The sequence below is a fragment of the Notechis scutatus genome, chromosome 7, assembly GCF_049901735.1.
Source record: "Notechis scutatus isolate UNSWTSFEM ecotype Mainland chromosome 7, rNotScu1.2, whole genome shotgun sequence".
NCBI lineage: Eukaryota > Metazoa > Chordata > Lepidosauria > Squamata > Elapidae > Notechis > Notechis scutatus.
The window spans coordinates 15,531,941-15,603,916 of NC_142015.1; the positions used below are offsets into that span (position 1 = coordinate 15,531,941).

A 71,976-nucleotide genomic window follows, 5' to 3' on the forward strand; every position below is an offset into this window, starting at 1 on the left:
CTTGCGCAGGTTGGCCAGGAACACATCATCGGCGTAGAGCAGCGTCCATGGGGCGGGCGTGTGCAGGTCGTGTGTAATTGTGTCCATCACCAGAATGAACAGCAGTGGTGAGAGAGCAGAGCCCTGGTGTACGCCGACGGTGATATTGAACTCCTCTGATATCCCAGCTGCCGCTTTTACACGGCTTTTGTGACGTTAAGGTTCCTTTTTGATTTTGAGTAGAAATGCATTAACTGATAAGACTGCATCTATCATTAATTACATCTAGATTACATCTATCAATATCACTGAGAATTCAGAATCTATGTTTACTTTTTGCAGCTAGATTCAGGAATTTTGGAGATATTATGGAAAAATAAAATGTAGCAGTTGAACTGTTGAGAATTTGATCAAATTTTCTCAAACATGAATAGAAAGAGTAGTTGCATAATATTTTACAAATATTCACCTGCTTAGAAATCCAAATGAATGACCCAGATATAATACAGAAAGTTACACAGTAAATAAAAGTAATCATCTTCGCCTCAAATTCTGCAGTTTGTATAAGGAAGCTAATAAAGTGATATTCAGTAACCTTGAGAATTTATAAAACTAACAAATAATCCTCTTAAGCAAATACTATACAAATAAATGTTTTATGTATTAATACTGAAGAGGAAATAGGGAAGAATAACTAAAAGGGCTTAGATTCCTTGGGAAAACCAGTTCTGAAGCCAGCTTATAGAGCACTTCTTGTCTCTGTGCAAAATTGATGAGTATATAAAAAAAACTGTTTTTCTCTCCAACTTTCAATAGATATGATTGTTTGCAAGCTGATTCAACAGAGGAAAGTATAACTCTTATGTTTTGACAAAACGGCAATTCCCCTATTTACTGATAATAATTATTTTGCAGACTGGTTTATTTTATCTGAGTTTTCAAGAAATAAACCCAGTAGCAGATTAAGGAGTCTTGAGAGATTTTCCATTTTATTTAAGTGGAGATTAAAGAATCAGGTGCGCAACAGAACAAAGTAATTAGAGTTATGCAGACACTTTAAAAACTTCATAAACGTTCTTATTTCAGAAATGAATGTTTAGCTCACGGGTACTGAGGATAACAAACGATTAATGTGTGTATGTTTAAAATTCCATCAAGATTGGCAACACAGATGTTGAGATTAAATGATTCAGTATCATTTGATTCAAGAGCATGCAGTGAAGCACCAGCCCATCTGCCATTGTAGAAAAATATTTTTTGAATGCTCTGCCATTCAAAAAGTTTTGCTAGTTTTGAAAATACCAGGATTCTCATCAATAACATTTTATTTCAGCAATGTGTTTGTAAAATATTAACAGCACTTGTATTTCAAGCTGATCTAGTTGTTCATCAAACACCAATCAATAGCATTTCTGATGATTCTTAGGGTATTTTAATATAAATCTAAAAACATTTTCCCTAGATGTTGAGATTATCTGAACTGGTTTTTTCCCCTGATGCTTCCCCTACATAAGTGACAGTGAAAGAGCTGATTAGTACAAAAATCAACACTGAAATTATTTCGTTTGGATCCTATGACCCCCTTTCTGTGGCATTTTATGTAGTATTTCATTTTGGTTAATGTGCATACTCCTCCATATTTCTTTGCTAATTATCAAAATTAATTTGGACCTTTAAAGACTATTGTTCAGAATTAGAAATTAGAAAGCTTCCTAATTATAAGTAGACAGTTCAAAGTCCAGACAGAGTACTAACAGTATTAGGAATTTCATTGATGGTGTTTCTTGCAAAAATTGGCAAAAAAAAAAAAAAAAGGGATTTGATTTTAGTAAGTCTGAAGCACTTTGTCATTAGAAATCAAGGAATGGATTAATTTTTTCTAGGCTACTATATTATATTATGTTTTCATTTTAGTAAAATAATTCTTTTTATCCAAACACTAGCTCCATACCTGTGCTTTGCTACAAAACTATGTGGTTCGGACTTGGGCTTAGTTTTTGGGGAGGAAAATAAGGGGAAAAAATTCTGCCTCTGCCTACCAGCATCCATCAGTATTCATCTGGCTAGCATCCTCTCAGTGTGTAAGAGTTGAGGACTGTTTGGAAACTGAAACAGTATTTGCTGTGTGAGCAAGGAAGAGACAACAAGGAGCCTAGGTGTGGCTTAGCTCAATTGTTCTGTACTAAAGCTGTTTGGTGTGTGAAACTAAAACTGAAACTGAAACTCCTCTGCTTGTGTTTTGTATTTGGAACAGATTTCATTTCAGGTGGGGAGAGAGGCTTTATGCCAGAAACTTATAATTAACCATGAATGCTACTTTTCTCATTCTAGGAAACCTAGTCAATGACCCTTGACTTAGACCCTTGCCCAGTAACGCATGACGTGATTATTTTCAATGATTGCTGATAAAAAAACATTGGTTTTAAAGATACATTAGATTCATATTACCAATAGCCATGGCAACATTAAAGCAACATCAGCTAACTGTCAACAAATTAAAAAGTCATCTTCTAGTTCCAGTTTCTAATTTACTATATTCTTGTCACCCCAGGAGTTAAATAAGTTGATTTGATAATGAATGCTTTACCACCAACATTTATTTAAAAAAGTTATATGAGGAAATAACTCTCAAACTTATCTGGAATCATAATTTTTAAAATTAATTATACATAATTATTAAAAAATAAATAGGATACATCTCATAATATAAACTGTTTTTGGAAGAGTGTTAGAGATTTCTTAGAATTCAAGAAAAGTTTCAATTATTATCCCAATTTCTCTCTCCTGAATAAATACTGGGTATAGTTGAAATTGTGAATCTTACTAGGTAGTTAGACAACAGATTTTTCGATTTTTTTAAATAAACACAAACACACACAAATCTGAGGAGATGCTTTTTTACCTTCAAAAATATGCAGATAAAAAAACAATTACATGCTCATTGCCTGCTAAAATACACCCTCTGGTATAAAGGCTTTGAATAGAGTTAGTGAAAAAATGTAATGTTGTAGTGTTTATTCAGTCAAATAAAATTATGTGCATTACATTTTGTAACTATTCTTTCCTCTAGCTCTGCAACTCTTTAAGTAAACCAGTTATTGTGATGGCAAAAAGTTATATAACGCGATGAAACTTGTTACTCATTGCCACTGAGACCTAAGGGAATCACAGTCATAAAATCTCTTAGCATAAATCTCAGTAACATTATGAAGATAATATAATTTGGCCAGGTGTTTTTCTTCCCAGCAGTGCAAGTATTTACAGTTTCTTCAGACTGGAGCTACTGCACAATTTTATTAACGTTTATTCCCTCTCCTGCCATGTCTGAACCAAAGAAAATAGTATATGTTAAAAGATTTACATGAAATGTTGCAGAAAATGGCTTCACAAGCCCTTCCTTACATTTTATGCCTCATATTGGTGATATGAACGTGCAATCCAACCCACTTTGTATTGACAAGTAAATGTGATTATACCTCATAGAGAAAATGAATGATTCACTCCTACTCAGCCTTGGCAATTTTAAAATGGCTGGGCTTCAACTCCTGCTGGAAGCCATGTTTCAAATTAGTATTTGAGGTTCACTCTTTAAACTTTCCAAGAAAAACGCTACCTAAAGTCAAAGGGGGAAGCTGATGAGTGCATGATTTACTTAACAACCGCAGTTATTTGGGTTGTTAAATTGGGCACAGCTCATTTAAGTACCTTGCTTAGCAATGGAAATTCTACTCCCAGTTGTCAAGGTCAACAATTAGATGTGCAAAACAACACTGTATATATTAACATACAACACCATATATATTTAACAACATTGTATATACTTTTTTTCCCTGGTCCCATCACTCTGCTGAACATCTAACTGTCTAAGGATATTTACCCTTGTAGTATAGCTGTATTACTGTTACCCTTCTCACCTTTTCTACTACTTTTTCTTGTTGGTATCATTATTATGATTATATTACTTTGTTTTTATGTACACTGAGAGCTTATGCACCTGAGACAAATTCCTTGTGCATCCAATCACATTTGGCCAATAAAGTATTCTGTTGTTCTGTTTTGCTCTGCCCTGCTCTGCACTATTTTATATTCTGTGTTGGAAACATGAATTCATTATTTTCCCCTTCTTGTGCAAGTTCGCAGCCATTAAAAAAAAATCATCTGTAGATTCTGCAGCCTGCAATTTGTCTAACTGTGCCTCCTGGTGGCTAATAGGTGGTTAGCTTAAAAACAAATCACAGAGAAATGAGTGGGGAAATATTTAAGGAGCTGTTTGCCCCACGACCCTTGATTTATGGTGCCAAAGTTAGCAGGAACCTACTTACTCACTCCAAGTCAGAAATGCCCATAGGACCAATTACCAGGAATATCTTACGCCAAACTTATGTTAAATAGGTGACCTCTTAGAACATTATAGATCCCTCATTACTTTTCATTAAAAGTTGAGCCTGTTCCAATCCGGAGGAAAGGTCATTTTCTTTTGTTATCTAGGTATTGGTTACCACTCCAGAAAGAAGTGTATGACTTGCAAAGGGCGAGACCCTATGTAAAAAGTATCACGGCATGTCTTAAATGCTTTATTAGGGGTTTGTTGTTCTTGCTGACGCAAGTAACTCATGAGTTATCGGCTAATAATTAGCATTAAAGAATACCATTAGTGTTACAAATGCTTTTTTGGTTTGCGTTGGGCAAGACACAAGGACAGGTCAACAGAAAATCAAGCTTCATAAAGCACCGTGGGGAAAAACTTGCATTGTAATTGTTTTTTATTTTAAATATTTGGATGCAGTTACTTAACTTAAAGGGGTATTTTTCCAATGTTTTGCAAAGGTGAACAAATGTAAGATTACCGCTTCCTGGACTAACAACAAAGACAGGAGGATTGCATTAGATTAATGGGACGTACATTCAATGTTTTCCAGGGGCTATGTGTTTATCTGCCGACTCACATTTGGAATTTATCTTTTTTTGCCGCAATGGAAACTCAGGATGGTTAAACTGCATTAAAGTCAGCACAGTTACACTAAAATTCATAAACAACTTAAATCCTGCTGACTGAACGCTTTTGCCAATGATCTATGTGGCAGCTTTCTTTATAGCTTGGGATCTTGTTGCCTTCACTTTGTGGTCACTTTGTAGAATCTAGATGCCCTACAAAATGTAACAGGGAGAAGATGCTCCAAATATCCACCCTGAATTGGGGGACTGCCCTGTCTGTAAACGTAGCAGTTTTGCTAACAATGTATATGTTAGAACCCAAGAGGAAATAGAGGAATCAATAATTCAGCTCCCAATAGATTGAAAGTAGGGGATTTGATTATCTAAGCCTAAAAGAGTTATAGAGTTGACAATGAAACAAAACATGAAGAATATTTTCTATGGCTGGGGCACCACACATACAATTTGGTGGCACTTGATGGAAGTACCCATACTTGGCCATGGAATCCAACAAATCAAATCTTGTTCTAGGCCTTTTTTAGCAATTGCATCTATCACATTGACAGATATTTTGGAAGGTTGGTAAGTGATTTTTTTCTTCATTTCAAAAGTGTTTAGAATAGCATCTTCAATATTTCCAACCTGATGAATGGAATGGAAATGCTATTGGATTCCCAATACTTTGGGAAATACATTGGCTTTTTAATGTGAAGAACAAAACTGATGTTTGGACAGAAATTTTAAGCAATTGCTAGTCACTGATTATTATAAGCTCAGATGTCTCAATAATGAAAATGAAACCACAAGGAGTTGAGGTGAATGTCAAGGTGACTTCAGCTTTATGTTTAAAATAGAATTGCATTTTTCCTTGTTAACCAAAATGTTCTAGAAATTATAATAAAAATGGATCAAAATTAAGTGTGCATTCTCCTGAGCCTTAACCTTTGGCTTAGAAATGGTGGATTGGAAAATACATTTAATTATAAATATTGAGTAATCTAGGAAAAGGGTGGATGAATATCTCCATTGGCCCTAATTGTTGTTTACTAATTATAAACTGTGGCTTAGTAATATTTAGCTTATAAAACAACAAAACTGCTTAAATTTGAGATAGCATGAATTTTAAACAGCATCAGGGTTCTTTGGGAAGGGAATTCCTTGATGCGGAAAGTTTTGAAATAAAGTCCTCGTTATGTCATACCCAAGTGATATTGAGGCACAGAAAAAGACCCTCTTTGATAAATTGATACATTTATCAAGTAGATCTGTTTATCATTCAGTCCATAAATAGCAATAGCACTTAGACTTATATACTGCTTTATAGTGCTTTCTAGCCATCTCAAAGCAGTTTACAGAGTTAGCATATTGCCCCCAACAATCTGGGTCCTCATTTTACCCACCTTGGAAGGATGGAAGGTTGAGTCAACCTTGAGCCTGATGGGATTCGATCTGTCAAATTGCAGTAGGAGTAGCTTGCAGTACTTATGCAACTTCAAATCTCAACAAATGAATGATCTGTCTTACATATTGGCAAAAAAAATATATCAGAAAATAAAATACAAGCTAAATAATCAAGACCTTGTTGAGGATCCAAACTCTGTCAAGGACCTTGGAGTACTCATCTCTAATGATCTAAGTGCTAGAGCCCACTGTAACTACATAGCCAAAAAGGCATTAAGAGTTGTTAATCTAATCTAATAGCTTCTTCTCTGGTACTGTCACACTACTAACTAGAGCATACAAAACATTTGCTAGACCTATACTTGAATACAGCTCATCAGTCTGGAACCCATATCATGTATCTGATATTAACACAATTGAAAAAGTCCAGAAATATTTCACAAGAAGAGTTCTCCGCTCCTGTACTCATTGCAGAATACCTTATGCCACCAGACTTGAAACTCTAGACCTAGAAAACCTAGAACTACACCGCCTCCAGTCCGATCTAAATATAGTATATAAAATCATACATTGCAATGTCCTACCTGTCAATGAATACTTCAGCTTTAACCATAACAATACAAGAGCAAATAGATACAAACTCAAGGTTAACGGCACCAAACTTGATTGCAGGAAATACGACTTCAGCAACAGAGTGGTCAATGTCTGGAATACTCTACCTGATTCTGTGGTTTTTTCCCCAAACCCCAAAAACTTTAACCTTACAGAGTCTACTATTGACCTCACCCCTTTCCTTAGAGGTCTGTTGGGGCGTGCATAAGTGCACCAATTGTGCCTACCATCCCTGTCCTATTATATCTTTTTATTTTTCTTATAAGTATCTATCTCATGTATTCAAAACTATGTTTATTCTTATACCTGTATCTTGTAAGCGATTGACAAATCAAATAAATACTAAATACTAAATACTGCACTCTAACCACTTCGCCACTGAGGCTCCCGTATAAAGATATGTAGGAAATGAGGATCACTATTGTGATTATGGTTTGGCAATGGAGTAGGAAGCACAGAGACCAGTACTGTGGATAGCAATACATGGAACTTCATGTAACTCATACGTGATGTATGTGTATTACAACGTCATTAGGGAATAAACACAACCAAATCTGCCTTTTCTACAGAGCCAAATGTCACTGTGCAGATGTATTCTTGGCTCTTGCTCTTTTTCCCAGGAGGATTTCTTAACAGTAAAGCCAATTAGACTTTGCAATATATGTTCACATTTGTCTGTTTCTAGAGGTTGTAAAAGTATTTCAATCAAATTGCAAACACTTTGCCAAAAAACTAAGTTTCCATCTACAAGACATCTCAAGTCACTTAGTTATTTTTTATCCCTATGGAACATTTCTATAGATGTATGACTGCACTTCATTCTCATTAGCAGATTAAAACCTAACTTTTATCAGCATCACCATACAATTAAGTGACCCTTTCCACAGTTGGAGAAAAACACAGGTTGCTATGGCCCTACCTAGCAAGGTTACTTCAGGTAAGGTAAGACACAGGAGAGGCCCATTTATTTTCTGGGGGTGGGGGAAAATTCCACCCTTTATGGCATAAACTTTACAGATCCAATATAGTATTATTGACATAGTCCATTATGATGTACAGGCAGAGGATTTTTCAGTATGGCTTTGAGCCAAATCTAAGCTTTTAATTATTATTTTTTTACAATTCTTCCATCTCTTGAACTCTTGGGATTTAATTTTTCTTACCCTTGCTACCAAATGTATCCATTTAATAGTATACAACCAATATTTAAACCTGTTATTTATATGGCCACCCATCTCACAAAAGCAACTGAGTGGCTGACCAATATACATTTTTAAAATGTTCATCCAAAACACCATTAAAAAATGTCTGGATTCACAGAACACACCCAACCCAAACCCATTATGTTTGCTTCTTTTGTGAACCAGCTCATGTTTTCAAAGTTGTTTAGTATTATGGTTGGCCTTAATTCATGTTGCACATTCTGGGTTCAAGACGAGTGGTGCGTTGGAGTTTGATCCTAGGTAGAGGCAGATATTTCTCTCTGGGCACACTGAGAATATATCTGCTGAACAAAACTCCATATTGGTGACAGGAAGGGCACCCGGCCATTAAAACACTCTTGTTAGCTCCATTCAGTTGTCCAGACTCCACCTCGCAAGAATTATGGGGTCGTTAAAAGATGATTCTGGGTTCAGGAGGATCCATAGCAGCCTGAATGAAATTGGATCTCAGAGGTAGAATTTATTGCCCTGTTGACCAGGCAGAGAAAGACTAGCAACACAATTGGCAACCTAGCATATCATGATTATCAAGGTCCATAGTCAAGGGCAGAGTTGGTTTAGCACCAATGCACTCATGTTCTCCAGTTCCACAAAACCTCTAGTAGAATGATTGTAAGAAAAGCCATTGTTCTTTCTTTTTCACCTACCACTTCTTAAATGAAAATTCAGATAAAGGGGAAATTTGCTTATTAAATAAGCAATTAATAACAGCCAGTTTTTAAAAAGCAGATTTTTTTTACATATATAAAAATCAAACTTCTTAATAACTCATCTTCCTCACAGAGAGGCTCTAGTCAGTGTACAATTTAATAAATTAAAATATTAAAGCCTGAATAATTTAGGCTTAAAAAATGTAAGAAATGTGGATTATAAAATTACAAAAAATGAAGAGTTCCAAATGGGGAGACTAGGCGTCTCAGCTAATATCATTCTTGTTTTACCTTGTCTTTGCTTGTTATTGCACCTAAAATATAGTTGTTTAATATTTTTACATCCTTACTACCACTCTCTAACATACAAATAATGCAATTTAGAGAAATGACACAGCAGACTAATTCTGATCGAAATGTAGGTGAAGATAAGTTTCCAATACAACTTTGAGTGGAGACCTTTAGCAGGAAAAAAGCCAAGATAACTAAGTACATATGTAATTTTTTTCCATCCATTTAAAGTTATTGAGCTTTAAAATGGTGCTAAAGTTGAGACTGTCCTTGGAAATGAACTATCAGAAAAGTCGTAAAGACTTGCTATAACCATTAACTAGACTGAAGCAAGATTTTTTAACTTCTATATTTACATGTTTAAGAAGCTTGTTTAACACTACCATTTAAAGAAAATCCAAGGATAAAGTTTATATTCCCAGATTTATAGGGATTTTAAAATTTACATTATTTTCCTGTTGTCAGTGGAAAATGTTCTGAATATTTTAAGAAATCATAAGTGTACATAGTAATTGTGGAAGTCTACTACATCTGCTGAAGAGGAAAGAACAGCAACGAGCATTTTCACTATTGAGGATTTAATACTGTATTTTGTTTTTTCAAGAATCTAGTAACCAACATGACCAACCATAGTGGTAATTAAGAGTATAATGAGAGCAGTTTTACTCACTTGTAATGCAACTTGGAAATCTCTTAGGTCAATATCATTTTGTTATTTAAAAATTTGGTTAAACAATGAACAAATATAACATCTGAAGATATTTTTATACCATCATGTGTTGCAGGAAAGACACAGACATTAAAAATGTAATTATATGTTATAAACCTCTCACTTTCTATTGCAACATCATTTTTATGAGCAATTCACTTTAAAAGAAGCAGACATAATGTCAGGATTCTGGCAGTTACTCCAATTAAATCATGAACCATCATGAGATTAGTAGAAAATCTTTTTCATATGTTATTATTCCCAGAATTCACAAGAGATAAGCAGAATTGACAGTGGACACTTGGATATAAAATATAAAACATTTTTATTGGAATATGTTGGGAGCAGAAAACTCTGTCTGCATGTTACCTAACAGATCTGCAAAGCTTGAAAATTGGACAAGCTGACATAAAAATCTCTTCAGTTAACATGTGCCAAACACTCAGTTTTAAAGTTTCACTTTTTAAATATAGTTCAGAGGCATTCAAATATATATATCCAAATAATAATAAAAAGGCATAGAAATATGTATTATTTTACTATTCTTTGAGTTGTCCTGTCAAATGTGCAAATCACAAACAAGAGACTCCCAGCCTACAGCCAACATCAAATTAAAACCAAGTACTGTACAAGACTAATTCATTTTATTTTAGAAACTGGGTTATTTTCTCAATTTCTTCAATGTGAACATTCCTTCATCTTGTCTTGATGCTGACTAAGCACTGTCATGATTAGTAACGATTCTGTTCATTTCGAGTAATCCCTTTCAAAGGCTTTCCCAAAGACCAAGGTTTACATTTTACAATTTACACTTCAAAATCTTGGAAGAGGCAGGTATCTTGGTTTGAAATCCAGTGTGAAACATAATGTATCTTAATATCGTATCACACCCCCAAAGCATAAAATCCACCTAAATTTTGGGCAGAAGTCTCACAGGTTGACAGATACAGATCTGCCTGGCAATAAAATTGATCTAAGAACATTTTCCACCCATGAACAAATAACGAAGAATTTAAAGTTTTTGACAAATTACTATCCTGTAGAAAACAAAGCACAGAGTATTACTTTCAGAAAAGTAAAGAAATGTGAGAAGGCTTCTCTTCTGAATCTATTTATTTTAATCCAACCTGGGAGAAAATTCAGAATTGATGTGTTCGTAGTCGCCTACTTTCACAGACAAGGTTGGGAAGGAGGCACCAATTTCACCAATTCTGTCAGGAATTTTTAGAACGAGCATGTACAACAGCAAATGTATGGATGGAAAGTCTTGTGTTTGAGCCCCTGTCCAAAATATCGCAAGAGGAGATGACATTTTGCAGAGCTTGAGCATACGCTGAAAGAGAAATTAGCTTTATTGGGATGTATACAGTTTTGAAGGCAAAAACAATGGAAAGCATGATGGAGAATTATGTGCTACTTGGAAAATAAACATTTTGTCCTCTACAATAGTAAAGGCTATACAATCAATGTAGTAGTTCAATGTTTATGGATTTTACTACCACAATCACAAGTTTAATCGTGTGTATTCTAAGGCAGTTTAGAGGCTTTCTTATCTAACTGCATAGTTATGAGTCTACCAGTCTGATACGGGCAAAATGGTTTCTTTATGTTGCATTGCTTGTCCGTAAGAATCACAGTTCAAAGTCTTTGCGTTATACCCAAAATCAGAAGTTAAAACCTTTCTTTATACAAATGAGTTTCTTCAAAGGAGAGAACCTCCACTGGTTTCACAATAATTAAAAATATTTGCTACAGTATGAAGCAGCAGGGATTTTGTATAACGAAACAGAACGTACAGCTGTGGATAGGCAAAGAAAGTTAAATTTGAGCAACTTCCATTGTGAAGTACAGTATTCCACCTTCTTTATTTCATCTTTGAAAAGAAATATTGCTTTAAGTTTTGAATGAACAATACCTGATCATAGCAGGCAATCTTGGGAGCTATTGTTGTTTATAGTGTACACCTACAGATTTAGAATCTGTCTGTTCATGTAGTTTATTTAGTATTTAGTTGACATTTTTTTTTAGCTGGTTACTACAACTGTAACTTAAGTTCAGAGAGCTCTCCCTTTCACAGAACTGAAATGCTGTCAAACTGAGGTAGAAACCGAATTTGTTTCAAATCTTACTGTATATCAACAACTGCAAGAGAAAATTGTGGAAGAAGATATTTCAAACTGTAATTAACAATACATTCCCAGAGTTGACTTCCTGTTTTGGGCTTCCCCAAAGACGGACCGCTGACCGTGATCGTGCGCGGCTTTGGTTCATGCTTCGGTGTCGGAGAGCCCCAATCCTTTGGATTCGGAGCAGAAGTTACCTCGTAGGGGTGGCAGAGGAAGGGGAGACCGTCAGCTGGGTAGAGGGGAGTCGCAAATCCCCTCCCTGGCTTGTCAATTGCTCCCTCCCAAAGACGCCTGAAGCGGTGGTCTAAAATGGCCACCCTGAAGGGGAAGATTAGACAGGAATAAGATTGTGCACGAGAGAGAGAAAGAAGCGAACAGCAGGAGGAACGGGACAATATAATCAAATGGAAAATACCCCCAGGATTAACATTTCAAAGAATCTTTAAGAAAGGATCTAAGCGGCGAAGAGAAAGAGAAAAAAAAGGTGTGAATTGCTTTTGATAGCGTCGGGGCTTCGAAACCGCAAAAGGTAGAAGCTGGAGAAGGAACTATATAATCAACTTGGATAAGTATACTTTGATTTTATATTGGCACTAATAAAGCTGAACTATAGACTGTTAAAGAGGAAATCTGATATCAATGGGATTTGATCTTTTTTTTGTTGGAAAGTTGTGGTTTAAAAAGCTCTGAATAATAGAGAAGAAAAAAGAAAAGAGGGGGTGAAGACTTAGCATAATAAAGAGTGCCATCTCAGTTAAACTCAACTTGTTTTTCTTTTAAAAAATTCTTGTTTGTTGAAATTGCATGGAAATTGATACAATAAAGCAAGAACTTTGAAAAATTGAAATATTGTAACAAAGAAAGAATTAGGAAGATTCTGCCTTTGGATTAGTTGCTGATTCTGACATGAATTTGGCACTGGATTAGCGGAAACTTAAAAACTTGAGAGGAAGAAAAGTTGATTGTTGGAAATAAACTTTAAAGATACTATTTGGATTAAATTGCGAATTGGAAAGTTGTAAAATGGCAATTTCTCTTCTGACATTAAAAATGGAACTCAGAAAAATGAAAGAAACACTACAAGAACGAGGTGAATCGCTGGGTTTTGCTTTAAAATTTATTGAAAATGCGACAGCAGTATATGAACAACAAAGACAAAAGGCAGAAGAGGAGGTGGAGCAAATCATAGAAGAGACCATCTTTAGTGATCATCGAGAACCAAGAACTCTCAAAAGAAAGAAGAGTTGGAAATAAATACAGGAGATTTAAGAAATTAAATAAAAAGGGGAATATCTGAAGAATTAAAAAAGGGGGAAAGAGTCAGCAGAAATTCAAAGGGTGAAAGGAAGCTATAAACAGAGAGAGGGATAAAAACTGGAGTGAAAGAACAAAGGAGAAAAGACAGGGGGAAAGAAGGGACAAGAAACAGGATTTGGTAACATAGAAATATGGGAATTGTAAAAAAATGGGGAAATCCTTAATTGGGCACAGAGCTAATGGGTGATTATTATATAGAAAGGGGATTCTGCAAGGTATTGAGGGGTAATATAAATAAATTAATAGTTACGAAATAGGGACATATAGGCTGACAAGATGGAAAAACAGAATTGTTATTTTTCGGATAATGGAATCTAATGCTCTTCCTCTTTATGTAGAGAGATAATTGTAACAAATAATGGAATAAGTATATTAGATATATTGAAATATTTTAAAGATTGAAATGTTGGCTTTTTTTGGTTTAAGTATAAATGGAATAATTAATGGAATATGTGTATTAAATATATGGAAATAAATGAAATGATATAGGAGAGCTGAAATTGAATTAACTTTAGGGCTTAGGATTGTTTTACTGTTTGAATGAGTAGATTAATATGTCCTTTTGGGGGGTGGGGGGAGAAATTTAATGAAATTTAAAAGGAGAAAAATCATGCAGAATCTGATTTATATATGCTATGTAGTTTTAAAGGGATTATTAAGTTTAATGTTTGAGGTAATAATGTTAAATGTTTTAACGAGATTTAAAAGGGGTGAAAATAAATGAATTTATAACTTAGAGGTGGCGCACTTATACTGAGATTTCAGGGGGGAAACCAATTTATAGAAGAAGTGTTTTTTTTTAATTAGAATTTAAGATGAAATATACAAATGTGACAGTTAAAAGTACTAAAGTATAATGATTATGAAGTTATCATAAGTGAATTAAATAATGAGATAAATATTTGGAATGATACAATAAAATAGAAAATGTATAAAAGCACTGTTAAGATAAGGAATTGGATATAAAAATTGAATATGTAACTATGGTCATATTTGTATGTATATGTGAAACCTGTACTCATGCTGTTCACTAAAAAGAGACGTTAAAATATGGAAAACTGAATAAAACTTGTTTAAAAAAAAACAATACATTCCCAGAGTTATGGCAGATTAGAAATATCTCACTCAATGTCACTGCACATCTGCCACAGACAGTGACATCGCTGGTGGTGCACTGAGTTGCCTTTTCTATTTCACCAGCTGTTTTAAAATACACTGAATCAAATCCAAATTAGAGGGCTGGTACTGAGAATAATGGAGCAAAAGGGACTTCCAGCTATGATACCTTTGTGGTTTTTGTAGAACATACAGTTGTTGGCACAGCTATCGGGATGAGTATCCCAGAAACCTGACCCACAAAAGCACAACGGAGGCAAATGTATATTATACATGTCGATCTTCTCTCGCATCTGGGCTCGTAATGCTTCCACATATCTGCAAAACACATTTTTTTTCCTGTTCAGCAATAATTTCAAAGCCTTAGCGCTAGAACCAAATTTCCTGGCTGAATCTGCTCAACTTATTTCAACTATTTTTCTCCTGCAACAAAGAAGCAAACCAAACAAGGAGCTATAAGGTCACTTAGGTTTACTGGGACATAAGCTTTTATGGATTAAAATCAAGATTGCAAGATTCATAAAGTGTTGTTTTCAATCGGTGTGCAAATTAACATAAACCCCTGAAATGTTTAATGATTACAATTAAAGTAATTAATTGTCATATTAGATAATTTAATTTTGCTTTTTTTAAAAAAATTCTCTACATCATTACATAGGACATCTTCAATCACATAGTTACAGAAAAGGTATGGAAATCTAATATAACTATAGTAAGTTCAAAATACAAACCTCAGATAAGAACCAGCAATATAATGAAGTGTGGATTTAATTGTCCAGGAAGATGAGATTCTTACTGTATTTTCATGTGATGTTATATGCATTCAGAAATAACACATTCCCTCTCCCCTGCTGTAATTTTTTAAACCAGGGTATACTGCATATCTAAAATGCTTGAAAAAATGTGGGAAGGTCATCCACAATTAGGCACAAGCCTGTACATGTCCTCTCTTTTATTGATAGCTTCCACACTTCTAATCATCCAGATGCCCACAGAAGAGAGCTGCAACTAAATTGATGGGCTCAATTTCTCCAAGTACTACTTCTATTCATGTTCTACAGTGGATGTGGGGCCTCAGGTGGCCTCTGGTCATTCTGCTTGCCCATAATCACATGCTGCTGCTGCTGTGCCTGACCAATGGGACCATTCCTACAATTGTCAGTCCTACAACTATCACCAATTTACTGTGATATCCTGGAGCAGGATAACCAAGTGAAAAGGTTGGTTGGAAGCATCTGCAAGTATTATGACCAGATACTGATTATGTTTGCTGGTTTAGCAATTTGACATAACTCTTAGAAATACAAGTAGTCCTTGGCTTACAAGTTCGTTTAGTGACTGTTTGAAGTTACAACGGCACTGAAAAAAGTGATTTATGATTGTTTTTCACACTAATGACCATTGTGCATTCTCATGGCACGTGATCAAAATTCAGATGCTTGGCTACTGACGATTGCAGTGGCCATGGGTCATGTGATCACCCATTTGCGACCTTCTGACAAGCAAAGTCAATGGGGAAATCAGTTTCACTTAACTGTATTAATTTATCAATGACAGTGATTCACTTAACAACCATGGCAACTAATGTCGTAAAATGGGGCAAAACTCAATGACAGACATTTGGGCTCAATTGTGGTCGTAAGTTGAGGTCTACCTGTACTCAACACCTGGAGAAGTTCAGCTGCCTTTGGTTGTACTGGTGGTGCTCCCCATCCGTTATCTCCTGACTAGAGGCTAAGAAGGACCTTGGCCTTTAGCCTTTGTCAGGAGACTAGACCAGGTGATTGTTTGTTCTGGTCTGGCAGGGCTTGTAAATGCATGTTTATTGGACTCCAATAAACTTTAACTCACCTAGAATATTCTTTATTTTTTTGTACTAGTTTTTTCTTTTCTTCTGGGTCTTCCAGTTTCAGTTGTTGCAGTTTTTCACAGGTTTTCCCCCTGGGGTTAGCATTTTTGTGTGAAGCCATCTCCTGTGTCCTTTTCTCCTTTGCTCGTTGTTCCTCCTGCATCCGCTGTTCTTCTGCACGGCGCTGATACTCCTTTTCTTTCCTAATTCTGTGGCAGACAAAATTTCCAATCATTCTAAATTAGTTATTGGAGTACAGAACCAAATGTCAGAGGAACACAGCTGTCCATTCTGTTTTGCTATGAAATTTCTATATGAAATAAAGAGAAGATTATAAAATCTGGTTAAAGGCATATTATTGTTACTTTAGTTTCAGCAGTCTGAAAACATAGCGATCAGTTTTGCATCTTATTTAGCATGTTTCTGCGTGGTATACTTGACTGTGTATTCCACATTAACAACTTTTTCCCCCTTTACCTGCAAATGTTTGGTTTCTAACCAACTGTACATTAGAACAAAAAAAATATCTCCAAACAATAGCTAGTATAAGAGGAGCTAGGGGACAGTGCAAAAGAAAACAGGAGAGAAATTAGGTTTCTAACAAAAATATTGACAGAGTGTTTCAGCTAGAGAATTCTGTGTACAGGTAGTCTGCAATTTACAACAGTTCATTTAGTGACCGTTCAAAGTTACAATGGCACTGGAAAAAGTGACTTATGACCATTTTTCACCCTTATGACCATTGCAGCATCCCCAAGGTCACATGATTTATATTCAGATACTTGTCAACTGGTTCATATTTATAGCGATACCATATAACCTTGTAATATGTAACTATCGATGAAACTCCCTAATTATGGAACACTAAAAAGAGCAAGGACTAGAAAGTTTTTCTTAAACGGTAAGGTAACACAGAGGTAGCTAATGTCCCAATTCATGCATTTGTGTGAGCAGATATGTGAAAAACAAATCAAACAATGTCAATAGATAAGTTTTATTTTTGAAAATAGGCCAGATTTAACTTCCAGATTTTCTGTCTCATATATGGAATGCCCAGGTTCCTTGGTTGTAGGGAAAATTAGATAAAAATTTTACATTTTTGTATTAATAAAGCTAGAGATAAATTGTATATACTATGTGCTGAGTTTAATGATACATTTGAGAAACCTTGCAAAAATTTAATAACAGTATTAAGGTTGCAATGTCTGCGGGTCGTGTGATCAACTTTTGAGATCTTCTGACAAGCAAAGTTAAGAGGGAAGCCAGATTCACTTTACAACCAGGTTACTAATTTAAGAACTGCAGTGATTCATTTAACAAATGTGGCAAGAAAAGCCATAAAAGGGGGCAAAACTCACTTAACAAATTTCTCATTTAGCAACATAAATTCTTGGCTCCTTTATGGTTATACGTCAAGGACCACTGGTACTTGTACAGGAATGGTACAACATAGAGCTTTCATTATAAAATCATGAAAATTCAGTCAAATTCAGTCCCTCACAACAGTCTTTCGTCACACCATTAATGGAAATAGCCATATTCAGAAGAAAGATATTCCCATATATTAGTCAATAGGGCACAAACATGCTGTTGCGTTTATGCCATAACTAGATTTCCTAGAGGGGTCTGGTTAGTCATTGCATGAAAACAGAATGGTGGGTGAAATTGACCTTCAGCCCAAACCATCAGAGGGTAATTGCATAGCTGCTGCCAGCTTACTAAATGAAAAGCTCTTCAAATCAATGGAAAAACACAAGAATTTAAAAGGAAAAATATTTGTTTTAGAAAACCACGCTGCTTAAGAAAACGTAGCTATTTATAACTCTGTTGTTTTTCCCCCTTGGGCAATCTCTTTAAAACTCAATATTTGTCCAGACTTTACTGCATCATTGTAAAGTTTTCACTAGTAAATAGCTGTGGGAGCAAGGGTAATTTAACCAAATACTTACAATAAAAGATAGCATTCTCTCCTGTATAAAAAGGCTCTGCCAAGTAGGAATTTATCATAAGAGAAGATTCCTCAGATGTTATGAGAAAGTGAATATCTGCTTTAATGTACAACTTGCGCAGGTGACCTAAGATTCTTTTACCACTTTATTTTTTTTAAATATATCCAATAAAATAAATTTCCTCTGGAACTTTTAAAAATGACAATGGCCATAGCTTGGCACTTCTTTTTTAACTTCATTTCACTGTAGTTCAAGTGAGATACTATTGCACCAAGGCCCCATAACTATGACAGGAAAGGGAAAGCTATAGGTCAGAACAGCTGTGTTGCCAGCTGTCAGTTATTTCTGATACTCTCCTGGCCTCTAAAATTAATGAAATGAGAAGCTGATATGCTGAACATTAAAATACCAGTCTCATCTTTATTTTTGAGCTCCATAGAGACATTTTTAGAAACCAAAAATGAGTGGCTACCACCCAGTAGTTCCTTAGCCTTTTTTTCTTTCAAAAGTATAGAGCAATGTTATCTTTACTTTCATAGCACAAATTGAACCAATTCATTTTATCTTGCCAAATGTACTAAGAAAAAAGTACTAAGACTGCTGGATTGGAAATGCTGACTGCAAGAGAAAATATTCTCAAATAACATTTCTATTAAATTGAGAACTTTAATTAAAATCAGAATCCCTCCATCTATTACCTACTTATGCAAAAGCATGTTAGCAATCATTTTTATATTCAAGAGATTCTAGGCAAAAAAGAATGGTCATCTACTGAATGTGTACTTGTCTATTTTCCTCTGCCACTCCTTCTGTCTTTGCTGCTCCTTCACTTGTTCTCTTTCGATATCCATGAAGAGGCGCCGATATCTCAGATACTGGCTTTGGTGCTACAGAAAAAGAAGAGTTTCAGTTGGATCCCAATGCTGGATCGTACTATTCCACGCACCACCGAGGAAATTTTTACTCTATTCTTCCTGACCAGAGCAAAGGCCAATAAATACAGCATGGCCCATACAAGTGATTTAACCTGGACCACCTATCATTAGTGTTCTCAATGGTTGCATTTAGAGTATATCCTCATGAAATAATTAGATGAAGAATTAATACATGGTGAACCAGTATATTTTTCTGTTCTTTCGAATCTCATCTGAATCCTATTAGATTGCAAGTCAGTGGGCAGGAACGATGGTTTTAAATTTTTGCAAGGTTTCTCAAATGTATCATTAAACTCAGCACATAGTATATACAATTTATCTCTAGCTTTATTAATACAAAAATGTAAAATTTTATCTCATTTTCCCTACAACCAAGGAACCTGGGCATTCCACATATGAGACAGAAAATCTGGAAGTTAAATCTGGCCTATTTTCAAAAATATAACTTATCTATTGATATTGTTTGATTTGTTTTTCACATATCTGCTCACACAAATGCATGAATTGGGAATTATCTCCGCTGAATGGACATGCCCGAATTGGGACATTAGCTACCTTACCGTTAAAAAAAAGAAAGAAAAACTTTCTAGTCCTTGCTCTTTTTAGTGTTCCATAATTAGGGAGTTTCATCGATAGTTACATATTACAAGGTTATATGGTATCGTTATAATTTATTGGAGAAGTTCACCAAATAGATCTCTTCAGTTAGACTTCTTTCCGGTGGCTAGTAATTAGACCACAATTAAATAAAGACACCCACAAATCTACTCCTAGCAATTGCACACAGGCACTGTTACAAAAAGTTTGTCACTGCCATTTTTATAGATCTATATTAAATTTTCACAATCCAGCCTTGGAATTCTCAGACAGCCTATTCAAGTTGACCTATGTGGATTTTGGTGACATCTGGGATCAGGTCAGGCCGCCTAGTGCTGCCACCTATGGATAGAAACAATAATTCTAATCTTTACTCAGGGATCAGCAATGAGGTGCATAATTAGGTTCCTGATCAAAGTCATGATAGGGTTGAGTAAGGTGAATTCATGTTAAGATTATATACCTGCTTCTTTGATTGTTCCTTCTCTATTCCAGGCCAGAATATATGAACAACCTGAGCCTCAGTATCAGCTGGATTATTATCTTTCATGGTATCACTATTTACCTGGAAGAAAAAGCAAACAATGAGAATAAAACTTATACATGTGATCATAAAAGGCTACTGTTGAAACCTGGATAGCTTTTTTTCATAATTTTTTCAAAATGCTTCTTCTTTCCTGTTATGCAACAGTGCAAACTTTAACATACCCTCACTATCAAGCAAAGAATATGATTCCACATCCTATTACTGTTATTGGTTTCTGAAAACAGCTTTTTTGTTTTGATAAGCAGCTATATAGAACTGTACCAAATCATCAATCTCCAGACAACCCAAAATGTATATGACAAATAGCATGGAGAGTAAAACAGAACACTCTTCAGCACCCCACCAAGTTAGCTTTTCCCTGAAAAGTGTCTTTATGTTGTGAAGAAGACAACTATAGAAACTTTGGTTGCAATCCCATTATATATAAAGGGTCAATTCAGAAAATCTCTTATAACCTTCAGCCTTAACCATGGTGTATTTCACTATTACGTTGCAAAATTGTCTATGAAAAAACAACCAGAAGCACAATATTTACCTAATACTTAGCATATAAAAAGGATTATATCGACAATATGCAATTATTCATTGTTATAGGGCAAAAGAACAATTAATGTATAGGAAACATCTGCAATACATCAATAAATGTCTAAATCACATTTCTTGGATGTTTTGTTAGGACTAAAAAGGTTTTTATATTATAACTAAGCTATAATAATTTAGCCATATATTGCTTGAATCTTGAACTACTTGTCAGTACTAAAATAGAAAGCATTTTAATGTTCAGTTCAAGAATTCACAGGCATATAAGAGGAGCAGCTCTTCATTTCAATAATATAGTCTCTCGAGGAAGAAGAACGCCAATATTTTGCCGAAAGTGTTTAACATAATTTAGGTTATTTATTCATTTATATATCAAATATACATGGCTGCCCATCTCACAAGAAATAAGTGTAAACTATCAAATAAAACACATATATAAAACCATCATAAAAAATAAAACTATATTAAAATATTATTAAAAATTAATATATATATATTAATGATATTTACCTATTATGGCATGGAGTGATCATATCAACTACAATAGTGGAACAATCTTAGAATGTTATTGGTTCTCTGAGACTCCCAAGCCTGGTGACATAAGCAGATATTGAGGAATTTTTGGAATATTAACAGAAATAGACCTAACCTTGCTGGGGTGGGGGTGGGGGTAAGAAAATGTTGCATAAGGCAGATGGCCTGGTAGAGAAGGCCCACTTTCTTGGGACTATCAAATGTAAAGCACTAGCAGATGGTTAGTTGAACTAGATGTTGAGAAGTCCTACTTTTTGAAATTCTGTGTTGTCCCATTTCCCTTCCTCTTGTTCTTGAAGTTCTGCTGGAAGATCATGGTGTCCCTTCAGAGGAAGTTCTCCCATATCACCCTCTTCTGGACTTAGAGTAGTTGTGCTGTAAGGTTCTGCATTCTTAAAAAAAAGACATTGCAGCCAAAGTATTTTTTTATAAATTCATATAAAAGTTAGCCACCAACAATAAACCTAAATTGCAACTGTGGTCTTCAAAAATTATAAAACTATTGAACAAACCACAAGATAGACATATCTAGCAAGAACAGTGAAGATTCTGTATGTTCCTGCACAAGGTTTCTTTTAAAGTTGGAGGTAGCCAGGTAATTATAAATAATGCTTGGCAAATGAAAAGGTTGCTAACTCAGCTTCATGAGAACCCTGCTGTTAAAAAGCAGTAGATAGATATCTAAACAAACATTCAGATTCAGTAAGGAACTCATTTGAATCCTGTCTAAGTTTGGGCATCATGAAAGCAAATCAAGGGTAAAGTCTAATGACAAACCTCTGTTCACTGAGTTTTTTGCAAATCACAGGGAGATGTGTCCCTCCAAGCTTGCATAAATATTTTGGTGCAAGGAAGATCCTTTTCTAACTTAATAACTTCCAGTTGGTTTTAGTTTAGTTTACTTTACTTTATTGTCATTGCACCTCCTACAATGAAATCAAACATCATCTTCAGTGCACATTTGCAGCTGTACTTGCCAGAATTCTCAAACAAAATATCTACTCCTATATTAGAAGCCAGGGTGGCGCAGTGGTTAGAATGCAATATTGCAGGCTAACTCTGCCCACAACCAGGAGTTAGATCCTCAACAGCTCAAGGTTGACTCAGCCTTCCATCTCAATAAAAATGAGGACCCAGATTGTTGGGGGCAATATGCTGAGTGCAGGGTTTGCTTAGAGAGGGCTTTAAAAAACTATGAAAGGTATGTAAGTCTAAGTGCTATTCAAAAGTAGGTAGAAGGTTCAGTGTGGAAACCAGAACCTGCAGCTGCCCAAATGTCCCATTTTCCTGCCATGCCTTGATTTACGGTTTTAAGGAAAACTTAGTAAATGGAAATGTTATTCCTGCTTTCCAGCCGAACAAATACTACAGTTCTTAGCATGCGTGACATTATAAGCATCTCTGTGCTAATGACCTGTCTTCTTGGAGGAGTCTGATGAGCACCTCCTGGAGGTTCATTTCCTTCTGGAACAGCTTTTCGAGAAGCCAGTTTGTGACGGACCTGTTGCACCGTTTTCCTTACCTGAAAGAGATTTATACAAAGAAGCAGTTAGCACACATTATAAACAGGCTTTGCTTGCCATTAGTGTATTAAGTCAGAGAACTCAAAACAGAAAAAAAACATTTACAGTTTTGGCTAGATTTGAGAACTGCTCCGGCATGTAATCTGCTTGCTGTACATAGGTGACTTTGTCATTAGTATTGCCAACGGCAGAATCTCTGGTGTATCTGTAGAGACATGTATTTTTCTTGGGGGTCAACCGCAACGCAGAATCTGAAAATCCTATAATAACAGAGCTTTCTTTCAGGGCCTGTCAAAGGAGAAAAAAGTGTGAGAATGAGCTGCAATGACAATGAGAAAGAAATAGGTATCAAGTGACGGGAAAGGAAAAGTATACACAGAGATTAGTAGTTTCAAACTGAAACAGATGCATATGATTAAAAATAATCCTTGAAATATTGCTTTACTGATAAATGGATTCTATTAAATTGTTTTCTAACTATTTGAGAAGAAGATATCGGAGTTAGATTGCAGTAAATATGAACTAAATAATGTCAAGAAGGCTTAACAGCAATAGTTAAAATATGTAATTAAGTAGCCTGTGCAACTAAGGAGTGGTGTCTTTTAAAATGCAAAAACTAAGACCACCCAACAATTTTATGTTATTTATGTTAAAATAACTTCACTTATGATAAGAAAAGAAACAGGCAGATTACAATAACAGTACTCTCTAAACTAAATTGATGCTTTTTATTGCACAGAAATTTAGTTTTCAAGAAGAAATTCACAACATATTTAACAGAAATAGAACCTTACAGCTTCGTAAGATGTCTTCAACTGTTGTTTCCTCTTTAGATTAACACGTTGGTTCACCCTGCGTTTTACTTCCTGCTGAAAATGTTTCAATGTTTTCTCTTTTTCTTTTTTTTGTTCTTTGTATTCTTTTTCAACCTGAATAGCTGTAGCCTGAAATAATTAGCATTAAACCAGATAAACAGATGACAAGGGAACCATACTTCAGAATAGCATCAAGATTGCTGTTAACACTTACTAAGTTTATTAAAACAGAATAGCAATTAGTGGCCTTCCAGATGTTAGATTCCAGTATCTCTGGGTCCTAACCAGAATGGCCTATTATCAGAGATGACAGGAATTGGAGTCTAACAGCAATGGCAGGGTTACAGAAACCCCATTTAGCTTACTTAAAAGGAGTAAATCACAGCCTAAAAGTTATACATTGTTTTGATGTTTACCATTCAAAAGTATACTACCATTACACAATCCCTCAGAACAGAAATAGTTGTTAGATAACTACTCCAACCTGCTGGAGAAGACTACTGCGAGTCTCTTGGACTGCAAGGCAATTGAACCAGTCAGTCCTAGAGGAGATCAACCCTGACTGCTCTTTAAAAGGCCAGATCCTGAAGATGAAACCCAAATTCTTTGGCTACCTAACGAGAAGGAAAGACTCACTGGAGAAGAGCCTAATACTGAAAAAGATTGAGGGCAATAGCAGAAGGGGACAACAGAGAATGAGGGGGCTGGATGGAGTCACTGAAGCAGTCAGAGCGAGCTTAAATGGACTCCAGAAGATGGTAGAGGACAGAAAGGCCTGGAGGGACATTGTCCATGAGGTCGTGATGACATGACTTCGCAACTAACAACAACAACCTGAAGAAGTTTTAGATTTTATCTCCAAGACCTTAGGAACATCTGGGATTTCAGTGAACCACTGCCAGTTGGAGTAGAAAGTTAACCAGATAGCTTAATAGTCTGAATTTTTGATATTGATTTAGGTAACTTAACACTTAATACTCACAAAAACTGGGCTCTCTTCTCCATCATGTTGGGCACTCTCCACCCAGGCCCCAACAGGTGCTATGCACTGAGTTCTTCCTGCTAATACATTCCAGTTGACTGATGGAGGCCTCAATTTAGTCTGGGCAATTTTCTGGGAACAGTATTGTTGTAGCCCCTTGTCGGGTAATACCATCTCTGCGACAGGACAGGAAGGCCAGGGTTTCCTATGGAAAGACACAGTCATGCTTAATAAGCATTAGTTCATAAGAAAAAGGCCTAGCTCTATTTATGTGCCAGAATCACCCTTTAAAGATAGTTGCTAATTTAACTGGAAATACAAGCTTACTTTAAAAAAAAAAATGCTGTCCTGCCCTGTTTCTGTCAAAGCCAGCAAAAATGTCTTGCAACATTTTCTAAGAGATCATGTAGCCCTACAATGCTGACATTCTCAGAGTCCTCTTACTGTCCTAAGATCATTTTCCTACAAGCCAAAATTTAACCTTTCTTGCATAACCATTTCAAAATTTCCATATCCATACAATCCCTTGTTTGCTTGGCATCATCTATCAATAAATCTATCTCTTATTATATGAATCCCCATTAAAAGCTTTAATTAAAACAGAATTTAGGCCTCCCGAACTGGCTGGGACAAAAAGGTGGGGGTGAGAAGAAGATATTTTAGTTTTCTCCTCAGTTTTCATCAGCGATTTAAAGACTATGGGCTTTATAGAACTAGAGCTAAATACAATTATTTTCTTAGTTTGGAGTCTATGCATGCAGAGTGTATCCTTTTCCCATGTGGCAAAAAGAGGGGATGTAACAATTAAAAATTACATAGTACAATTACATTGTTCATTTGCTTGAACGTCTGCAGACCTGTCCATACACATGTAAACAATAAACATCTAAACAATTCTTAGCATTAACGGTGACTTTTTCTGCAAGGAACTTTATTAAAGGTGGGGCACAGTCTAGTTCAGGGATCTCCAACCTTTGGCTACTTTAAGACTGGTGGACTTCAACTCCCAGAATTCCTCAGGCAGCAAAGCTGGCTGAGGAATTCTGGGAGTTGAAGTCCACCAGTCTTAAAGTTACCACGGTTGGAGACCCCTGGCTAGGTAGCCAGGTAAGGACAAGCGGGTGCGGTTGTCACGTGAAATCTCTGCATTGGGGCTTCATACTGTTCTGGGACCCGCTCAATTACCTCCTTTTGGCCCCCATACCACCCATCCAAAGTTCCTAAATATGCTTCCTCCCAGCCTTTTTCATACCGTAGGCCATTTTGGCGAAGCTGTGGAAGGGTCGCCATCAGCAGCCACGGCACCCGCCGCCCAGAGAACCCACTGGGGAGCCCCTCATTGCGCCTCTCGGGCCCACGGAGAACCTTCCCACCTGTAGGCAACAGCCCCCGCAGGGAAAGATCGCGTCCCTCCGGGTTCACACCATCCCAGAAGCCGACCTCCGTCCCGCACCTTCCCCGCTCGGCTAGGATTCGGACTCAACCGCTACCATGGCAACCCCTCCTCCCGCGAGATTTGGCGCCGGTATCGCTGGACCTGTGGCGCCGCTGCCATGGCAACCAAACCCCCCCCCTTCCTCTTATCCCCGCGCGATCACGTCTTCTTTCCTCACCCTCAGAAACAGTCCACTTGGCTTCTCTCTCCAACCGTCGTTTTAAAACCTCGCGCCGCTTCCGCTTCAACCGCGCGATGACTCCTCCCCGTCTTCCCCCGGGCACCAATCCGGGCGGAGAAGCGGCCGTGATATCATTGTAAGCCGGGCTCGGCCGTGTGATTGGTCGGTATTCTCTTACAGCCTTTGGCTGCGCTTTGGATTCGTTTGAAATTTGACCCCGCCCTTCAACTCAAGGCGGCTCCTACTAGGTATTGGTTGCGCCAATCAGATGCCTTGGTTTAAATTAAAGGCCGCATCCCACTTTCGCTGTTGAAGCTGTTATAGTGGAGCTGATAGGCTGGGTGGCCCGAACGCGCAAAAAGAGTTGGCAATGGTTTAGGAAGGTATCTGCAAAAATACGGGTGACCTCTAGAGGGGGACTATAGAGATTCAGAAAACGTCTCTTGGTTGCCCTCTAGGTCTGATTTGGAGTTTTGCAATGCAGCCCAGATTTAGTTGCCCCCAAAGTCAGACATCTATACATCATAATTATAATCCTGAATCAATCTGCTACAGAATGCAAATCTTAAATTGCGTTTCAACTGCTTTGACATCTATGAAAAAGATTCCAACTAATATCTTTCAATTGAATGACATTATATGCCCAGCATTGCCTGGCACTTTTAAGATGACTTGGTATCTAATTGAGAAATTGATGCCCGGTGTTGATCTGTTGTGCAATGAATGCTGCATTGCCATTTCCTTGAATCTTTTGCTTCATTATGTGACATGCTTCTATTGGCTAATATAAATATAGATAGGGATTTATAAATATAAAACCCTGTGTTCCTTTTCTTGTCGTGTGCTCTTTGTCTTTTAACTCCTGCACCGCAATCATTTATCACCACGGATAATGCATAGCAATTAAAGGATTTCCTCTTGAAGCAGAGTTGTTTGCTTCTTGAATAGTATGGAACTGCCCAAATCTTTGGAACCCACTTTTTATTCACAACAAATCAGCAATGCCAGATCAGAATGTATCAAAGAATTTCACTCTAAATGATAAATGTGGGGTATAATAAATAATAAAGGTAAGCTACGTTTTAAAAAAAAGAAGTTACCTTTCCAAAAAGTATCGGAAGAAAAATCCAGTTCCAGTTCCAAGACAGGAATAAAATGGAGGCTGCTTAAGAAAAAAGGCCTGTTTATTGATGAGCAGATATAGCAACAGCATGTGGTTCTGGGGCAGCTGACAAATTAGCTTGATGAATGTAAGGATTTTTATACAGTTTACAGTATTTTGTAATTTTGAGGTTTGCTTTGTGTGCTTTTATTATTTGATTTGTTTTATTTGTTTCGCAAAGGCTTCTGATGGGACTTGATTATCAGCTTCCTGAACCTAATCCTGTCAGGCATGTGTAGTTGATTTTATCCTGCTAGTTTGCTGCTAGTTTGCCTTTCTTAATTGGACCAGTGTTGTTTCTGCTTTTCTCAATGAATGGGGTTAAGGTCCTGTCCTGTCCTTAATCCCATCACCTGGAGGTGAAGGTGTTTTGTTTGTGAATAGGCACATTGAGGCCTTCTGCCTCTTAAGAACATGTTTTTCCATTTTCTCCTTTGAGGAAATATAATAATCTGCCTCTCAATATTCCCCAAAATATCTCATTCTTCTGGGGGGAGGCTTCCCATAGTATATTTCTAAGGCATTGTCTCTTGTTCAGAGGCACTCTTGTAATTGCTTTAGGATACTTCTAGGGAAACAGCAGTTAAGCAGATTAAACTCATAGCTCAAGATATAATTTTAAAGCATTTGTTCATGCTGAGTGGCACGCTTATTATTTGGACCAAAGCTTTAGTTACGGTATTTACATCCTCTATTTCTATCCATTTGTACAGAGTGGTTCCCTCCACTCTTTCTATCATAATATCTGTGAGATGTGTCAAAGTAGGAGATCACCGTGCCAAATTGTCTCACTGGAGGAGACAAAAATCTGAAAGCAGCTTCACTGTAATCCTCTAAGTCTATGCTACATCACGTGCACTGTTTCCATTTCTACATTGTGGTTTCCTTCTTAGTTCTGGGAATAGGATTTAGTTCATGATGCAATCAGAAATACTTTTACCAAAAATATTGATAAGCTAGCAGCTGAATGCAACTTTCAAGAGAATGCTGTACTGTCTTCCTTTGCTATAGACCAGGATCCCCAACCTTTTCGCCGCCGGCCCGGTTCCGGCATCAGCTGGGCGCCGTGGCCCGGCATCGGCGTCAACTGGCGCCGCCATCTTTTTATGACGAAAAGGTGCTTGCGGTGGCGTCACCGAAGCGCTGTTTCATCAAAAAGATGGCGGGCGCCAGCGCCCGGTGAGCTTTTTCGGGTAGAAATGGCTTTCTACCGGAAAAGCTCACGGAAGCGCTGGCGCCGCCATCTTTTATGACAAAAAGCGCTTCCGGTGAGCTTCCTACCCAGAAAAGCTCACCGGAAGCGCTTTTTTACCAAAAAGATGGCGGCGCCCAGCAACCAGCGCCCGGTAAGGCTTGTTCCGCTGCCCGTGCACGGTCCGCGGACCGGCGGTTGGGGACCCCTGCTATAGACTATGAGTTCCTGACTCTATAGAGGCACAGTTGCAAATTTCAGTTGGATTAGGTGGTTGTTTCTACAGAAACCTTTGCATCAAATTGGAATTTTTTTTTTCTTCGAACAGTCTCTCATAGATCAAGACATTTGGAAATGGGTTCAGCATCCTGTAAAAGGAAAGATTCCCAGAGACCTTTTATTGCTAGAATTTGGGAGGTGTACACAATAAACAATGTTAAGTCAAATGAAGGACATTTCTATCTCCTTTCCCTTTCCTTTTTCCTTTCTCTTTCTTTTCTTTTCATCAGCCGTTTTTGAACAAATGGTATTTTTGCTGAGCACTAAATATTGAATGTCATTAACGTCAACAAAACTGTAGCCAGCAGGGTTCATTTCAGCCATTGGCACTATCTGCTAACCAGGCCTTATTAAAAAGTTTGGGGGTAACAAAAGGAGTCTAATTTGTACCCCAAATCTGGAATGCTGGCATTCTTAGGAAGATGTAGGATTAATGAGGACCGTGGAGGCAGAGCTGGCAATAGAAAAGGCTTAAGGGAAGAAACAACTATATTAAAGTGGTCTTTGTGACTAGCTAGTTTGCAATTGCTTGACATTGCAAAACATTGAAATCTGGAGTTGGCAGACGTTTCTAATAACTTCTTTAAGATAGCTGTTTTTATTTTGCTCATATGAACATTGTTTTCTTTTTAAGATACTTCTAGAATCAATTACCGTAGTTAGTGAGTGTGGAAATAGGTTTTAGTGCTGGAAAGCATAATCTTTTCTTATGCCAAATCCACTTTTTGGGGGTGAATCCTTTGAAATAAAGACCAAGATGAAACCAAGTTTTCCTCAACCTCATTCTGGGCTATATATGCAAAACATTGAAGGATGAATTGAGACTGTAACAAATATATCTACATTTTAAAGCCACAAAATCCAAGCAATTATTTGTTATGTCACATATTGTATTGTTCATACAATGTGACATGCATTTAAGTACTTCTGAAATATAAGCCTTCTCTGATGTGATTCAATCTAGTACTTCTCAACGTATGTAGGACTATGTAACTTCATCTTGATTGGGAATAGTTGTGGGGTTTATTCCAGAAGAATGTGCACTGGGAAAATCTGCTACTGCAGTAATCAGAAATCTTGAGTTTTTGGGTCTTTCCCCAATTTTAAATCAGGAATTTTCTGTGAAGCTGCCTTTGAAAGTCAGAAATACAGCCTGTGTTGTTTTTAAATATGATTAGCTAATCCTTTGGCACTAAAAATCTCAGCTCACCAAGTCTTAGGTCTGACCCAAAGGAAAGAAAAAAGGGTAAAAACATAAAATCCAACAAACTCTTTCACAACAATCCACAACAACACACAGAGCTCTGTCTATTGAAAGGGGACTTGGCAGAGTTCAGTGGTAGCAGAACAAACTCCAAGCCGTACTAAGGGACGTGCTTGGAGTGGACAAAACATGCTAATTGTGTGTGAGAAGGATCTAAAGCTAAACCCAAAATGAAGAGAGAAAGAGCTTTGTCCAGAGTTCTCAGCACTCCGGGTTTCGTACATATCGTCTGCCTTTTTGTAATCTACTATGCAGGTAGGAAACTAGTCTTTTTAAAAACATTTGGGCAAAAGGTATTTGAGTTATGGGTCAAGCAATCACTCCTGTGGAAACAAGGAAGGTTCTCTTTGGATGCTGAATGCCTGGGTGTGAATTGCCCAGCTTCTAGGCAGAGACATCAGAATGGTCCAAATATCTCTTCCTTCACAGCTCTGTGCTTGAAACAAGGTGGCTTTAAATGCATTTCAGTGGCTGTTTTTTTTTAAAAGAGTTATTACACTGTTCTTTATAGAATAGATTGCAGATCGATGCATCTCTAAATCTAGGGAATTCTTTGAAGGAATGCATCTTGAATACTGGTTCTGCTCAGGTATGTTTTTAAAACAAGACTTTCAAGCTACGCTGATAATATTTACAGAAAAGGGACTGATAATGGCATAAAGAAAAGGATGGATCTTAGCAATATTTAAATTTCCTATGTGTGTATACAGTACAGTATACACCTTGACGCTTCAGTGAATTTCGTAGAATTTTCTCTTGAATCAATATGTATATACTTGTATATATATACTGGGTATACTTGCTTATTTGGACATTTGGTTTAGTGGGATCTAACTCAATTAGGACATTGAGTTCAATGGGAGTTTCGCGTCTGAGCAATTGTACACAGTGTTGCACTGCTGATTTTGTGATTTGAACTTCCTGGATTATGCAACATATTACATTAAGATTAAGTTGCCAAGGAGTGGATAACTATAACATTCCCAACTGTATAGTGAAGATACTTTTTTAGTAGTTTTCCAAGTAGTCTAGTTAGAATTGATATGTGAAAGATTAACATGGAGATAATAACTATTATGTAATCTATGGCAGACTTTCCTGGTTGGGATCATTCGCTGGAGAAGATGTGAATCTGTACGACTGTAGAATCTGGTAGGTAGGTAGGTAGATGGATGGATAGATAGATCCTTTAAAGATAATTATGTTACACTGTAACATATTATGTCAATCTATAATTTAGAATGTCACCTATCTTGGACACAGAAAAAACATTTGCACCAGATTGTTTAATCCACACTTCCTTCCTTCCATGCTTATGTACCTCTCTATTCTCTCCATTTATGATACTTAGAAAAGGAAACAGCTATTTTTGATTAGTCAATGAATTATATTATTTCAAAAAGTGTCAGTATTCATTAAGCTATCATTTGTTGCATTCACATAACACACAATCATAAACCATGCATTAGAAGCTGCAGTGGAGGAGATATGTTCATGTAGCTTTTTGCACACCTAGTCTTCCTGGTTGCCAAGTTAATGCATAGAATTTGTGGCTTGAAAGTACGAGCTTTGTTTGTTCCTTTGTAGTCATGAACAGGTGTAGTCAGATGGTCTGATTTTTGGGAAAGCATCTGGGCGAAGCAATCAAGCTGGGAAATTTTCAAACAGGTCTCAGGTATGATCACACCTGAAGAAACAAACAAATTTAGCTCTTTGAAGAGTGAAAGCCACAAATCCTATGCATTAACTTAGGTAAACGAGAAGACCAAGTGTGTAACAAGCCATATGAGCATATTTCTTTGCTGCAGTTCCTAACACATGGTTTACAGCTTGGTGTTGTGTGAATCCAGAAAATGAAGGCTTAATGAATATCGGGACTTTTTAAAATAATAGCTGCATAGGCTGGAGGATCAATTCTATTACATGAGATGTTAAAGAAAAAGAAAATGGCTTCCTTGATTCAAGCTGGATTCCTGATAACTTCATGGACATGTCCATGCCATTTTTTTTGGCAGTGATGCTATTGTCTTCTGACCTAGTCCTTTTGACTTTCCAGTGTAGTTGGTAACTCTGGGATTTGCTACTAGTCCCCCATCCTTGTATCAATCAGGCACAACTTTCTTAGCTTTTGTGAAGGCTTAGTCAAGATAAGCTAGGTATTGCCATCAGCTATGTAATATATTTCTATTTTTAATACAGTAATTATTCCATGCTAGCTAGCTAAGATCAAGAAATCATCACATTCATTTTATGTAGATTAATGTCTTCTTGTAACCTGCATTGTTAGACTGAATTGCTTGTTTTAATTAATATAATGGGGTATTCCCATCTTTTCTTGGCCATTTTTAAATGGTTTCCTTGTTAGGAATCCAACCTTGTTTTATTTGACCAGCATATGATTTGGGGGAAATGTGCATATGAAATGTGCCCTAAGGAAAATACATGGAAAGGTAACTTGTCTGGATCATGTATATTCACTACTACAATACAGTAATATAGATAGGCTAGAATTCTCTAGGGTTGAAGGACATCAACTTGAAAAACCCAGACTTGAAGCTAAGTGGACCTCAACAGTCTAAATGCTCAGAAACCTATATGGGAACTCACACATTCCTAAAATAATAGATATGACTGGGTAACTTTAGCCCACAGGTTGCCATGTCATGTTGCTATCACATTACATTTTGCGATGTTTTTCTCATTTGCAGACCTGGGGTGGCCGTGGCCTGTGCATGACGCATCTGGCCCGCAGGGTGCCAATTTGATACCTCTGCTCTACCCAATGCTTTGTTTTGAACTAGAGCCCCCTTCTCTCTTCAGAAGAGAAAAAAGAACCAAAGAAAATGTAGGCCTTCTAGTCAAAATGGCTTTGTGCAGAGCTAGACCCAAGGTAGCCACCATTTTGATTTGACATGCTCTCAAAATTCCAAATGCATTCATTGGATCAAAAAGATTGCCCATTTCTTCGAGATACACTTCATCTGATTTAGTTAATACTAATTTAGCAAATTTAACACTCTTATATTCCCAACAGTGGCTGCTAAAAGCCACGAGCAGGTGCATTGCTATGAACAAGGCCATTTTGGGTTCTATTGAAGACACGCCAAACCAGAAGCATCCCTATCTGAGGCTGCCTCTGCTTCCTTTGTCTGGCTGGTGATGCTGCCAAGCCTTTCATGTAACTTGATGAATCAGAAATGCTGCTGTTCCTTATACTCCAGCCTTTTAAATTAGAGCCAGGAAGGAGCTAAGCCCCACAACCAAAAGCTTTGTCCTTGGCTCCTGGCAGTCTCGAGTCTGCCCCCAAATGTTGGATCGGATGCCTAGGAGACCAGCACACCCTCCCTGTTTCCAGCAAAGAAGCTCCTTTGCCCAGGATACAAAATGTACTGGAAGTACACAGCTTTCAAAACAGTCAGCTTGAATGACTGCCCAGTGTTTCCAAACGTCTTTCAGCGAACAAACACTCCTGATTCTATTCATAGTGTCCCAACCCTAGAAGAATTCCCTCAAAGGAACATCTAGGGACTAGCTTAGCCCACCTGCAGTGAAGCAGAACCACCCAGTTATTTCGACCTCCCTTCCTCCAGTAGTCTAAACTCGTTTTCTCAACCAGACACCCTCCAGATGGGCTAGGACATCGATTCCCATAACATGCAACCCATGGAGAGCATCTGATTGGGGGAAATTAATGGAAGACAAAGCATAGATTTTGTTTCTTTAGCGGCAAGGGTCTCCAAACTTGGCAAGTTTAAGACTTGTGGACTTCAACTCCCAGAATTCCTGAGCTAACATGACCGGAAGAGGAATTCTGGGAGTTGAAGTCCACAAGTCTCAAAACTGTCAAGTTTGAAGACACCCTGCTTTAGCCGACGGCATCTACAGAGTTCATGGAATCACTGATATACATATATAAGTTTAAAACATCAGGATGGCTGGATACATGGCTGGATAGATGGCTGGATAGAAAGATAGCTAAACAGACAGACAGACAGATACAGTATCTATCTATCTATCTATCTATCTATCTATCTATCTATCTATCTATCTATCTATCTATCTACCTATCTAGATACAGTAGCTAGATGACTAGATGACAGAGATAGATGATAGATGATGGCTAGATAGAGATAGAGATAGGTAGGTAGGTAGGTAGGTAGGTAGGTAGGTAGGTAGATGGATGATAATATACCCTCTCCTAGCTGAGACCCCTGAATGCCATTCATCCTTCTCACAAGAGCCTTTCCCTCAGGGGATGATCTGCTTTGAGGTCTTTCCTGTAGGGATGGAGAAGAAATCTGCCACCAAGATCTTGGAGACTGAGGTTGGCCATGTCCCAGGTAAAAGCCGCACATCAATTCCACCAGGGTACACTTCTTCTAATTCTAAACACCTGTAGAAAATAGCATTTTCTAGAAAGATGAATCTTGAATGAAAGCATGTCTTAGAATATTCAATGTTTTTGAATGTGTATAAGAAGTGATCGCCTTTTTAAAAGAATATATAGCAAGAGATGTGTTGAAATAAATTTAGATTGGGAAAGTTACTTTAAAAAACATGGAACTATTAGGAATGTATGTACAAGATACTTTATACAAGCTGAGGGACAGAATTGAAGATGGTAAGGCAAAGAACAGAAAAAACATGGCCATCACTCAGTCATGGAATGCGATTTAATAAATAAGCTTTAAAATTGGTTCCCTCCCCCCATGCACTCACTATTCCTTTCCTTTCTGTGATAAAAATCTTATACTTCAAGCTTATAAATACGACCCAACTTTTTCTCTGTATGAATATATGCCACTTGATTTTTAGCTGAATGGCAGGATAAAAAAAATCTATTAATAAATAATTCAATTGTATTCAAATGAGAAAGAAGCAGGTGTTACCAGGCAGATAGCAGAGCTCTGGCTGATGTGTCATCTAACACTTCCTAGCAAGAGTAGAAAGACAACTGGCTACACAGGAGAGAGAATCACTACTATCTGAAATTAAAACAGTTTGAGAGTAGTTGATCTTACCTCTGGCTTGGTTATGCACTCACCAATAAGTTAAAAAAATGTATTTCTAAGGTAGAAGGAGCTGTATAAGTAAAGTCCTTTTTCCTGTTAGATTTATGGAACTCATGATATAGCCTGAAAATCTGTTTTAATGCAGCTGATAAGAAGCATCATAGCTAACTGATCAGGGCTCTCCACATGCAATAATAAAAAAGCAAAATGGTAACCATGATGCCCATAAAAACAGGTAAGGCTTCAATTACACAATTACATCTTTATTTATTTTTTTACCATGCCCCATGGACAACTGTGCAGTAATGGATTCAGTCTTTGGATGGTCTGAATTTTAAGGAAACAGAATAAAATTACCCCCAATAACAAAGTCACACACTTTGCTTCTTTAATGCAATATTATATATTTTCTCCACTATACATTTCTGTGAGCTCTAGAAACATATAACTTGGGGGCTTTTATAAAAGAACCCTAGTGTTATGTTTGCCATGGCTATAAAGTTCAAGCCACACAAGCAGAAATATCAAGGGTGTGCACTCTTCTCTCATTCCTGGTAATAAGGGTCATACAGCTTATTAGAAAAATTAAAATGTTTATGTAATTTGTAGAACCCCAAGGCTACTATTGGTTATCAAGGAACACGTGCATAATACTCCTTAAAAATGCCCATCTCACCCTTACTACTTATCGTATATTAATTATAATGTGATCAAAGCTGCCCTTGATCCATATTCTATGTGTGACCAGTCTATTGTTGTGATGCTCGTTCTCCTTGTGGCATTTCTTGGTGAAAGAGACCAATGATTCATTATAAGCTGTTAGTTTTGGACTAATAAATAGTAGTTTGAACCTTCTTTGGCCTGTTCATTTCGTTTGTATTATTTTGATCTGTCAGTCTTCCATAACCAGGTTAGGAGCACGATGGCTCGAGTGGTTGGAACGCTGGGCAGGAAGTTAGCAAGCCCGCGTTCAAGACCCATGAGCTGCTGTGGGGCAGGATTGAGCCCTCGTCCTACACTCCAGCTCCTCCAAGGATATGAAAAGACCCCCCCCCAACTGGGCATCCCCAGGGCAACAATGATGTCCCCAGCTAATCCTTTCAACCCAGAAGTCCCTTGTGTTTCTGCAATAGAAATAAATAAGTAACCAGGTAAAGCAAAGGTGTAGACCTCTCTTCATGTGAAGAAGGATAAATCTCTCTTTGAGGGCCTTTTGAAATAGGTATTGTTACATACCAATACATTGTCTATTGTTGGATATTCATATTCCAGTGGTGGAACATGACTATAAGGGCAATGTTTGCTGAAGTTATGTACAAACGTGGCAAGATATATGAATGACCATATAGATTAAGAAAATAAATATTTAAAAGCCAACGTTGAGAGTGTGAGAAAGTGTGTAGAAAAGTGTACATATCAGTGAGTAATTAAAAGCTAAAGATGTCCTTGAGCTGAGCTGAACTCTGGTGATGAGTTCATCCATTCAGGGGTGGGTTTTTTTTGGAGAGAGAGAATAGAAATGGCTTGGTATATTTTTAAACTTCCCAATGTGGCACCTAGCTGTCCTTAGCTGATCTCAAAAAGTTATCCAGGATGAAGCCTAGTCGTTGAAAGTCCTACCTCTAGAGGGAATCCCAGAATGATTTTTTCTTCTTCTAAGAAAAGCCCAAATAGATTGGAATAAAAGAAAAGCAGCATGAATGAGAGGACACTGCTTTGATTTGTTTTTCCTCCACTGTTTGACATTATTTGTTCTTATCCCAATTGTTTTGTTCCTATGCTTCTACCAAATCTGTGCCCCTTCCACATGGGTGCTTTTTCAGAAAGGAAAATGGAGATCTCCTCAGAAACTTCTCATGATGCAACAAGGAAGTCAATTTAAATCAGAAATGTGGGTTTCCGCACATTTTTTAAAACCATGTGGTTCTTGAGCATAGGATTTCCTTCTGTTTGCCTTGAACTGACAATGTGATGACTCAAAGGGGAGTGGCATAAAAGCAACAAAGGTACAAAAATAGGTAGAGTCCCTTTAATACCTCCAACTTGGCCCCCAATGTCCAGTTATCCTTGGCTGGAGAAAAATCTCTCCCAAGAACATTTTTGAAAGGGAAGAAATTCCGTCCGAACCCAAAGTACATATAGATTATAAATAAAAACCAACACAAACCACGCTGCAGCAATTAATGAGACACGGCAGGATGAGGAATTGAAGACTTCAAAAGATAACAAAACACACACACAGTTGGGAGGACGCCAGAACTCAGATAAATTGACAAACAAAAAAAATAACCCCCGCTTCCAAAAAAAAGGCACACAAACCAAACACACTTTTTTTTCCCCTGCCCCCGTTAAATAAATAAAAAAAGTTTTTTTTCCCCCCCCCCACCCTTTTTTCTCCTCCCCCCCCCCCCCTCCCTCCAAAGGATAGGAAAAAAAGGGTGGGCTCTCCCCTACCCAAATACACACCCCCCCCTCCCCCCCCCCCCCCAACAAAACAACACCAACACAACCACAACCCCCTCTCTTTTCTCCCCCCCGAATAGACCAAAGCTGCAGCGCGGCGGGTCATGCTACATCATAGTTTTTAGTTAGCTTGTGTCCCCATCAACCATTTGAAGTTACAGCAGCACTGAAAAAAGTAATTTATGACCAGTTTTCACACTTACGATTCTTGCAGCATCCCCATGGTCATTTGATTTACATTCGGATGTTTGACAACTGGTTCATATTTATGATGGTTGCAGTGTCCCTGGGATCATGTGATCTCCTTTTGAGACCTTCTGACAAGCAGTCAATGGGGAAGCCAGATTCACTTAACAATTAGGTTACTAACTTAAGAAATGCAATGATTCACTTAACAACTGTCGCGAGAAAAGTCATAAAGTGGGGCAAATTCACTTGACAAATTTTTCACTTAGCAACATAAATTTTGGGCTCAATTGTGCTCATAACTCGAGGACTACCCATTAGGCAGCTGAAATGTTCAAAAAACGACACATGACATGAAATGTGTTTTCCATCTCAACCTTGTGGTCAGATGCATCCTGGTTTCTTGACTCTCCCTCCATTGTAGGGATATGCAGGTAGCCATTGAATTACAACCACAATGGAGCCCAACATTTCTGTTGTTAAGTGAAACAATTGTTAAGTGAATTTTGACCCATTTTGCCACCTTTCTTGCTATAGTTGTTAAGTGAATCACTGCAATTGTTAAATTAGTAACATGGTTGTTAAGAGATTCTGGCCTCCCCATTGACTTTGCTGGCCAGAAGGTCACAAAAAGTGACCACATGACCCTGGGACACAGCAGTGGTCATAAATATGAGTCAGTGGCCAAGCACCTGCATTTTGATAACATCGCCATGAGGACACTGCAGTGATTGTAAGTGTGAAAAATGGTCGTAAGTCACTTTTTTCAGTGCCATTGTAACTTCAAATGGTCACTAAATGAACTGTTGTAAATCAAGGACTACCTGTATCCTGCATTCCTGATTCTATCTATAGAAACAGAGTCATAGGAATCAATCCTTCTGAAACCTCAGGATATTTATACCAAACAACGTTGGACTGAAGAGCTAACTTTAAATAATAGAATCGCTCTACTCCCATTCTTCTCCTGTAACATTAAAACATGAGAAACCAGACAAGTTTTGCCTAATATAAAAATTTTTAGGGCAGCCTTTCCAGTCATTTTCCAGCCTTTCCACTCAGGCAAATCAGAATTGACACGGTTTCTTGTACTTTTGGTTTCTTGTATTTTCAATTAAATGTTTCCTCCTTTTCACCTCCACTTTTAACTTCTTCAATTTAGTGTTTGTAGTGAAGTGTTTCCTTAATTATATCCGTATATGTGTGGTATCAAGTAAATGGGATCAACTTCAGAGTCACTTCTTACATTTCAGATGATTATCAGCAGAAGCCTGGTGAGATCCACCTTCTAAAAAGAGATTCAGCAAGTGGTGGGGATGGAGAATAGAGTTCACAGTTCTTAATTTAGTTCATTCACCCACCGCTGACTTTTCCTGCAAGGCACATCAAGTATAATCCAGCTCAATCTTTACCAAAACCTATTGAAATGAATAGAATAGAATATATTTCTTTATTGGCTAAGTGTGATTGGACACACAAGGAATTTGTCTTGGTGTAAATGCTCTCAGTGTACATAAAAAGAAAAGATACATCAATGGATTAAACTCCCAGATTAAGAGGAAACAAATATTAACCAAATTAACTAAACAAAATGTTGATATTATATGCCTACAGGAGGTACATATCCAAAAGCAGCATAAAAAATATCTAGAATATCCCAAGTTGGGTGTATTATTTACAGCATTGGCAGATCAAAAGAAAAAGGGGTAGCAATTTACGTAAAAAAAGAGATAAATGCAAAAAAAAATCTATGCAGATGAACAAGGTAGAATTTTAATGATACAAATTAATTTACATCAAAAACAATTACTATTAGTGGGGATATATGCCCCTAATGATAACCAGAAGAAGTTTTATAAGGGACTGTATGATAAAATAATTAGTGTAGGTGAAGAAAATATTTGCTTGATAGGGGATTTTAATGCCATTGTTGATGTTAAAAAAGACTATATTAGTATGGAAGGGACTAGGAAGAAAAAAAAGAGAATTCTACCAAAAAAATGTTTTGATTTAACACATGAGACCAATTTGGAAGATATATGGAGGAAGATGAATCCAAATGAGAAGAAATATGCGTTTTATTCTAGTCCACAAAAATCTTGGTCCAGAATCAATATGGTATGGGTTAATGGGGCAATCGAGAAAGACATTAGTGAAGTAGAGATAATGCCTAATATATGGGATGACCATAGCCCAGTTAAAATTACATGGAAAGGACATAGTAAAAGGAAAAGGAGATGGATATTAAATTCACAAATAACAAAGGAAAAAGAATCTATCTCAAGAATTAAAAATGAGTTAGAAACATTCTTTAAGGTTAATCTAAAACAACATACTAGTTTACAAAATTTATGGGACACTACAAAGGCTTTTGTGAGAGGCATATCAATAGCCTATATATAGCTAAGAAAAATAAAGAAAAATGGAAGAAACAGAATGAATTACAAGAAAGGATTAAAAAAATTGAATATGAGCTCCAAAAAGACCCCAAAAATATGGAAGTTAAGAAAGAAATAGGGATGATTAGACATGAACTAAATTTGATAGATATTGAGGAAAATGCACGTAACTTAAAAACTCTTAAACATAATTACTTTGAATCAGTAAATAAACCAGGAAGGTGGTTGTCCCATAAATTAAAAATAGAGAAAGAGAAAAGTCTAATTCAGCAACTCAAGGATGAGGAAGGGATAATGTATTATCAGATGGAGGAGAAAAAGAGAATTGCGCAAAGGTATTTTGGCGAGCTTTATAAGCAAGAAGATGTTAGGGAAGAAAACATTAGATACTACTTGGAGGGAAACGGTCTGAGCCCAATCTCAGAAGAAAATGGAGAAGTACTTAATAAAGAAATAACATTAACAGAGTTACAAAAGGTGATACAAAAACAAAAAAATAATAAAACACCAGGCCTGGATGGTCTACCAGGCGAACTATATAAAAATTTATCTGAATATTTGAACCAATATTACTGGAACTATATAATGAGGCATTAACGCAAGCTAGACTTCCGAGGTCCTGGTCCAAGGCATACATCTCCTTAATTGCAAAAGATGGCACTGATCAACAACTAATTGCGAACTATAGGCCAATCTCGTTGCTAAATACGGATTATAAGATATTTATGACAATATTAGCAGAAAGAATGAAACCAATTTTGAGTGAACTTATACATACAGACCAGAATGGTTTCCTGCCAAATAGACAAATTAAAAACAATATTAGGACAGTACTAAATTCGATTGAATACTACGAAGCTCACCCAGAAAAATAGGCAGCTTTAATTTTTTTAGATGCACAAAAAGCATTTGACAATATCAATTGGAAATTCATGCTATATCAAATTAAAAAGATGAACTTTGGCACTAATATAGAAAAAACACTACAAGAAATATACTCAAATCAAAAAGCAAGTGTATTATTAAATGGAGATCGTACCAAAGATTTTGAAATTACAAAAGGAGTGAGACAAGGGTATCCATTATTGCCTCTGTTATTTATCTTGTCTTTAGAAGTGTTGCTAGCTGCAACCAGACAAAACCCAGAGATTTATGAAATTAAGATTAGAAATGAGGAATATAAAGTTCAGGCATTTGCCGATGATTTGGTATTTATAGTGGAAGATCCAAAGAATTCGGGACCAATATTGTTGCAAAAAATAGAAAAATTTGGGGAAGCAGCAGGATTTAAAATAAATAAAAATAAAACTAAGATGATAGTCAAAAACTGTACAACAAAACAAAAAGTAGAATTAGAAAACAATGGGACAGCAAATAGTAAAAAAGATGAAATACCTGGGAATTTGTATATCACCAGATGTTCATCATTAAAAGAGGACAATTATGTTAAACTGATTAAGCAAATCAGAAAAGAATTGGAATTATGGGCCAAATTGAAATTGTCTATATTAGGAAGAATAGCAACACTGAAAATGTATACTTTACCAAAACTAATATATCTATTCCAAATGATTCCAATTAAATTAGGGAAATATTTTTTTATAGAACTAAATAAAATGACATCCAAGTTTGTCTGGTTGGGCAAGCAGCCACGTATTAAAATGAAACTATTACAAGATAATAGGAGCAGAGGTGGTCTCGGACTACTAGAATGGGAGCTTTATTACCAGGCAGCGGTGTTGAGTTGGATTAAGGATTGGATTAAATTAAGAGACAAGAGAATCTTAACATTAGAAGGACATGACCTCTTGATAGGTTGGCATGCATTTTTATGGAAAATAAAAGTAATATACATACCTATTTCAATCAACACCTAATAAGAGACTCATTGATTACAATTTGGAAAAAAATCAAAGGTAAACACTATACAGTAATCCCATGATGGCTGTCAACCATGGAAGCCATAATACATCCAAATAGATTAGACCTACGGAAAATGGTAAGCTATGAAGAACTATTAGATAGTCAAGGGAAATTAAAATCAAACCAAGAACTGAAGGAAAATGGAATTATAATCGATTGGTGGCCATATTTGCAAATTCAAAATAAATATAAAAAAGACTCAAAAGATTTTGGATTTGACAAAGGGCAGAACCAACTAGATAAAATATTAATGGGACCGGAACAAAAATGTATAACTAAAATATATAAATATTTATTAGATTTTAAAATGGAAGAGGAAATAGTCAAAAGTACAATGATTGCATGGGCACAGAATTTTGGATACACTATAGAATTAGAGGAATGGGAGAAAATATGGAATATAAATTATAAATTAACGGTATCTGCAGCATACAAAGAAAACATATATAAAATGTTTTATAGATGGTATTTATCCCCAACAAGATTGGCAAAACTCTACCCCAACATGAGTCCTAAATGTTGGAAGTGCAAAAAAGTTGATGGTACATTTTATCACACGTGGTGGATGTGCCCCAGGCCAGGACATACTGGATTCAAATTAAAAATTGGTTAAAAGAGATCACTGGCTATCAGATTGAGCTCAGACCAGAATCCTTCCTATTAGGAATCATTAAAGAAAGACTACCAAAAGAAGTAAAATACCTAGTGTTACATATTATAACAGCCGCCAGAATAGTCTTTGCACAGGTATGGAAAACACCAAATACCCCCAATGAAGAACTAATAATACACAAAAAAACAGAAGGTGCTGAGGTGAATATGCTAACAATGAAATTGAAAGAAAAAGACAACTCTGAATTCTTTACAATTTGGAACAATTGGTATAAATGGCTAACAAACAGAACCAAGAAGTGAGACAAAAATGTTAATTGAAACAACCCTTAAGAAAGTAAAATAAAATTTTGTAAACTATATAAAGATATAAGAATAGTAATTATAGCTAAAGATATTATTTAATAGTAGATAAATGCAATATAATGTATTATATTTAAACCAAAATCTTGTATAGATGCCAAGAACGTTGTTGATATCATGATGTTTTATGATGTAAAAAAAAAAGAAAATTAATAAAAATATATTAAAAAGAAAAGAAAAGATACATTCATCAAGAGTCAAGAATCATAAGGTACAACACTTAATGATGGTCATAGGGTACAATAAGCAATCAAATCATACTAGGAAACAGTCAATATAAATCGTAAGAATACAAGCGACAAAGTTACAGTCATACAGTCACAAGTGGGAGGGGATGGGCGATAAGGAGTGATGAGAAGATTAATAGTAACAGTAGTGCAGACTTTGTAAATAGTTGGACAGTGTTGAGGGAATTATTTGTTTAGCAGAGTGATGGCGTTTGGGAAAAACTGTCATTGTGTCTAGTTGTTCTGGTGTGCAGTGCTCTATAGCGTCGTTTTGAGGGTAGAAGTTTAAACAATTTATGTCTGGGATGTGGGGGGTCTGTAAATATTTTCACAATGAGACCTTCAGAAAAGCATGTATACGATCTGGTATTTCCAAACAACATGGAAAAGTTCAAGGCATATAGAATTTTTTGGGGTGCTGGATGAAAAACCTCTGAGCAAATAACTTCTTTTGCCTGTCTTTTTGTCATACTTGTCCATCTGTTTGCTATCGTTCTGACACTAGCTTTAATGTCAGTGATCTCATTCTTGTATACAAAAGCACCCTTCCGAGCCAAGACTGTGACACTGTCCCCGCATTTCACAGTCTCGCTCTTCTGGGTGCTAAGGAAAGGAAAGGTCAACCGTGTTATATCTCTGACTCTCTTTAGATTATATCAATCCCCGAAGCTAAGAAGGCGAGTTCGGGCAAGTGTCTGAACAGGGTTTAAATTATGTTACATTTAGGCACAGTGAATTAATTGTTTGTGCAGCACCCATCAGCACAATCTAGCGTTCAGCCCTTTGGGCTCTTTGCGGCAGGATCTCATTAAGGCATCTGCTAGGGAGTTGTAGAAACCCCTGTTAATTAGTCAGTTATGTTACCAGCCCTGGAATGAAACGTATAGTCTATAATTAAACAAGCATGTTGTAATGAACGCATCATGCAATGCCAACTGTATCCTATGGCATTCATTAGTGTTTACACTCGAGCGTGCACATAACTGCAACCTAAACCTTTATTTTCTACTGAATTTAATTAATTATCCAATGACTTGGTAGATTTCATCCTTGCCCTTTTTCTCCTTTGCATTAATAACATAGGTCCTTAAGCCCCATCTGGTGACGTTCACACAACAAAAGCTCTGTTTGTCCAATAGTGGTCTCAGTAAGCTTCTAGTTAAATCAGTGCTATGATTATTAAATGAAATATGAACAACGTGGTACTCCAGTTTTATGTTAGGATGTACACTAAGATCAAACGGTATATATATACTTATCGAACAGCAGTGCATTGGGCTCTCACAACTCAGCCCTCTTTTCCCAGGGAGTTGCTTTCTGGGTATGTCTGGAATACTCTACCCGACTCTGTAGTTTCTTCCCCAAACCCCAAAAACTTTAACCTTAGACTGTCTACTATTGACCTCACCCCTTTCCTAAGAGGCCTGTAGGGGGCGTGCATAAGCGCACCAACGTGCCTACCGTCCCTGTCCTATTGTTTCTCTTATTCTTTTATTTTTCTTATATGTACCCATTTCATGTATTCACAACTATGTATACATTTATACTTATTATCTTGTAAACAATTGGCAAATCAAATAAATAAATAAATAAAATAAATATGTTGGCCTGCATTCAGCATGGTCTTTCTAATTGGGGAGCTCTTGATTATAATCTTGTCAGTTCTGGATATTGTCTTGACTAGCAAGTATTAGGGACTTCAAATAATATACGAAAGCATGTATTAGTGACTTCAAATGAGTCAGCTATAGCAATAACACTTGGATGTATATGCCGCCCCATAGTGCTTTCTAGCCCTCTCTAAGCGGTTTACAGAGTCAGCCTATTGCCCCCAACAATCTGGGTCCTCACTTTACTGACTTCGGAAGGATGGAAGGCTGAGTCAACCTTGAGCCGTTCAGGATTGAACTCCAGATTGTGGGCAGGGTTTGCCAGCAATCCTGCATCCTAACCACTGCATCACCAGGGCTTTTTTTGAATATCAGTTATATTTTTATTTCTTTTTCCCCGTTAGAGCTGATAGATGGAGTCAATATCACCAGTCCGGTATTACTGATTCATGGTACAGTCGGGAAGCCTGCCCTGCTCTCTGTGAAATACACCAGCACAAGCCATGACAAGCCTGTCATCAAATGGCAAGTGAAACGCAACAAGGCGGCGGCGACAGTGGTGCAGTCCATCGGCACAGGGATCATTGGGAACCTGCGCCCAGAATATAGAGATCGGATAAAAATCTTCGAGAATGGCTCTCTACTGATCCACGAGTTGCAGTTGTCTGATGAAGGCACCTACGAGGTGGAAATCTCCATCACGGATGACACTTTTACAGGCGAGATGAACATTAACCTTACAGTGGATGGTAGGTTGGTCTTAGAAAAACTAGATTTATTGATTTATAGATTTTTATTTAACTTACATACATCCTGACTTAATATTCCTTGGCCCAAACAACACATCAATTTATTTATTAGATTCTTATCATGCTTTTATTACTTAATAGGTAACTTAAGGTGACGAACATACCTAATATTCCTTCCTCCTTCTCTTTTCCCAACAACAATCCTGTGAGGTGGCTTGGGCTTAGAGTCTAGGTAACTGATGATGTTACCTACTTGGGTAATGAAATGTCTGAAAGAAAACAACCAAGCTCAAAAACCACCAAGGACCCCTGATTTCACACCTGAGCTACAAATCTTCTCCTTTTTTGAGAGAGAATGACTAGCCCAGAGAAAAAGATCAAAGTGGCAGGTAGTGGATCAAGTAATCAGTTCCTAAGCCATGTATGGCTTTATAGGTAACACCTGCAGCTTGAATCATAACCACAAGCAAACTGGCAATTGGTGCAGCTTGCGAAGTGGAGGTGCTACATGGGCTTATTGAGATATTGTACAGGTGAAACTCAAAAAATTAGAATATTGTGCAAAAGTTCCTTTATTTCAGTAATGCAACTTAAAAGATGAACCTAATATATGAGATAGACTCATTACATGCAAAGCAAGATAGTTCAAGCCGTGATGTGTCATAATTGAGATGATTATGGCTTACAGCTCATGAAAACCCCAAATCCACAATCTCAGAAAATTAGAATATTGTGAAAAGGTTCAATATTCTAGGCTCAAAGTGTCCCACTCTAATCAGCTAATGAAGCCATAACTCCTGCAAAGGGTTCCTGAGCCTTTAAATGGTCTCTCAGTCAGGTTCAGTAGGAATCACAATCATGGGAAAGACTGCTGACCTGACAGTTGTGCAGAAAACCATCACTGACACCCTCCATAAGGAGGGAAAGCCTCAAAAGGTAATTGCAAAAGAAGTTGGATGTTCCCAAAGTGCTGTATCAAAGCACATTAATAGAAAGTTATGTGGAAGGGAAAAGTGTGGAAGAAAAAGGTGCACAAGCAGCAGGGATGACCGCAGCCTGGAGAGGATTGTCAGGAAAAGGCCATTCAAAAGTGTTGGGGACTTTCACAAGGAGTGGACTGAGGCTGGAGTCAGTGCATCAAGAGCCACCACACAGACGGATCCTGAACATGGGCTTCAATTGTTGTATTCCTCTTGTCAAGCTGCTCCTGAACAACAAACAACATCAGAAGCGTCTTACCTGGGCCAAAGAAAAACAGAACTGGTCTTTTGCTCAGTGGTCCAAAGTCCTCTTTTCTGATGAGAGCAACTTTTGCATCTCATTTGGAAACCAAGGACCCAGAGTCTGGAGGAAGAATGGAGAGGCACACACTGCAAGATGCTTGGAGTCCAGTGTGAAGTTTCCACAGTCTGTGTTGATTTGGGGAGCCATGTCATCTGCTGGTGTTGGTCCACTGTGCTTCATTAAGTCCAGGGTCAACGCAGCCGTCTACCAGGAGATTTTGGAGCACTTCATGCTTCCTTCTGCAGATGAATTTTATGGGGATGCTGACTTCATTTTCCAGCAGGACTTGGCACCTGCCCACACTGCCAAAAGGACCAAACCCTAGTTCAATGACCGTGAGATTACTGTGCTTGATTGGCCAGCAAACTCGCCTGACCTGAACCCCATAGAGAATCTATGGGGCATTGCCAAGAGAAAGATGAGAGACATGAGACCGAACAATGCAGAAGAGCTGAAGGCCGCTATTGAAGCATCCTGGTCTTCCATAACACCTCAGCAGTGCCACAGGCTGATAGCTTCCATGCCACGCCGCATTGAGGCAGTAATTGCTGCAAAAGGGGCCCAAACCAAGTACTGGGTACATATGCATGCTTATACTTTTCAGAGGTCTGATATTGTTCTATGTACAATCCTTGTTTTATTGATTGCATGTCATATTCTAATTTTCTGAGATTGTGGATTTGGGGTTTTCATGAGCTGTAAGCCATAATCATCTCAATTATGACAAATCACTGCTTGAACTATCTTGCTTCAAATGCAATGAGTCTATCTCATATATTTGTTTTACCTTTTAAATTGCATTACTGAAATAAATGAACTTTTGCACGATATTCTAATTTTTGAAGTTTCACCTGTATATCCATCAGTGTTTCTGCTGCTCCATTCTGGACCAGTTTGGGTGGCAGCCCCATGTAGAATGCATTGCAGTAATCAAGTCAAGAGGTGTGTGGGAAGGCCCCATCCGTCAGAAGAATGAAATATTTTGGGAAATATTTAAAAAGGCAGAATATTATATTCCCCTAAAGTAGAAATGGAAAAACATGTGTTAGAGGCAGAAAAGCAACCCCCCGTCTTTCTTAAAAGCCCACAGCAGATGCCAGCACTTGACGAGATAAAGAGCTTATTGAAAGAAGCCAACTATCTAGATGGCTCTATTCATAAGCAAAGCAAATACTGCAGACAGCAATCCATTCAAAACAGGATATGTTTTGGCAAGGCGACGGCCTGCGCTGCGTCCTCCTCCAAGCTGAGCCCCGCTGAATGTGCGCCTCTGCCCAATGCCCGTGCCGCTGCAGCGTTTGGAGCTGCTGGCGCATTTGGAGATGCATGGGGACGGGGATGGGCTGGCCGAGGGGTGGAAAGGATGGGCGGCTTCAGGCTCTTTCCGCCAGACCCGCAGGCCAGGGAAGCAGCGCAGCCGTCACCTCACCTCCCTGTCCATGGACGGGTGGGCGCTATCACTGCCTTGGGCAGCCTCTCCCGGTGGCCCCTTCGGGTTCGGGCTGGAGGGAGTTGGGAAGGAAGCCAAGCTCGGGTCAGCCCGGCTCTTTTGCTTGGCAGGCGGGTGCACACCCGCAGCTCGCTTTCCCGGCTCTGCCCAGCCCGCACGGCTCTGGCACGGCCCTGGCAGGATGACCAGAGGGCCCGGCGGGGAAGTGCTTGCTGCCTTGGCGAGAGCTCCGCCATCGGGCAGGAGGGCTCGCCTGTCAGCTGCGCTGGGCGCCCCAGGTGAAGCTCTTCACGCTCTGCCCGGTGCCAGGCAGGGATGGCGGCTGGGCGCTTCTCCTGGGGTGGGCCGATCCTGCGCTGCAGCCTCGGGAGATTCGCCTCCCCATGTGGGGTTGGGCTTTCCTCGAGCAGGGGAGGCTTTGTTGTACCGGTAGTAGGGCGTCGTTTTTAAAAGAATTGGCTTTGCCTTCAAAGGCGAAGGGAAGGCAGCGACAGGAGCGCCTGAAGCCGAGTGTCTCTGCCAGGCTCCGGTTGCAGGGAGGAGCCCTGGCTGGCCGTGCATGGCTGCGCCAAACGCTGCGGCGCTGCTCTAAACGCCGTGGCAGCACGGGGAGAAGGGAAAGCAACAGTGGTGGAAGGTCTCCTGATACGAAGTGCCCCACCAATGCTGAAGTCAACGCAGGCAGCACCATATCCGGGTATGCAACAAAAGTATTTCCTAATGGCAAGCCCCCCCTGCCATTCCCTCCCATTTCGCATGCTTAATATAGGCCTTAATTTGGGGGGGGAGGGGCTTAATTTGATTTTATGTCTATAAAATATGCTGGGACTTCCTATTGGGAGAGGCCGTATTGTTGGAGAAACACGGTAGTTTCTTCCTTGGTGCACATGGAGTGGATGAGTAATGGACTGTATGTTTGACTCAGTAAAAGGGGAGGAGTCTGCTGAACCATTCCTAGAAATATATTTGAATCTTTACAAAGTAGAAATGTAAGAAACGTCAAGAAATTCTACCATGATTGTGTTTGGTATAAGTCAAGGTCAAAAGAGTCTATGAGAGGCTTTAAAATTTTTGCTGAAGTACCCCAACTATATTAAAGTACATTGTAAAACTCCCAGCAATCCCCATTTCCTGATCTGGCCTATCTCAAAAAACTGACAAAGAAATGAAACTTTCAGCCACATCACTATATCAGTTCAGATCAGTACTGATATAACTTCCACTTGCAAATATTTAATTGGAGTCTTCCATCATTGGAGTTGCATAGTCAGAGATTATGCTAACAAGTGCTTTCAGAATATATATTTGAGGAACTGGTATAGTGAAAATATAGTGAACATTATTCCCAGCACATGCCAGCTGAGAGAAAGGCTGGAGACCCCAGACTACTTTGTCTCCTAGAGTAGATCCTGCAACTTACTTGGGTTTAATTGTAAAAGGTCCAACTGGAATCACTTTCTGCTCAGCAGACTATATACAATCAAGGTCAATTAAACAATGGCTTTGTGAATTATTGTCTTTCCCTTGGTGATTGGTGAATAATCAATCACCCAAAGCCTGAATGATTTCACTAAATATGTATCCCATCAACCCCCTTCCTCATCCATTTTCTGCATCTTCAAGACAATTGAGACATCTTCATACAATTGAGCGAGTTCAGAAGTATTTTACCAGAAGAGTACTACATTCCTCTGTTCGCAAAAGAATACCCTACACCACCAGACTTGAGGTTCTAGGCTTAAACAACCTTGAACTACGCCAGCTAAGATTGGATTTAAGCATAGTACATAAAATCATATGTTACAGTGTCTTACCAGTTAATAAATATTTCAGCTTTAACCACAACAACACAAGAGCACACAACAGATATAAACTTAATGTTAACCACTCCAAACCTGATTGCAGGAAGTATGATTTCAGCAACAGAGTGGTCAATGTCTGGAGCTCACTATCTGATTCTGTTGTCACCTACTCAAACCCCCACTCCTTTACCCTCAAACTAACCTCTATTGACCTCACCCCATTCCTAAGAGGTCTGTAAGGGGCGTGCATAAGCGCACAATCGTGCCTACCGTCCCTGTCCTATTGTCCCCAATTATTAGTTCCTATTTCTTGTATTTAAACTTATGTTTATTCTTGTTTCTGTTGTATTGTAAGCCTTTGACAAAATAAATAAATAAAATAAATAAATAAATAAAGACCAACGAGATGCCATTTTATTTCTTTGTTGATTCTAGTTCCAGTTTCAAAGCCGCACGTTGCCTTGGCCTCCTCAACTGTGCTGGAGCTGAGTGAATATTTCTCTTTCAATTGTTCCCATGAGAATGGCACTAAGCCCAACTATACATGGATGAAGGACAACAAGCCTCTTAGCAATGACTCTCGGCTGATCCTTTCCCATGACAAGAAGATCCTCACCATCACTAGAGTTCTGATGGCCGATGATGACACTTACAGCTGTCTGGTAGAGAACCCCATCAGCAAAGGACAAAGTGTTCCTGTAAAACTGACAGTGTACAGTAAGTATGGGATGCGCAAAGCTATACACATGGCAGTAGCACAAAATCTTGAATTTTAATATTTTTATTCTTGTTTTAAATTGTTTTTATTATAATATTCATGCATCGCTTTTAAGTTTTTATATATCTATTTGTTCACTGCCCAGAGTCATTCTGTGACAAAGATGGGCATTAGATAAGCATTATAAAAATATTTTTAGAATAATTTTTATTCACTTTTGTTAAGATAAAAGTTAAACAAAAATTAGAAAGAAAAATTAAAAAGAGAGGGGAGAAAAGAGCAAAGAGAGAAAAAAGAAATGACTTCCAACTTTCTCTGGTGTAGTAGACTTCATAAATAATACAATCTCAACCTTTTGCTACATTTCACAACATTTCAAGACATTTCTGTAACAATAAAATCATTCTAATCATCAAAACCTAAAATCAAGATTTCAATTTTTTCAGTTCTGAGAAAAGTCCAGAAGCGGATTCCTAATAGAAGCAAAGCCAGATAAATTCTTTTCTTTAATTAAAGCACTCAGTTTCACCATCTCTGCTAACTCCATCACCTTTATCATCCACTCTTCCACTATGGGAATGAGTATCTTTCCATCTTCATGTTTCAAAATGTTAAGAAAGAAATATAAAGACAAAGATAATGATGATGGTGATAATAATAAGGACTTGGAGACTTGGCTAGCTGTTCTGGTAAATTCAGATTAATAAAGTGGTCCCTCTTAATGATACTTCAAATTTGGGTTGTGTCTTCTGTTTGTTACTTTCTCCTCAGCCAGGCCTTTTGAACTGAAGTAATGATGATTATTTAAGTGTTGTTTATTGTTTTGAACAGTCAGAGTCTGACTGTTTAATAGCTCTGCATGAGTGTCGTTTTTATGTGTATATTTTGATCTGTTTGCTACTTGGAAAGCCTTTGAAAAGTCATTTGCAAATCTAAAATAATAGAGTAATGAGGAAGGAGAGACCGTGGGGAGAGTAAAGATTATAGTAGGATATAAATTTAAAGAATAAAACAGGGAAAATCTTGAGTTGGGAATCAAATTTGGTATTAGCAAAGGACTTTGGTACCATTGCCAAGAAAACAACAGTGTCTGCATGATCAACAGGAATCAAGTTTGACTCAAGGAAGAATTTATTTTATTGCTGACTTTGCTTTCTTCTCCTAACCCAAAGGTACTTTTTCAAAAAGCAACTGGACTTTTCTTTGTTTTTTTTCGCTTGAAGATGTTTCACCTCTCATCCAAGAAGTTTCTTCAGAGCTGAAAAATCTTCTTTGATGAGATGCAAAACATATTCAAGGAAAAACTAAAGAAAAATTCAGTTGCCTTTTGAAAAAGCACATTTGGGACAACCATGGCCGGGATGACTGAGAATCTCCACAGACTTCTCCTGACTCACATCCCATGACCATTCCTATGTTCTGTTGCTTTGTGAGGACTTGGAATCTATAAAAATATGTATAGGAAGAGAATCTCTTTCAGACTTTCATAACTCGGTTATTGTATCCTATAGCAATAAACAGAGTCTCTTTCCTGACTATCTCAAAGTGTTGATACAAGCATTGATGGTTGCATTTGCATTATGGCATCACTGCATGGATATCATCAGGTTGGCATCAACCTGATTTGCTGCATTCATTGCAACTTCCATGGACAAGTGGCCCACTCAACTTTCCACAATTTTCTGTTTTTTTTTTCTTGCTTCAGAGCTAGGTACCTACAAGAATATGCAGAATAAAATCTTTAAAATAAAACATTATTTTGGTTCAGAAACTTGACCTTACCCAGGCATGACCCTCCTTCCCCTGCCTTCCTTGACAGTATCCTACAAAATAAAAGACCGCAGAAGAATGGAGATGTTTTGCTGGCTACTAAGCTGGAATTGGCAGGTAATGCCAAAGAAGGCAGCCAGGTCTCCATGGATTCTCTAAAACAAGAGCGTGAAATATTGCCTCTAAATAAAACTCAGGAGGTAGTTATAAATCAAGGGTAAGGCCACAGTTGTACAGACTGTAGCCAGATGGCCCTGGATTCTTGCATGGTGTGAACTTCCAGTTCTTCAAGGAAACACATTATTTTTGGCTGCCCCTTGCTATGTAATAGTAAGGTGCTAAGGCACTACTTTGAAAGAATAACAGCTTATAATAGTCAAAGGAAGGAAGAAAGAAAGAAAGAAAGAAAGAAAGAAAGAAAGAAAGAAAGAAAGAAAGAAAGAAAGAAAGAAAGAAAGAAAGAAAGAAAGAAAGAAAGAAAGAAAGAAAGAAGAAAGAAAGAAAGGAAGGAAGGAAGGAAGGAAGGAAGGAAGGAAGGAAGGAAGGAAGGAAGGAAGGGATTTTAGTTCTCAGGGGTTCCAGCCTGCTGATGTATAAGTGTATGTACAATATGTGTACAAGTACAAAAGCAGAAGCTTTCATCAAACATCTTCCTGATAATATTACCTTTCCCCCTCAGAGATCAGAAATTCAGCATAAAGCCACAATCTTTTAGTTTAATCCTTGAGGTTTAGGGGAATCTCAAGTGTTACTCTTTTCATTTAATTAATCACATCTCTAATTCAATTTTTGTCTTTTCGCAGGAAGGAGCTCCCTCTATATAATCCTGTCCACTGGGGGAATTTTCCTTCTGGGTACCTTAGTGACCGTCTGTGCCTGCTGGAAACCGTCCAAGAAGTATGAACCTGAATGCATATTGTCTATATAACTTAAACATAATGTCCCTATTGGGAAATATAGACCTGCTTATTATCTACAATTGCCAATGTCTTCAATTTTTTTCCCAAATGAAATGAAACACATTTTAAGACAAGCCATCTTCTAATAGCAGATGGTTTAATTTTTGCTTTATTGTAACCTTGGTGAAACTGTGCTGGCTCTGATACTGGGGTGGTATCCAAGCTAGGCCACTTACTTGAGATCTGAAATAATCCTACTTTCAAAATGATGTATATCATGTTGAAATGCACTCATTTCTCCATTTTTCCCAGCAAAATTGTGAAGGGAAATTATGGATTTGCCTTGCAACAATACTTTATTAACAAAATCAATCCATGCTTTTAGAAAGCATTTAGCAGTGCAGCCCAAGGTATATTTAATAAATCAATCCTATTAATCATGTTTCAGGATCAGCCAAACAAGGGAAACAAATTAGGGTTCAGAGATCCATTCTGCAAAACTGTTTCTTTTCAAATGAAAGTCATTTTCACTATTGCTTGCTTTCTTTATCACTTCTCATTGCTTATATCTCTTCAGCAGCTTCAAATATGTACACCCGGGTGATTTATAAGGTTGTACATGTAACTGGAACAACCTCCAGATCCTGAAGTGAAAAGGAATAATTAAGCCCAGGTCTTCCTTTTCCTTGGATTAGAGTAGATGGTTGTGAAACTGCTTCCTCATAATGCATCTTAGTGAAATTCTGGATGAAATAAAATCCTTTATGATGATTACAGATCAGAGCTCTATATAATAATATTTCAGTTAATAGGAGGTAGCCTAACATTTCAAAATGGGAATTGTAAAATGAAGTTAGCTGAAGAACTCAGCAATTCTCATCTCTTCATTACTGCTGGACAAAAAGATGGCAATACTCCTTGTTATATCTTTATTGTACCTGATAGCAGCGGTTTAGTGTAAAATTTGTCTGTTTTGTAGGGTGGGTGAAGGTACTAAGGAGGGTTCTGGAGAGTCCCTGTAATAATCACAACCAAGGACCCCCAAGCTGAACTGTCTTTGTCTCTCCAGAGTCACATAGGCCTAGGGATTTTTTTATACACTGCAGATCCAATTTATTTCTTCAAAACTCTGGAGAATGGCAAAGCATGGTAGACCACCAGACCCACTCTTGCTTGATCCAGGATAGACTGTTAGTCTCTGCATACCATAATTCCTGGATTAATAGTGCTTGAGTTGTCCTTAAAAAGAACCCATAGTTCATATATGCCTTAATTCCTACGGTACAATTTTAGCTTAATGAGTCCTTCTTCATAAGCCTCCAAAAATGTTGGCTAAAGGTTCTTACACACAAAAAAGGCCATCTCTTTTGGGCAAGAGCCTTGGCTATCTGCACACTGCACTGTGGTTTTTCTAACTTTTCTCCAGTGTTTTGTTTGCAGTGGGTGATGTATCAGTAGATATTGGGAACTAGTGGAAAACATATATGTGTTTGGGAGAGTTTCTTAAATTTTTCCCCCTTGTAGTAATTTCTCCTCAAATCTATGTTGCTTCATCAAGAAAAAGACTTCTAACATCCATGTTAGTTGGTCTTTCTGGTTGGTGGAACATTAAGCAAATCTGGACAGAATGCAGCATACAAGTCTGGTATTTTCCACATGTCATCATGGGACACATTTTGCTCAGTTTGTTGGAAGGTAGCATTTGAGACTGAAATGCCAGCTGTCCATCCATAGAATATCAAGATGGCTTTACCATAAGCAAGCAAGATCACTAAGACAAGCTCTTGGGCTCTCTTTCATTGTAGGAACAAAAGGAAACTAGAGAAGGAAAATTCCTCAGAATACCTGGACCAGAACGAAGAACACCTAAAACATGATGGTAAAATAATTCTCCCATACCAGGCCGGGCTCTCTCTATGATAGTCTTTTCCATCTGATGCTCTCCATATGTGCGGGATCACAATATCCAGAATTCCTAGTCAGCATATTATTGACATACCATCTTACTAATGTCCAGCTGGGCCCTAAATTGTGAGAAGGATTCTTAATTTACAGAACTTCTTAATGAGGTTTACACAAATGTATAGACTAGAGGATGGTTTTTATCAATGAGAATGAAAAATGGAACCTTGCTTAAATTTGGAGATATGGGGGTTTATGCTGCTGAAAAAGCAAAGGAAGAGACAGGCTATTTTAGACAAATTCAATTGAAGTAACCCAGTCAAGTACATCAAATTAGGTCAACGAGAGCACCTTGATTGCAGATTCAGTCTTGGTAAGTAGTGATGCAGATCAGCCCCAACTATAGATATATATTAACAGAGCTGGACAAAGATGTTGCAGGAAAGATCTACAACCAACAGAGGTCTTAATGCCATTATAGAACTTGGTCTTTTTAACAAGGTTCTTATAAGCTGCTTATCACTGGCACATTCTCAACTTGTTCACAAGAATTGTTTTTACACATTAAAAAGACCCTAAAACATTACCAATTCCCATTCTTGCTTTATTATGCAGTTGAGGTTCTTCCTAGAAGCAGCGAACATGAACGCAAGAATCCAGTGGCTTTGTATATCCTGAAGGACAAGGTATATCTCATGCTGTGTGATTTGGGGACTGCTTTTAACTTGCATGTCAATAGTTAACCTCAGGGGTGGGATTCTACCACTTCGCACCTATTCGCTAGAACTGGTTGTTAACATTCTAAGCAGTTCGGAGAACCGGTTGTTAGAAGAAATTACTGGCCTAATCCTGTAAGGAAGGCAGGAAGGAAACATTCTGGTGTTGCTTGTAGAAATTGCCTCTCCATTAACCCTTATTACATTCTTGGCAGGACTAGATTTCCTGTCTCAGGAATGTCTCTGGAGGTTTTTTCCCTTCCTTTGCTGGTACTTTGCTTGTGTGGAATGACCATTCCAAGTTACAATGGCACTGAAAAAAGTGACTTATGACCATTTTTCACACTTACGACTGTTGCAACATCCCCACAGTCATGAGAGGCCAGGCGAGGAGATGCGTGCCTCGATGTGAGTGATATTGAGTTGGCCACACCCAGCCAATAACATGACCACCAAGCCACACCCACCACCTAAGCCACGCCCACAGAACCAGTTGTTAAAAAATCCCACCCCTGGTTAACTTTCATACCGATAGTATGGGCAAGCCTGCTGAAAGATTTTACATTATAATGTGAGGTCTTCTAGGATTGTTGGAACCTGGAAAAGATTGTGGCTTAATCTCTCTGCTATTGGAGACAGCCTTGTTTTCCTTGGAGGATTTTAAGAAGAGATTGGACAGCCACCTGTCTGAAATGTAGGGTTTCCTGCTTGAGCAGCAGGTTGGATTAGAAGACCTCCAAGGGTCCCTTCCAACTCTGGTATTCTGTTATTCAATATTAATAATATAACAACCCATTGCCCTATGGCCAACACATCTTTAATTGATTTATTTACTTATTTAAAGAACTGATGTGACTGCCTTAACCAGCTGGTGATCTCACCTAATAAGCAATTCAGAACAACCAATAAAAACAATGGAATAAAAATAAAATACCTTTTCCACTTCCAACCAAACCACTGACCTTCTGACAACCCCATCCTAGCCCAACACCTGGGGGGAAAGCCAGGTTTTCACAGCCTCCTGAAAGGCTAAAAGATCCAGTGGTGGGATTCAATTTTTTTTACTACTGGTTCTGTGGGAGTGGCTTGGTGGGCGTGGCAGGGGAAGGATAATGTAAAATCTCCAATCAGAGGCGGTATTGGCCAGTTCTCCAAACTACTCAAAATTTCCGCTACTGGTTCTCCAGAACTGGTCAGAACCTGCTGAATACCACCCTCTGCTCGAATCCCAGGTGTAAGGCTATTCCAAAGGGCTGGGGTGGCTAAAGACAATCTAACTGTATATTATGTCCGAAAGGTGCTCCCCCCCCAAAAAAAAGACAACTGGACTTTCTTGGTTGTTTTCTCTTAAAAAACATTTCACTTCTCATCCAAGAATCTTCTTCAGCTCTCAGTGCACTTTCTTCAGAACTGAAGAAACTTCTTGGATGAGAAGTGAAACATTTTCAAAGCAAGGAAGTCCAGTTGCGTTTTGGAAAAAAGCACCTTTGGGACCTGGATAATTCAGAATCTCCATAGACAACTATAAGTTACCCACAGATAATATCTGTGCAGTAGTAGTTGCATACCTCTTGCTTTTCCTCTTAAAGCAAGATAATAGAAAACATTTGGGGACCTGGATCATAAATGAATAAGATATGAAATTGCTTAAACACTAATAAATCCATGAATTCAATCTGCTTCTCTAACAGTTGTCAGCCTGCATGAGGATGTTAGAGTCTATTTGTTATTTCTGACTGCAGCTTCCTGTATTTTCCTGTTTTTCAAAGGATTCTTCTCCTGAAGCTGAAGTGGAATCCATCCCTGACTCTAGAGAAGCTGTTCAACCTTCACCACCCAGTTACTCCAGTTCCCCTCCTCCTCCTGCAAGATCCCCTGGACTGCCTGTTTGGGCTGCCCGTAGACACCATCGTTCTCCTGCCAGGTCTCCGGTCACTCCCAGAACACAGAGCTCCCCCACCGGGCCCCCCAGCTCACCTGGGCGGGCCCCAAACACCACCCGCTTGGTTCGGACTGCAGGGCCTCATCTTATCCGAGAGCAACAGGGGGAGCCCAACACCATGGAAATCAATGCTTAAAGACAACTGGCAGAGTGTATATATGTGTCTGTGTATATAGAGACAGCTCCCCTTCTTGTGACTGTTTCCAGAGATAGCACTAAGTCAACTCTAGGCATTTTTGCACATGCCGATGGGTTTTGCCTAGTAAACAGAAGAAGTTTGGATCCTGCTTCTAGATTAAAAAGTGAACCCCAGAATGTTCCCACTGATTGCCTGGACTTGCTTTAAGTAATTACGGTAGGTTTGATGCTCCAAAGTTCTGCATGTTTCAAAGGGCACTAACTTGCTATCTGTAACATCCGCCAAGCAGAGTACAAATATTGCTTCAGCTTTTTTTATTTGCAAAAAATGGTGATGACCAACTAGTTGCCATTAAACCTGGTGGTTCCATCCAAACCTTGTGAGACTTATGAATGCTAACAGGTAGGGGAATTGAGAAACTACATAATTGCTACTTCTAACAGTGAACAAAATATGTTTGGAGTGCAGTTTTATCTATGTTTATTCCTAAATGTTGCATTCAGTCCAGTCTGAGTTATACATAGTTAAGGAGTCTCAGGATTACAACATAAATAATTTTGCTTATAAAGAACATATTTCATCAATTAGATAGTCATCTACTATAGTCAACATGATGAAGCATTGTCAGACATCTTAAACATTAACATTTTTTTCTTCACCTGAGCCTGTTCATAAGGCATATTAAATATTTTATAACATTATTTCTTCTTCTCCTCCTTCTCCTTCTCCTCCTCCTGTGTAAGAGGTTTAGCGACTTATTCATCACAAGCTTGTTTGAAGACGCTAGGTGGCACTCTTGTATCAACTGATACGGAGCACTGAGCAACAACTGTGTTCCCAAATCTTATGCTTCTGGTACAGGTTGCTAACTCTTATGGATAAATTGAAAGTGGGGCTGCTGGGCAGACCTGTGATTATGACCCAACATGTGCTCTGATGTTGCAAGATGGATTTGCAAACGGGTGAATCCTACAGTAGGAGCTTGGGTGGTGACGACAAAACCTTTGCAAAATCAAAGATCCTTCAGGCCAGCCAAAGTAGAGCAATGCCAATCTGTGATCAGCAATGTTTAGCATACTTCTCTGTGCTGTCATGCAGATTTTGACTCTATAATCAGGTTGGGCTAAACTGGATTAGAACAGATAATTTGACAACAGTAGAACATAGAGCTATCTTTTGCTCTATGTTTTACTTGTAAGAGCTGTGGTGGTGTAATGGTTAGAATGCAGTACTGCAGGCTAATTCTTCTGACTGCCGACTGCCAGCAGGTTCAAGGTTGACCCAGCTTTCCAGCCTTCCAAGGTGGGTAAAAGAAGGACCCAGATTGTTGGGGGCAAGAGGCTGACTCTGTAAACTGCTTGGAGAAGGCTGAAAAGTACCGTGAAGCGGTATATAAGTCTAAGTGCTATTGCTATTGCTCCACCACAGATGGCTACAGGTAGATTATACTTAAACCAGGCTAGTCTTCCCCAACCTAAAGCCCTCCAGAAAAGTTGAATTAAATTTCAGTTCCCAGAATTACTAGTTAGCATTAGTTACATGAGACAATTAAATCTCAAATTATTTAGGAGAAAAATGCTGGATGTGATCTCTGCAGACTTTCCCCATCTGATTTAGAATGTGAAAGGAAAAGTGGTTGGATTTAAAAGGTGGACGATAAGCAGCACAAACCTACCCACACACCCCCACACACCCCCCACACACAAAGAGACAGAGAGAATGCAGCCCTGGGTGTGTTAATAGGTGCTTTTATTTAGTTGTCCTTAAGTATGACATTTTATAATTATTTTTCACAAAATTTAATTTTGAATACAGGTAGTTCTTGACTTACACCTGCTTTGTTTAGTGACCATCTGCCATTAAAATGGCACTGCAAAAAGTGACTTATGACTGATCCTTGCATTTACAACCATGGCAGCATCCTCCCAGTCATGTGATCAGACTTGGTGCGCTTGGCAACTGCCATGTACTTCTGACAGCTTCAGCATCCTGGGGTCATCTGAACTTCCCGGCCAGCTTCCAACAAGCAAAGTCAATGGGGGAAGCCCGATTCACTTAACAATTACCTGATTCATTTAATGACTGCAGCAATTCATTTCACAACCATGGCAAAATGGTCATAAAATTGGGCATGACTTATTTAAAAGTCACCTTCCTTCCAATTATGGTCATAAGTCAGGACTACCTGGCTTTTTTCATATACCACCCCACTGGTGGTTAGAAGGCATCCGATCCAGGGATATCATTCATCCTTGGCCCAGAATAAGGTTCTTAGAGGAGAATCCTTTCGATTCAGTCCTATAAAGGGAAGTTATTTGGGACAGGTATCATTGCCCAGTTCTTCTCTCCTTTCATGTTTAGCTATGATTGCAACACTTCACTGCTCTTCGGCTCATTAGAATTTCTGCATAGAGAAAGGGCAACAAGGGAATTTTAAAACCAATGAAAAGGCTGTCCTTGCACAAGGAAAAAGAATATCGGTATGGGAGGAGGAGGAGGAGGAAGAGGAGGAGGAGGAGGAGGAGGAGGAGAAGAAAGAGAAGGAGAAGGAGAAGGAGCAGGAGAATGATTTTAAAACTGATGAAAAGGCTGTCCTTGCAGAAGGGAAAAGTATATGGGTATGGCAGGAGGAGGAAGAAGAGGAAGAGGAGGAGGCAGAGGGGGTACGCTATTTAATCTTTTCCTACAACACCCCCCCCCAGCTCCTTGGCAGACTCAAGTGCTTCCTGTCCTGCGTCTGGCTTGAAGAGTGCTTCGGCAGTTCACATTAGCTCACTGCATTTCTTAATCCATGATAAATGTGGGGTAAGATGTGTTACGTGTGGTGGAAATCCCCTCAGAGCACATGAAAGGGAATTAATGAAACAGAGTCAATCCTATTAGTTCCAGATTTAGAGAGGGAGAGAGATGGAGGAATGGAGAAGGGGAGGACGAGGAAGGCTTGTTGGGTTGACGGATCGGTTTGTTTGTTTGTTTGTTTACTTCTAAAATACATTCCTCTCCCACTAGACACAGCTCTTCCAGTTAAAAAAAAAAAAAACAGGCTTCAAAATGGCAAATCTACTCAGGGTAAAATGAAATACAAGCAAGCATTTGAGAGAGGAGCTAAACAGAAAAATGAGAAACCAGCATTTTTTTTAAAAAAAAGTAATGACCCAACTGCAGCACAGAAGAAGAATATTAAAATTAATAAGAGAGAAGAGTGTGTCAAAAAATTTCTGGTGTGGGAATTCTGCAGCTAAGAAGGCCACCATTGAAAACGTCTCATTCAAGAAGCTCAACACATTTACTAAAGATTCATTTAATGGCTCTGATTTTGAGGGCTTGCAAATCACAACAATGCAGCCAGACTGATTGAGGGCAAAATTTCCGTTTTACCCACCCCCATTGTGTGGATGTAGGAGGGAATTCTTGAAGACGTCAATTTATGCCTTACACTATAAAATGGACACAATCATCAATATTGACAGTTTACTACTAACTTTCAGCCTGTGATCCTTGAGGGCTTCTGGATGGCCTACCAATCACGAGGCTTGGATTTTCCAAAGAGCTATGCCCAAACAAACCTCATTATAACTTTTTCAGCACTATTTTAAGACCAGGATTGAAACTGGTTCAATCTAGCTACTAGCATAGAAACTAATGTTCCAGTTTTATCAGCTTGATAGCTTCATGGAGATAAAAGACCCCAAAACATGCCCAAACATTTATGACTTGGTTGGGAGATCTACTAGGTCAGCAAATGAAAATAGGAGGCATACAGGTAGTTCTTGACTTACAATAGCTCATTTAGTGACCATTCAAAGTTACGACACACTGAAAAAAGTGACTTATGGCCATTTTTCATACTTATGACCATTGCAGCATCCCCAGGGTCGTGTGATCAAAATTCGGATGCTTGGCAGTTGACTCATATTTATGATGGTTGCAGTGTCCCCTTTTGCCACCTTCCAACAAGCAAAGTCAATGAAGAAGCCAGATTCACTTAACAATCATATTACTAGCTTAACAACTGTAGTGATTCCCTTAACAACTGTGGCAAGAAAGGTCATAAAATGGGGCAAAACATACCTAACAAATGTCTCACTTAATAACAGAAATGTTGGACTCAATTGTGGTCCTAAGTTGAGGTCTACCTATATTAGTTACATTTCTGAACCAACCCAAAGACATATTTTACCCATTACATCTGATTATAATATGGTTTGTTTGTCTTGTTTATGATGTTTACAAACCACTGTGTGGCATACAGATAGTCCTCGACTTATAACCATTCATTTACAAACCATTCAAAATTACACCATGGTAGCGCAGTGGTTAGAATGCAGTCTTGTAGGCTAATTCTGCTGACTGCCAGCAGTTTGATCCTGACCGGCTCAAGGTTGATTCAGCCTTCCATCCTTCAGGGGTCTGTAAAATGAGGAGCCAGATTGTTGGGTGTGTGTGTGTGATATGACTTTGTAAACCGCTTAGAGAAGGCTATAAAGCACTGTGAAGTGGTATAAATGCTTTTGCTACATCAGTGGTGAAAAAAGCGACTTATGATTGGTCCTCCCACTTACAACCATTGCAATGTCTTTGCGGTCATGTTATTACAATTTGGGCAGTTGATAACCAGCATGTATTTACAATGGTAGCAGCATCCCAGGATCACATCACAATGTGTGTCCCTACCAACTGGTTTCTGATAATCAAAGGAAACCAGGGAAGCCAAATCCCATTAACAACCATAGCAAAAAAAAAAAAAAGGTTGTAAAATCGTGTAATGACTCACTTAATGGCCACATTGCTTAGTGATGGAAGTTCTAATCCCAGTTGTGGCTGTAAGTCAAGGACTACCTGTACTGTTACCATTGGGTCTTATTCAACAAACTGTTAGGAAAGCACAGCTTAGCATAAGAAGGGCAAAGAACTATATCATGCATCTCCGGATTCAGTCATGATTGGAACGATGGGCAAATGGTCAGAGAAGAAAACAAACCATGGCAGGTAATTATAAGGAAGTATAAGGAGTCAACATCAGTACCACTTTCTTGAGCAACTGAAATTCTCCTCCTCCTCCACTGCTACAGAGTTCACTGCCACCAATGCAAGCCAGGTCAACAATGAGCTAGATGTTTATTGGAAGCTTGCTCAGACCTGGTGCTAGCCTAGAAAAGGGACATCAAAGAGATCCAAGCTATTTTCTTTTACACTGGCTCAACTGTCAAGAAGCAACAGCGAACTAAGGGACTGCACAGAGCTTTTGATCATCCCATTAAGAAGAGGCTCAAAAACAGTTCCAGAATGCAGGCCAGCCCCTTCTTGATCCCCCTTGCTGAAGGACCCATACCACCAGTCCCTAAGCTCGGGGCTGTTTCTAATGCCCTTTCCTTTTTTCCATGAAACGTGCTGAAAAGCAACCCATCTCTCTGTCTCTCTCCCCCACCTCCCCAGATCACTTTTCCTTGAGTGGGAAAATAGCTGAAACAAAGCCGGGATGCATTGGTATTGGAAGGGGGCTTCTGAGCAGCTCCCCTTTTGTCTAAGCCCAGCTGGGAATGTGGGATAAAGAGAAGCCCCTTCTCTTATAGCCTGGGCCATTTCCATTGAACAGCACTCAAGCAGAATCCAGCTCCGATTCTTGCTTCTTTATATTTCCTTCCTTCTCTCTTCTCTCCCCCCTCTTCTTCTCCATCCTCCCTGCAATCCAACAATAACACCCCCCCCTCCTCCCCCCCCCCGCTTCCCCCTGCTCTTTTTTCTTTGACGTCCTCCCCTTTCATGGGGCCAACCCTACAAATGAGTTGTACTTTCTGATTTAACTAACTTGGGGAAACAACTTTGGACTCTATCTTTCTTTTCACAGGCGGGAAGCTGGCAGCCAAAGGGATGTGAGGGAGCTGGAGAAGCAAGGGAGGGGGGGGGAGGGGGGGCAGGAGGAGGTGGACTGGGGGGCGGGGGGCTTATAGGGGAAAGGTGGTTGCTACGGGGATGATGCGCAGGCTGCCAAGGGATGGGGTAGAGCAAAGGGGACCATCAGTCTTAGAGAAAGACCTGTCCATCAACACTGCTCACCTGCAGGGAAGAGGTAGGGGGTAGGCTGCGAGGTAGAGCGCGCTCTCTGTCTCCCTCCCTCTCTCTCTCAAATTTATTTTTTTTAAAGAACCAGCCCTGATGTGCTCCACTTCCCACTTTGTTGCTGTCAAAGCTTCCCCGAATGCAAACCAGGCCTGACAATGGCTTCCTTGCTGGAGATGGGCGTGAGGAGAAGGCATCGCCTCAGGATGTCTTGAAAGAGGCCTGTCCTCCTGTGGGGATGATTAGGGGCCAATGTAAAGGTCATTTGGGCAGAAAAAAAGGCCCACGCTGGTTGCGGTTGTGCCTGGACTACCTGCCTACTAGGCAGGAGTGTGCCTGGGCAGCCCCCACTGGGCTGGGGTTCACAGGTGAAAAAGAAAGGGGCCTACAAACACATTGTTGCCATGGCCCTGTGCCAAGATGAAGCTCCATGACCTTTCAATGGTTGCCCTCATTTGTTGCCGAATTTCCTTTCTCAGTCTTCACTGGAGCCACTTCTGGATGAATTATAATCTTTTATACACAAACAAATGGGTGGGGAGGAGATTTGTTGAAGGGCCCTTCCAAAGGGGCTGCATTCACGTGATGCCTTTTCCTAATGGATAAGTCAACCATGCATTCCTTGGTCCGGCCATTTGTGGAAGCTTACACGGAGCCATCAGCTAACCGTGCAGGCCTGGCTTGGACAACATGAGAACTAAAATGGGACTAACTAGTTTGTGGTTTAATGTTACAAGTAAATGCAGCTTATTCAAATTTAATGCCAGACTATACCATGTTTAGCTAGTCTAATATACACTTTATATTTCTGTATTGTACATTTCTGCTCGATGTGTGTTACTGCACAATGCCCAGGGTCACTCTTTGAGAGAAGACCGCAAGAAACACAAAATATGTAAGTAAGTAAATGAATAAATTGTTGACAAAAGCGGCTTTCTGTTTTGTTCTATTCTATTCTTTATTCTATTCTAAACGACACCATTCAAAAATGCTAAAAACAACAAACAACTCCAAAACAAAACTCAAACACCACCCTATAAAGAAATAGCAACTCCAGAGATGGCTCACCGAAAAGAAATGTAGTGAGTAAAACTATAAAAAGGTGAGTAGGGAGGGACCAGGCTAACAAATAAATAAAGCAAGTGAACAAACCAAGACGGCTTAACTATTCAGCGAGAGGCCAAAGAAATGTAAATGCTTTGATTAATAGCATGAAAAAGTGGCAACATTCACACAAAGACTGTAAATCCTTTTGGGGGTTTGGGGGAGGAGAGGGTATGAGTCGTGACTGGACTTTTTTTTTTCTTTTTCTTTTTACAGAAAATAGCTGCATTGTGCATTATTAAATAAGGGCCCTGCAAAGGAACCATATTTTTTAGTTTTTCAAACAATGTTTTGGTCAGGCAATAGTTAGCAACAAGACAATGCTTTTTAAAGATATTTTATTAGCTTATCAAAATATAAAATACAATGAAGTACAAAAGGAATGAAAATAAAGGGAGAGAGAGAGGGAAAAAAAGAAAAAAGCATTGGCTTCTGATTCTTTGTGGTGTGGTAGAATAAAATATTAACATAAAACTTCATCTTTTTAGTTTTATATTGTTGTATATATTTCATAATAATATATACTAGCCATTTCTATAGCAACAAATCTATCGAAAACCCAAAATCAAAACGCTATCTTGAAATAGATTACATACCCCCCAAATTAAGTTTCTCCTACATTACAGAGTGGTTCATCCTAATCCAAAATGGATGCTGGACATACCTTCACATTACCTTAAACTTAACATAAGTTTCTTCTATGACTTAGCAGCACATTCAAAACCGCCCTCCTAACTGGCTGCTCTGTTATTAACATGCAATCAGTATTATTTTCCCTGTCCTTCTGTTCTGGAACAAAGCACCCCCACATAGCTAGATCCCAAAGATGGGAAGAGGCTACGGTTGTGAGTTTTCTCCTCGCCCAGCATGAGGAAGAAATAATTCAAAAGCCTGAGGAGGGGAACTGAGGATCTCGTGAGCCATTCATGAATATCTCCATCTTTGCCACTAGACAAGTTGTCTTAGCTAGGAATGCAAGACCTTGGTGATTTACAACAGAATCTGCAGACCATCCAGATCCAAGGTTCACCCAAGCAGGGAGAGCGCTGAACCAGTTTTGGTCCATTTTTGATGTCCTATATCCATGATTTTTTCTTGGTAGCATGATGCACAATTCATTCCCTTCATCCAAAACAATTTTTAATTTCCCAGCTGTAATCCTAGCCAGCAGAGGAGTTCCCAGTTAATTCTCCCATGAAAGTATTAACCAGGCCTAATACTGGAGCCAATTGATCTAGTGGTTAAGGCGCAAGGCTAGGATCCAAGAAACAATGAGTTCTAGTTCCATCTTAAAAGCTGGCTGAGTGACTTTGGCATAAAAGCTGGCTGAGTGACTTTGGGCCAATCACCAAGACATTGTGAGTTCTATTCCTGCCTTAGCCATGAAAGTATTCCAGTACTTGAGGGAATGCCACAAAGAAGAGGGAGTCAAGCTATTCTCCAAAGCACCACAGGGCAGGACAAGAAGCAATGGATGGAAACTAACCAAGGACAGAAGCAACCTGGAATTAAGAAGAAACTTCCTAACAGTGAGGACAATTAACCAGTGGAACGGCTTGCCTCCAGAAATCATGGGTGCTCCATCATTGGAGGTTTTTAAGAAGAGACTAGACTAGGGCTGCCAAACTTGTGGCCCGCGGGCCGGATGCATCATGTGCTGGCCATGCCCATACCCGGTTTAGCGAAGGGGGAAAAAAGTCACGATACATGATCACGTGACGCCGCCATCACAAGACAAGTTTGACACCCCTGGTCTAGACAGTCATTTATCTGAAATAGTATAGGTTCTCCTGTTTCAGCAGGGAGCTGGAGTAGAAGACTTCCCAGGTCCCTTCCATCTCATTCATTCTATTCTATTCTAAAGCCCGCTGAGTGACCTTGAGCCAAGCACCAGGATAATGTGAGTTCTAGTCCCACCTCAGGCATAATAGACAAGCAAGCGCTTGAAAGTACAGGCAATCCCCAAGTTAAGAATGAGTTCCATTCCTAAATCTAGGTTGGTCAAGTTCAGCTACCACCGACTGAGACAGGTCTATAATAGAGAGCAAACTTTTTCAAAAGCTCAGTTTCAATGAACATGAGCCATGTGCCATTTCAGCTCTTCTGCCTCAGAAGCAGAAATCTTTTTGCAGCGGCATCTATTACAACCCACAATGTGGGCTAAATGAAAACATGTGTCGTGACATCAGTCAAATTATGCCACAGGCTGTCCATCCCCCCATCTGACTTATGGACAAATCCTACTTATGAGGAGTACCTCGTATTGCCTCTTACTAAAAATGTCAGACAGTATTCTTTTTCCTTGATCCAACAAACTGCTGGAGCCGCTCAATGTTTTTATGAACTGTTGAAAGCACATGTTTTTAATAGGCTGCCTGTTTACAACATTGCATGACTTCAGCAGGTCATTGGCCTCAGGAAGGAAAACACCACCTGCCATTTTTAGTAACAAACAGCCCGTTTATAAGAACGAGTAAAGACAGAATTAGAAACGGAACTCATTCTTAACCTGGGGGTTGCCTGTACTTCCAAGTGTTTTATTATTTATTTTATTTCTCTTCTTTAATTTTATAAATAATTCAAGATGGCGGACATACCTAGCATTCATCCTTCCTCCTATTTTCCCTACAACAAGTTGGAGGTTAATTGGACTGATAGAGAGCAACAAGTCAACTGTTGTGGGACTAGAACTCCCAAGCTCCTGGTGATTGGTCCAAAGTCACCCAATCAGCTTTTATGTTTAAGGTAGGACTAGAACTCACTATCTTTCAATTTCTAGCTTTGTGTCTTAATCACTAGACCAACTGGTTCCAGTATGTAAGTTGTGCCATTGTCATGATGTCATTTACCCCTCACTGCCCCTTACACTTCAGTCCTTCGTGCTCTAGTGTCAGCTTTTAGCTAACAGCTGTTATATTTCTGGCTTTTGCTTATGTTTCCATCTGTTTGGTTATAAAGCTACTGATGAAACCTTATACACTAAGTAGTTTACGTTTTTTAAGTACTAAAATAGTCAATTAAAAATGGAATAAAATTGTTTTTGGGTAATGTATCTTGATATATTTACAAGCCAAATGGGTTTGTTAATTTCTCCTGTACAGATATAAATAGTTCAACAATCTTAATTCTATTAAATATGAATAACCCTATATTTATTGCTGTAAAACATCAAAATACATATCACTAATACTTGCTTATTTATTCCAGCATAGCTGCATCCTTTGGCCAAAACATTGCACTATGATAGAACAGCCAAGATGGGGGTAAATTAAGGCTAATTCTGTCCTGTAAATGTGAGCACTGATAACAACATATTACATAATTTTCCCCAATGATTCAAGAAATATGATGTATTATTCTCCTAAACTGCAGAAGGAGGGATATTAAGAGCAGGTAGATGCAGATTATTATCAAAGAGATTTTGAAAACAAAGTCTGCTTTTGCTGCACTGTCAAAAACAGTGAAGAAAACCTGCCAATACTCACCTTTTCCCAGACAATAATTCAAATCAAGGCAAGTTCTTTACGCAATCATACATACACTCAAACACAAAACACCAGAAGTAATGACTCAAAGAAAGTGCATACAGTGATAGCACTTTAAAAATGGGTCTATCTGCCTTTTTAAAAATGCAGATTCTGGTGGGAGAATCCTACCAGATCCTACCCTGTAGGATTTCTGGGAATCCTACAGAAAATAAAAAAAGCTCTGTCTATTGTGGAAAGTAGTGACTAAGAAAAGAAAGACCAGAATGCTACCTTATTAATGCAAATAAGAAATGGGCTGGGTTAAAACCGATCAATGCTTTTTTTAGCCTCAAATAAAGAGGGTGGTGGGCTATTCTAAGGGACAAAGACAAACAACAATTCAAGAAAGGGGGCAGAAGGTCTGTAAGAAGGCCAGAGGTCCTGTCACTTTGCTATCTTCCTATCTATAATTTCTTGGTGATCATGCTACGATTGGAAGATTTGCATTCCAGCACAAGTGATCTGGGAAGACCTTAAACAACATCAGATCTAACTTCCAAAGACTCTCTTCTCTCCCAGCATTGCCTTTGCAATCATTAGGCTGACCCTAACATGACCCTAAGCAAAACAAGGACTGAACCACTTAATCTTTACTTGGGTTCATGGATGCCTCTTTAAAATGCCAGCCTCTCTGCATCCTGGCAGCCTCCCTCCGGCCGTGACCTGAAGCTGCCAAATTTTGACCTTTTATGTTGATCTTTCTACTAGACACAACCCAGCTGGACTACGGTAGGAGGTGTGATATAAAAGGAAGAGGTCATTTCATGTCCACGGCTGCAGTCCTAGTTCCCACATCTGTCAGGTTTTGGGGGACAGGGTGGGAGACAGCAAGACTTTAGCCCAGTGTGCATGGGACCTCTAAAGAAACAGTCACAATGCTAGAATGGCATTGGAACAAAATCTTTGTGTCATCTTTCTTTGGCTCTGATTTATAATGATCAAACTGTTCAGAAACATGTCTTACGCCTGATAGAAATCATCTTACAACACCAACAACTATTGAGGCTTGCAAGAAACCACAGTAAAAATCAAAGTGAAGGTAAGAAGTGATAACTGATTCCAGATTAATAGACTAGCTAGGATCAGGTCTTAAGAACTAACCATGGGTTTGTGAGGAGTAGAGACCAGCAACCCCTTTGGACACTGGCAGACTTGCAGAAAAGTGAATTGCTCGTATGTCTTGCTACTTCACCTTTCTCACTAGACTACATTTCTTTGTAGGGTTGTTCATCAAAAAACACTGTTTTCAAGATACAACTACAAGTCAAAAGCCTAGATGGAGATGAGCTCTCAAACATAGCAGAATTTTCCATTCACGCTCTGAGGTATGCCAAGTAATACTTTCTAAATTCCCATTAACCAATCAGTCAACATTTGATAGTTCAAGGATCTTCAAACTTGGCAAGTTTAAGACTTGTGGACTTCAACTCCCAGAATTCCTGAGCTAACATGACTGTGGAGGAAGTCCACAAGTCTTAAAGCTGTGAAGTTTGAAGACCCCCGTGATAGTTCAACCATTATGCTTAGAGCAGGTTCTAAGGGATTCAGTATTGGTCTTTGGTCTATTCAGCTAGGGGTACTGATTAACTTTATAAAGAATTCTGCTTGGCCCTTATGGTAACAAGGATGCTAACTGAGGTAGACTTTTGGTCAAGTCTAGTGCTGAAAAGAAGATTTCCTTGAGTTCAACATGACTTCAGGTGACTTCAAAGATGGGCCTGTACTTTCTTGTTTATGAAAAACAATTTGCTATTGATTTCTTTAAATATCTCAGGGTTCTTTGGAATTGGAGCAGGTGATAAATATTGTAAATAAACAAATAAAGCCCCAAATCACCCCACAACCCTGTTATTCTTTGATGGTCTTCCATCCTAACAAGAACTATATATGAAACTATTTAACTTTGTAAGATCAGCCAAAGTCAGTTGCATGATTCTCCTTAAATTCTTATTTCCTAACACAAGTAATGCTGAACCCAAGCAAGGAAGAGGGAATGACCATAACTTGTTCACTAGGAAGGACAGTTAAGTCAGCTTGTGGTTAAAAACATAATTAGGCAGCCCAGACAGGTGAGTTTAATTGGGGGGGGGTAGGTGGGGGTGAGAAATTCCTGCTAATTGAAAGTTGCTAAAGTGGGTGGGCAGGGAGACATGGGAGTGAGCAACACAGCTTGGAAAGAGTAAGAATGATAAATGGCTCGTGCATTGGAGTTAAATGGCAGCAAATTTCTTTAGGCCAATTAAGTTGGTTAAATCTGTTTTGAATCAATAAAAAAAAAAATCTCAAAAAGCAGATCATAAGAGGAGAGTGAGGAGGCCATGGAGAAAACTAGGTACAGTAACAGCCATGTCAAATAATAATGGATGTAGAGCGGCTTCCTATTCTGAAATAATGAAATAATTGGCAATCGTGCAATAAATGTAATTGTAAACATCCCAAACACTGTGTGCCTTTGTGGATAAATGAAGATGTTCCAGGCCCCCTTCGGGGCACCCTGTTCCCCCACCGGATCGACAAAGGGTTTGCCGACAGGCGGTTAAATCTATCAAGAGATGGTCAATTTTGTTTGAAAACAGTCCTTTCTCTCCCCCCCCGCCCCCCGGCCCCGCTCCCAAAGTGGTGAGCCTTCTTTTATGCAGTCAATCTCCTCTTCCTGAGATGGCTTGAAATCAACTTTTTCCCTTGCCTGTTCCCAAAGAGAGGAGAGGAAGAAAGAGAGGGCATTTTTCACGGAACAGTTTTTTAAAAACCCCACAAAGTTTATTGGGGAGGAGGGGGGAAAGGTTGGGGAGGGAGGGGGGGTCCTGAGATGAGAAATGTCTGGCCATCCAGAGAGAACCCACAAAGAATGTTTCTCTTTTCTTCGGTGATCATTTAATTTAGTTCTTCACAATATTGTGGGAAGGGCCGCCTGGCTGGGGTGGCGGGAGAGAAAGACCCCCAAAGAGAAAAACCTGGTGGGGATGCCCCCTCCCT

General features: G+C 38.7%; 2 protein-coding genes across 5 annotated transcripts; one reads left to right on the forward strand and one right to left on the reverse strand.

The window, feature by feature from the left end:
• Nucleotides 1–10,108: 10,108 nt before the first annotated feature.
• Nucleotides 10,109–26,371, reverse strand: CCDC15 (coiled-coil domain containing 15). 4 transcript variants are annotated; one of them, XM_087969999.1, is made up of 11 exons: nucleotides 26,244–26,371; nucleotides 24,631–24,806; nucleotides 23,628–23,777; nucleotides 22,939–23,121; nucleotides 22,725–22,832; nucleotides 21,562–21,702; nucleotides 20,153–20,254; nucleotides 18,941–19,044; nucleotides 16,211–16,417; nucleotides 14,529–14,677; nucleotides 10,109–11,133 (listed from the first exon to the last, which is right to left on the reverse strand). In XM_087969999.1, exons 2-11 carry the CDS (start codon nucleotides 24,802–24,804, stop codon nucleotides 11,015–11,017), a joined length of 1,437 nt encoding a protein of 478 aa, XP_087826125.1. In that variant the 5' UTR covers nucleotides 24,805–24,806; nucleotides 26,244–26,371; the 3' UTR covers nucleotides 10,109–11,014. The 4 variants fall into 4 exon arrangements, with proteins under 4 accessions (XP_087826125.1, XP_087826122.1, XP_087826123.1 ...); XM_087969996.1 differs by having other exon boundaries at nucleotides 24,631–24,835; nucleotides 26,244–26,359; XM_087969997.1 differs by lacking the exon at nucleotides 26,244–26,371 and adding an exon at nucleotides 26,004–26,139 and having other exon boundaries at nucleotides 24,631–24,835.
• A 3,840-nt stretch (nucleotides 26,372–30,211) lies between these two features.
• HEPACAM (hepatic and glial cell adhesion molecule) lies at nucleotides 30,212–59,010 on the forward strand. The gene is made up of 7 exons (XM_026671415.2): nucleotides 30,212–30,398; nucleotides 45,343–45,687; nucleotides 50,659–50,940; nucleotides 53,515–53,608; nucleotides 55,416–55,489; nucleotides 56,128–56,198; nucleotides 57,998–59,010. Exons 1-7 carry the CDS (start codon nucleotides 30,314–30,316, stop codon nucleotides 58,304–58,306), a joined length of 1,260 nt encoding a protein of 419 aa, XP_026527200.2. The 5' UTR covers nucleotides 30,212–30,313; the 3' UTR covers nucleotides 58,307–59,010.
• The last annotated feature ends 12,966 nt before the right edge of the window (nucleotides 59,011–71,976 follow it).

What these genes read in the sequence shown, in the direction of transcription:
- CCDC15 (XM_087969998.1), bottom strand. Translation starts at nt 25,920, where the DNA reads ATGGCGACCCTTCCACAGCTTCGCCAAAATGGCCTACG. An exon ending in TGAAGACATCTTACGAAGCT is followed by an intron (nt 23,122 to 23,627) that starts GTAAGGTTCTAT and finishes CTCCTTTGACAG; the next exon opens with GCCCTGAAAGAAAGCTCTGT. An exon ending in AGGAACAATCAAAGAAGCAG is followed by an intron (nt 19,045 to 20,152) that starts GTATATAATCTT and finishes CTTTTTCTGTAG; the next exon opens with CACCAAAGCCAGTATCTGAG.
- HEPACAM (XM_026671415.2), top strand. Translation starts at nt 30,314, where the DNA reads ATGAAGAGAGAAAGAGCTTTGTCCAGAGTTCTCAGCACTCCGGGTTTC. An exon ending in CATTAACCTTACAGTGGATG is followed by an intron (nt 45,688 to 50,658) that starts GTAGGTTGGTCT and finishes TGTTGATTCTAG; the next exon opens with TTCCAGTTTCAAAGCCGCAC. An exon ending in TGTAAAACTGACAGTGTACA is followed by an intron (nt 50,941 to 53,514) that starts GTAAGTATGGGA and finishes GTCTTTTCGCAG; the next exon opens with GAAGGAGCTCCCTCTATATA.